General features: G+C 37.4%; 7 protein-coding genes, 1 long non-coding RNA gene and 1 other non-coding gene across 10 annotated transcripts in view; 4 read left to right on the top strand and 5 right to left on the bottom strand.

Annotated features, from left to right (window-relative positions):
• LOC148926360 (uncharacterized) overlaps window positions 1-275 on the top strand; it is a 2339-nt gene extending 2064 nt beyond the window's left edge. The window contains exon 2 of the mRNA XM_089059100.1: window positions 1-275. This exon is cut by the window's left edge and continues 85 nt beyond it. Coding sequence (XP_088915226.1) covers window positions 1-275 — 275 coding nt within the window.
• A 2163-nt stretch (window positions 276-2438) lies between these two features.
• On the bottom strand, window positions 2439-2545 carry LOC148926359 (small nucleolar RNA R71). The gene has a single exon (XR_016131891.1). It is a non-coding gene; the product is annotated as a small nucleolar RNA R71 (small nucleolar RNA).
• Window positions 2546-13534: 10989 nt separating this feature from the next.
• On the top strand, window positions 13535-14432 carry LOC125187920 (uncharacterized). Its single transcript, XR_007170682.2, has 4 exons — window positions 13535-13648; window positions 13762-13833; window positions 13912-13983; window positions 14147-14432. It is a non-coding gene; the product is annotated as an uncharacterized LOC125187920 (long non-coding RNA).
• Window positions 14433-21560: 7128 nt separating this feature from the next.
• LOC125186649 (early nodulin-like protein 6) lies at window positions 21561-22453 on the bottom strand. The gene is made up of 2 exons (XM_048083062.2): window positions 22242-22453; window positions 21561-21975 (listed from the first exon to the last, which is right to left on the bottom strand). The coding sequence occupies exons 1-2, from the start codon at window positions 22435-22437 to the stop codon at window positions 21683-21685; spliced, it is 489 nt and encodes a 162-aa protein (XP_047939019.1). The 5' UTR covers window positions 22438-22453; the 3' UTR covers window positions 21561-21682.
• An 848-nt stretch (window positions 22454-23301) lies between these two features.
• Window positions 23302-30059, bottom strand: LOC125188634 (putative LRR receptor-like serine/threonine-protein kinase At1g56130). The gene is made up of 23 exons (XM_048085601.2): window positions 29847-30059; window positions 28426-28609; window positions 28263-28334; window positions 28083-28154; window positions 27917-27988; window positions 27762-27833; window positions 27602-27673; window positions 27412-27483; window positions 27249-27320; window positions 27041-27118; window positions 26888-26959; window positions 26738-26809; window positions 26553-26618; window positions 26410-26475; window positions 26280-26327; window positions 26130-26194; window positions 25570-25946; window positions 25287-25485; window positions 25035-25199; window positions 24820-24938; window positions 24291-24742; window positions 24068-24218; window positions 23302-23854 (listed from the first exon to the last, which is right to left on the bottom strand). The coding sequence occupies exons 1-23, from the start codon at window positions 29959-29961 to the stop codon at window positions 23468-23470; spliced, it is 3120 nt and encodes a 1039-aa protein (XP_047941558.1). The 5' UTR covers window positions 29962-30059; the 3' UTR covers window positions 23302-23467.
• Window positions 30060-44403: 14344 nt separating this feature from the next.
• Window positions 44404-45587, top strand: LOC125186746 (Tetratricopeptide repeat (TPR)-like superfamily protein). The gene has a single exon (XM_048083192.2). It carries the CDS (start codon window positions 44471-44473, stop codon window positions 45455-45457), a length of 987 nt encoding a protein of 328 aa, XP_047939149.1. The 5' UTR covers window positions 44404-44470; the 3' UTR covers window positions 45458-45587.
• A 1487-nt stretch (window positions 45588-47074) lies between these two features.
• On the top strand, window positions 47075-49307 carry LOC125187680 (U-box domain-containing protein 1-like). Of its 2 annotated transcripts, XM_048084305.2 has the most exons (2): window positions 47075-48770; window positions 48829-48976. In XM_048084305.2, the coding sequence occupies exons 1-2, from the start codon at window positions 47106-47108 to the stop codon at window positions 48847-48849; spliced, it is 1686 nt and encodes a 561-aa protein (XP_047940262.1). In that variant the 5' UTR covers window positions 47075-47105; the 3' UTR covers window positions 48850-48976. The 2 variants fall into 2 exon arrangements, with proteins under 2 accessions (XP_047940262.1, XP_047940261.1); XM_048084304.2 differs by having other exon boundaries at window positions 47075-49307.
• A 658-nt stretch (window positions 49308-49965) lies between these two features.
• UGP3 (UDP-glucose pyrophosphorylase 3) lies at window positions 49966-58111 on the bottom strand. Its single transcript, XM_048086288.2, has 17 exons — window positions 57300-58111; window positions 56819-56999; window positions 56585-56734; window positions 56312-56473; window positions 56044-56216; window positions 55915-55981; window positions 55270-55436; window positions 54472-54630; window positions 53585-53676; window positions 53160-53254; window positions 52730-52807; window positions 52509-52604; window positions 52218-52292; window positions 52056-52147; window positions 51809-51971; window positions 50991-51051; window positions 49966-50348 (listed from the first exon to the last, which is right to left on the bottom strand). The coding sequence occupies exons 1-17, from the start codon at window positions 57947-57949 to the stop codon at window positions 50236-50238; spliced, it is 2574 nt and encodes an 857-aa protein (XP_047942245.1). The 5' UTR covers window positions 57950-58111; the 3' UTR covers window positions 49966-50235.
• A 4301-nt stretch (window positions 58112-62412) lies between these two features.
• Window positions 62413-65859, bottom strand: LOC125190128 (uncharacterized). Its single transcript, XM_048087331.2, has 4 exons — window positions 65287-65859; window positions 64405-64899; window positions 63515-64027; window positions 62413-62806 (listed from the first exon to the last, which is right to left on the bottom strand). The coding sequence occupies exons 1-4, from the start codon at window positions 65767-65769 to the stop codon at window positions 62723-62725; spliced, it is 1575 nt and encodes a 524-aa protein (XP_047943288.1). The 5' UTR covers window positions 65770-65859; the 3' UTR covers window positions 62413-62722.
• Between the last annotated feature and the right edge of the window lie 5364 nt (window positions 65860-71223).

Below are 71223 nucleotides of genomic sequence, written 5' to 3'. Positions count from 1 at the left end.
ACGCAAGGGATATTGCAGTCGGCTCAGCTTTAGGGCAGAAGAGGGAAAAGATTTTTAGAGTCATATATTATGCTAGTAGAACTTTAGATTATGCCCAAGCTAATTACACGACTACTGAAAGGGAGATGCTTGCTATTGTCTATTCCTTTGATAAATTTAGGGCCTATCTTGTTGGAACTAAGACTATTGTTTACACTGACCATGCAGCTATTAGGCATTTGTTTGCAAAGAAGGATGCAAAACCAAGACTTATCCGATGGATCTTGCTACTCTAGGAGTTTGACGTGGAAATCAAAGACAGAAAAGGGTGCGAGAATGTGGTAGCAGACTGATACGCCCGGATTTTGCACTGTTTTAAGGCCATTATTTGGTCCGTTTTTGTTATCAAAATCACTCTACATGTCCATTATTTGCATATTCTATACATTTTGGTATTTTGACGTGTTTTGTGAGAAATGTGCATATTTGAGCCGAAAAGGGGAGTAAAAACGCATAGTCTGGAAATCTGGAGTCAGACGGCGACCAGCGACCGCCGCGAAGTTGTACGGCGACCGCCGGCGCCCGGCGGGCAGAGCTATGTGGCGGCCCGCCTCGGAAATTTACGCTAGGAGAAGAGTCTCGCCCGGCGACCGCCGAAGGACATGTGGCGGTCCGCCACCGAAGGGTCAGAGTCTCTGGACTCCAACGCGGCGACCGCCGGCCAAGGTGCGGCGGCCCGCCGGAGAAAGGCGGTGAATCCGACCAGTCCTAGATTTGCTCCAAGATTTACCAAATTTTGAAGATCTTTTCCTTCTATGATGAGGAATAATCTTCCCCTATAAATAGGACCTCAAGCTTCATCAAAAGAGTTTTTTACACACAACAAGAACACATTCATAGAGATCAAAAGCTAGAGTACTTCAATTGTGCAAGGAGTTGAAGAAGGATTTCAAGAACATCAAGAACGACAAGGATTCAACCTACGGGTTTTATTTGCTTTAGTTTTATGTTCAGATTGCTTTCCCTTCAATCTATGTTTTTATTTATTCAGTCATGTGTAACTAAACTCATAGGATTCTAGGGATGTGTTAGTAGCAACTTTGGTTATACAATTCCGTTTTCTATTTAATATCCGTTTTGTTTTTACTTTGTTTCTTCCCTAAGTTAATCATGATGCTTCATAATTGAGTGACACAATTATGTATGATTCAATACAACTTGCTTCATAACTGTGACAGAGTTCTAGCGAGTTAGATCCACTTAGTAGACACTACAGTTAGCTTCCTTTAAAACGGCACTGTTAATTGAGAGTGAGGACTTTTCAAGGGTCTTAGGAGCTTTTTGGAGTTACGTGTTAGGATTGACAACCCTAATGTTAGTAATCAACGTTTGTATCGCATGAGCATAAGCTAGGTGACTCGTCCTTTCAAAGTATTAACTGTGCTAGGGTATTGTAGTTTGGAATTTGTATAACCATAAAAGTGAAAGCACATCCCTGGAATTCCCCTTATCTCTATACTTTTCTCTCCGTGATTTGCTTGCATTTAGTTTACTATTTTTAATATTTACTGTTTTCAAAAAGTTACAAAAAATTCTTGTTTCTCCAGATAGTAATTGAGTTCTAGTAGAAGATAGACACGTTGTGTACATCTTCCCCGTGTTCGATACCCGGTACTAACCTTTTGCTATACTATACCTACTCTGTATACTTGCAGGTATTTATAGTGCAAATAAAAAGTGCATCAAGTTTTTGGCGCCGTTGCCGGGGAAGACAATTCACTTTGGAGTGATATCTTCAAACGGATAATTTTACTACTTTGGATTTTTATTGCTTTCTGCTTTAATTTTTTTTAGTTTAATTTGTTTTTGTTTTCGAGTCTTGCAGGTTTTGTATGCAAACGCGTTCTGGGAAGTACATCTTAGAGCCGCTTGATTTAGAACTTGAAAGAACTCGTAGAATAATAAGAAGTGAAAAAGGATCAGGAACAATGGGTGACCGAACAGATATTGAGAAGCTGCAGGAGATGGTGAAGTTGCTGATGGATGAGAGAGATGCGGAGAGGGCAGCCCGAGAAGCCATGGAAAAGAAAACCAGAGAAACATTACCTGTGATGAACATGTTCAATCATGGAAATATGATCACTTTTCCTAACGGCCCTCGTATTGATGCTAACAATTTTGAGTTACGCATGCCCCTTATCCAAAGGGTCGAGCAAACTCCTTTTGCAGGTAGGGCGACTGAAGATGCTAACCGTCATCTCTCCAAATTCGTGGAAATCGCAAACACTCTGAAATTAAATGGTGTCGACGACGATGCCATACGGGTAAGACTTTTTCCATTCTCATTGATTGATTCTGCTAAAGAGTGGTTTGAGTGTATGCCACCAGAAAAGGTCTCCACATGGAAGGACATCGTAGCTACCTTCCTCGACAAATACTACCCGCCAGGCACTATTTTGAAGCTCAAAAGTGAGATCTTTCAGTTCACACAAGGCCATGACGAGCCCCTCTATGAGGCATTTGCTCGTTTCAAAGCTCTTCTTCGAAAGTGCCCAAACCATGGTTTTTCCATAGACCATCAGGTAGGAATCCTCTATAATGGATTTAACGAGAAAATATGTGCTATGCTTGATTCAGGGGCAAATGGAGGATTTCTAAGAAAGACAGGAGAGGATGCCATGGCGGTGATCGAGGAGTTCGCCACCAACAGTCGGGGGTGGTCTAAGGAAAGGCATGCCACGAGAAGAATAGCAGCCATAGAAGAGGCCGAAGAAAGTTCTTTTGCTAAGGAGTTAGCAGAACTTAGAGTCAGGATTGATCAAATGGACATCTCGAGGAAGGAAGATCCAATTCCGGCAACTTCCATAGTGGCGGTCAATGCACCCGAAACTGCCATATCAACTGTGGAAGAAATCAACTACGTGCAAGGAGGCGGTCCCAGAAACTACAATAACAATTATCGCCCTAATCAGGGGGGCGGTAATTTCAATAATTATAATGGGAACCGTCCGCACCCAAATCTTTCTTATTCTAACAATAATTACTTGCAACCCCCTGCAGGATTCAATGTTAGCAAAGGAGGAGTGGTTGAGCCGATGAAGAAGGAAGACAAGTATGAACAAGGAATCACGAAGATCTTGGAAGTAATTACGCAAGATAGGAAGATTAATGACACCAAGATCGGAGTGGTCGAAGCAAGGATAAACAACCTCGAGCAAGGAATGAACACAATCTCGGCAGCTGTAACCAATATTACCACTCAAATGGAGCAAATTCAGAAGAAGTTAGATGAGGATAGAGCAAAGGCAGCAGCAAGAGTGGATGATATTAACAAGAAGTGGGTGGCAAAGCAGAAATCTGGGGACTGCCCAGTTGCCGGCGGACCGCCGCACACCCCGCGGCGGCCCGCCACTGACAAGGCAGAATCGTCCACTAAGCAGGAGCTTGTGCGGCACAACGGGATTGTACTCCCTTTTCAGCCAAAGAGGAAGTTCAAGCTTGAAGAGCAGTTCAAGCAATTCCTTAACATGTTTTGCAAGGTCCATACTAACATTCCACTTGTTGAATCGTTGCAGGAGATACCAAAGTATGCAAAGCTACTAAGGGAGGCGGTAATGAGGAAGAAAAAGCCGACTAAAGCCGACCTTAAGCTACCGCATCATTGCAGCGAGATCATCCAAAAGGAAAGGGCAGTGAAGCAAAGAGATCCGGGCCAGTTCATCATTAGGTGCCGAATTGGAGAAGGAAAAGTTGATAAGGCCCTCTGTGATTTGGGAGCAAGCATCAACATCATGCCGCTGAAGAACTATGAAAAGCTCAACATCGGGCCACTCAAGACCTCGGATGTGACCATAAGGTTGGCTGATAACACGGCCATCAAAACGGTGGGTATGATTGAGGATGTCTTGGTGAAGGTAGACGATTTCATCTTTCCTGCCGACTTCATTATTCTTGATATGAAAGTAGACAAGAATGTACCTCTAATCTTAGGCAGAGATTTTCTAGCCACATGCAAAGCTCTTATTGATGTAGGTAGAGGAGAAATCACAATAAGTGACCATGGAGGAAAGTCGACCTACAACATCGAAAGCGCGATGCTTAAGTATGAAGAGGCGAAACAAGCTAAGATGGAGCATGATTGTAGGGAGGTCATGGTGACCGATTTGTCTAAGCCTTATGATCCATCTGGAGGGGAAGATCCTTCTAACCCTACTATTTTCATTGTTAACACTTTACCTCAAGCTCCTAAAAAGGGCGAGCCTAATCCTACTAAGCCTATCTTGCAGGAAAAGCGTAAGAGAAAGAAGAGGAAGAAGACTCCACCTCAAGATGACCCTGAAATCTACGTGATCAAAACCTCGAATGGAAAATTCAAATGGTGGAAGAAAGTTCTCAACAAGTTGGTTCCATTCGCGGTGGCAGAGACTAAGATTGTTGGTACAAAGGCATCCCAAAGGAATCCTCACGATGGGGGATAACTCATGAGCTTCAAAGAACGTCAAGCTAAAGACGAAAAATAAGCGCTTGTTGGGAGGCAACCCAACATTTTTTCCTTTAATTTTAAGTATTTTTGGTTTTGGTTTAATTTTGTGCTTTGCAAAAATTTTCGCAGGTTCTGACCTCTCCGTGGCGACCGCCGCAAGCTCTGCGGCGGTCCGCCACCTGAACGCTGGAAAGCATCTTTGACGTGCGGCGACCGCCGAACAGCTGCGGCGGACCGCCACCTGGGCACAATTTTCCAGCGCGATTTTTCGATTGTTGTAAATAAGTTTGGGGGGATGAAGTGGTGGACCGTGAGTTTAGGGTTTTCTTTTTGTTGTTAGTTGTTTTTGCTTTAATTTTCCAAAAACCCGTAGGAGATTTTTTGTGTTCTAAAAATGTTTTCTTGAATCTATGTCATGAACATAACATGAAGAACTTAGAAACACGCATGCTTAGGGACACATTAGACCGAGTTGCCAATGATATTATATTCCATCTATGTTTAAGTGTGGCTTAACGTTTTGATATGATGGTTGGGTGAAAAGGTGCATAATTAGTGAATTGCTTGTTCGCCTTGAATCGTGCTTCTACCTTGTGAGATTTGAGCCTTAAATTCTTTCTTGTGTGATTTATCTGTATGCATGTATATGTTTCTAGAACTTGCTCCTAGTCTGCCTAAGTTTACATAGTGTTTAAGTTGATTTAGGAGGATGTTAGGCCGTCTTTTCTTAGCTACTTTTATATCCAAAATTTTCGACCCTCTCAATTTTGTCCTTTGGAGCCAATTTTGAGCCTTTAAGCCTTTTCTTTGGAAGCCAAAATAAATGGGGGGACAATTCCTTGGGTTTAGTATAGTTTTTGTTATCTTCTTTTGTAAAGGAATTGGAGAGATAAGGAGGAAAGTATAAAAAGTAGTGTGCTTAATATTAAGAAAGTACAAGTTGTGAAATTGAGAAAAATTCCAAATATGTGCTTGATCTTAGAAAAAAAAAAGAAAGGATGTAAAAAAAAAAAAGAAAGGATGTGTAAAAAAAAAAAAAAATGTGTGAAAGGTTGTGAAAAGAAAATAAAATCAAAGGATTGAAAGTAAATTGAAGGAGAAAAATAAAGTGTTAGAAGTGCCTTAAGTTTTAGAAAAGTGGAGTCATCTTAACTCTACTTGGGATATTTTTATATTTGAGTCACTTTTTAGCCAAATATTCCTCACCTACCAAAGAGCCTACGTTACAACCGAAAAGAAAGACCTTTCGGACTTTTGATGCTTAATCACATTGAGTAGAGGAGGGATTAGACTTTGAGCAAGCCTATGGTAAACTTTGCATGATGCATGATTTGAGTGATTTACACTTTACCTTTATACACTTTGAGAGTGAGAGAAAGAACACTTCCCATCTTTGGAAGTTTGCCACATGTGAGTGCTTGAATTCAAGGTGTTCCACGAGTTTGTAATGAAAGTGCACTATTAAGCCTTGCTTGATTTGATTGTGTTAATCCATGCTTAATCTATTCTTTCATCTTTTGAGGCAATTATGACGTCTAGTCCTTGTGCATTTCGTGCGTCTATTCTTGTGTCTTTAGTGTTTTGTTCGAGGACAAACAAAAATGTAAGTTTGGGGGAGTTGATACGCCCGGATTTTGCACTGTTTTAAGGCCATTATTTGGTCCGTTTTTGTTATCAAAATCACTCTACATGTCCATTATTTGCATATTCTATACATTTTGGTATTTTGACGTGTTTTGTGAGAAATGTGCATATTTGAGCCGAAAAGGGGAGTAAAAACGCATAGTCTGGAAATCTGGAGTCAGACGGCGACCAGCGACCGCCGCGAAGTTGTACGGCGACCGCCGGCGCCCGGCGGGCAGAGCTATGTGGCGGCCCGCCTCGGAAATTTACGCTAGGAGAAGAGTCTCGCCCGGCGACCGCCGGAGGACATGTGGCGGTCCGCCACCGAAGGGTCAGAGTCTCTGGACTCCAACGCGGCGACCGCCGGCCAAGGTGCGGCGGCCCGCCGGAGAAAGGCGGTGAATCCGACCAGTCCTAGATTTGCTCCAAGATTTACCAAATTTTGAAGATCTTTTCCTTCTATGATGAGGAATAATCTTCCCCTATAAATAGGACCTCAAGCTTCATCAAAAGAGTTTTTTACACACAACAAGAACACATTCATAGAGATCAAAAGCTAGAGTACTTCAATTGTGCAAGGAGTTGAAGAAGGATTTCAAGAACATCAAGAACGACAAGGATTCAACCTACGGGTTTTATTTGCTTTAGTTTTATGTTCAGATTGCTTTCCCTTCAATCTATGTTTTTATTTATTCAGTCATGTGTAACTAAACTCATAGGATTCTAGGGATGTGTTAGTAGCAACTTTGGTTATACAATTCCGTTTTCTATTTAATATCCGTTTTGTTTTTACTTTGTTTCTTCCCTAAGTTAATCATGATGCTTCATAATTGAGTGACACAATTATGTATGATTCAATACAACTTGCTTCATAACTGTGACAGAGTTCTAGCGAGTTAGATCCACTTAGTAGACACTACAGTTAGCTTCCTTTAAAACGGCACTGTTAATTGAGAGTGAGGACTTTTCAAGGGTCTTAGGAGCTTTTTGGAGTTACGTGTTAGGATTGACAACCCTAATGTTAGTAATCAACGTTTGTATCGCATGAGCATAAGCTAGGTGACTCGTCCTTTCAAAGTATTAACTGTGCTAGGGTATTGTAGTTTGGAATTTGTATAACCATAAAAGTGAAAGCACATCCCTGGAATTCCCCTTATCTCTATACTTTTCTCTCCGTGATTTGCTTGCATTTAGTTTACTGTTTTTAATATTTACTGTTTTCAAAAAGTTACAAAAAATTCTTGTTTCTCCAGATAGTAATTGAGTTCTAGTAGAAGATAGACACTTTGTGTACATCTTCCCCGTGTTCGATACCCGGTACTAACCTTTTGCTATACTATACCTACTCTGTATACTTGCAGGTATTTATAGTGCAAATAAAAAGTGCATCACAGACCACTTGTCAAGGTTGGAACACCCGGTGGAGCGAGAAGACTTGTCTCAAGAAATCAACGAGGACTTCCCAGATGAGCACCTGTTTTTCACTCAAGCCACTTTTCCTTGGTACGCTGATATTGTCAATTATTTGGCAGCAAAGGTGCATTCTCCTGATCTTACTCCTTATCAGAAAAAGAAATTTTATAGAGATGTACGATCTTGCTTTTGGGATGAGCCCTACTTGTTCAAAAGATGTGCAGATACTATACTTAGGAGATGTGTCCCTCAAGAAGATTGGGTGGCTATAGTCGAAAGGTGCCATTCGTCCCCCACTGGAGGCCACTTCGGTGTGCAAAGAACCGCGATAAAAGTCTTGCAAAGTGGATTCTATTGGCCTACCATTTTTCGCAACTCCGCTAGTTTTGTTCTCCAATGCAATGAATGTCAACGGACATGTGGAATTTCTAAGAAGAAGGAGATGCCGATGCACACCATCATTGAGGTAGAATTGTTTGATGTATGGGGTATAGATTTTATGGGACCGTTCCCGAAATCAGGAGAGTACCAATATATCTTACTTGCAGTAGAATATGTTTCTAGATGGGTGGAAGCAATTCCAACCAAAACTAACGATTCTAAAGTTGTCATTCCTTTTGTTAGAAAGAACATCTTTTGCAGGTTTGGTACGCCCCGCGCCCTTATTAGTGATGGAGGATCTCACTTCAACAATAGATGGCTAGACAGCGTGTTGGACAAATATGGAGTCAAACATAGAGTAACTTCGCCCTATCATCCTCAAGCAAATGGGCAAACTGAGTTAGCAAACAAGGAAATCAAGTCAGTCCTTCAAAAGACGGTGAGTGTGAATCGTAAAGATTGGGCACTCCGGTTGGATGACGCATTGTGGGCATATCGTACCGCCTACAAAGGCCCCATAGGTATGTCTCCTTATCAACTTGTGTTTGGTAAGTCTTGTCATATGCCTCTTGAGATGGAATACATGTCATATTGGGCGATCAAAAAGTTGAACCATGACTTTCACAAACCCGGTGAAGAAAGACGTCTTTTTCTAAATGAGATGTACGAATTTAGGATGGAGGCTTACGACAGTTCATCAATTTATAAGGAAAGAATGAAGGCTTACCATGACCGTATGATCAGCCCGCGAGAGCTCACGCTGGGGGATGTAGTTCTATTGCACAATTCGAGACTTTCTCTATTCCCCGGAAAGTTGAGGTCTAAATGGACCGGCCCGTACATGATCAAGAAGATATATGATAGTGGAACAGTGGAATTGCTAGCTCCGGATGGACAATTGTTTCAAGCAAATGGCCACCGTGTGAAAAAGTATTATAGTTCGGACAAGATAGTGGATGAGGAGGTTGATCTAGAGGAACCTCCCAAGGAGTAAAGAAGGGGGTAACGTCAAGCTAATGACTATAAAAGAGCGCTTGTTGGGAGGCAACCCAACCTTGTTTTTGAAAATTTTTGCTTTAATTTTAAGTATTTGTGGTTTAGTTTAATTTTTGTGCGTTGAAAAATTTTCGCAGGTTCTGACCTCTACGCGGCGATCGCCGCATATGTTGCGGCGGTCCGCCACCTGCTCGCTGGACCAATCTGTTGCTGCGCGGCGACCGCCGGACATGCCGCCACCTCGGCTCAATTTCCAGCACGATTTTTTTTCGAATTTTTTTCGAAATTTCGCCTCGTCAAGCCTCAACGAAATTTTTTTTCAAGGTACGTTTTTTTTAAGTAGTTTACTCACGTCCCTACCAACTTTACAAACTTATTTTACACTTTGTTGTAAATAAGTTTGGGGGGATGAAGTGGTGGACCGTGAGTTTAAATTTTTGTTTTAAAGCTTTAAGTTTTTGTTTTTGTTTCAATAACCCCGTAGGTGATTTTTGTGTTCTAAACAATGTTTTCTTGAATCCATGTCGTGAACTTAACATGAAGAACTTAGAAACACGCATGCTTAGGGACACACTTAAGATTGAGTTGCTGATGATATTACATTCCATCTATGTTTAAGTGTGGCTTAACATTTTGATTTGATGATTTGGTAAAAAGGTGCATAATTAGTGAATTGCTTGTTCGTCTTGAATCATGCTTATACCTTGTGAGGATTTGAGCCAAAAATTTATTCTTGTGTGATTTATCTGCATGCATGTATATGTTTCTAGAACTTACTCCTAGTCTTGCCTAAGTTTACATAGTGTTTAAGTCGATTTAGGATGATGATTGGCCATCTTTTCTTAGCCTACTTTTATCTAAGAACCATGACCCTCTAAAAATTTTATATTCAAAATTTTTCCCTTCGGAGCCAAGTTTGAGCCTTTAAGCCTTTTCTTTGGAAGCCAAAATTATGGGGACAATTCCTTGGATTAGTTAGTTTGTACTATCTTATTTTGTGAAGGAATTGGAGAGATAAGGAGGAAAGTATAAAAAAGTAGTGTGCTTAATATAAAGAAAGTACAAGTTGTGAAATTGAGAAAAATTTCAAATATGTGCTTGATCTTAGAAAAAAAAAGAAAGGATGTGTAAGAAAGAAAAAGGAAAAAAAAGTGTGAAAGTTTGAAAAAAAAAATTAAAAAAAAATCAAAGGATTGGAAAGTGAGTTGAAGGAGAAATAAATAAAGTGTTAAAAGTGTCTTGGGTTTAGAAAAGTGGAGTTACATTTACTCTACTTGGGATATTTTTATTTTTAGTCACTTTTTAGCCAAATATTCCTCGCCTACCAAAGAGTCCACATTACAACTAAAGATAAAGACCTTTCGGACTTTTGAAGCTTAATCACATTTAGTAGAGGAGGGAGTAGACTTTGAGCAAGCCTATGGTAAACTTTGCATGATGCATGATTTGAGTGCTTGTGTACACATTATCCTTATACACTTTGAGAATGAGAGAACACTTCCCATCTTTGGAAGTTTGCCACGTGCGAGGGCTTGAATTCAAGGTGTTCCACGAGTTAGTAATGAAAGTGCACTAATAAGCCTTGCTTGATTTGATTGCGTTAATACATGCTTAATCTATTCTTTCATCTTTTGAGGCAATTATGACGTCTAGTCCTTGTTCATTCTGTGCGTCTATTCTTGTGTCTTTATTGTTTTGTTTGAGGACAAACAAAAATGTAAGTTTGGGGGAGTTGATACGCTCGGATTTTGCACTGTTTTAAGGCCATTATTTAGTCCATTTTTTTATGTCAAAGTCACTCTGCACGTCCATTATTTGCATATTTTGTCTATTTTGGTATTTTGACGTGTTTTGTGAGAAATGTGCATAATTGAGCCGAAAAAGGGAGCCAAAACGCCAAGTTTGGGAATCTGGAGTCAGACAGCGACCGGCGCCCGGCGGGCAGATCAATGCAGCGGTCCGCCTCGGAAAAATGTGCTTGGAAGAGAAGTGTGGCGGTCGCCGCCGAGGGAACAGACTCTCTGGAATCCAACGCGGCGACCGCCGGAAAAAGGCGGCGAATCCGAGAAGCCCTAGATTTGCGCCCAGTTTTACCATATTCTGGAGATTTTTTCCTTCTACAACAAGGCAAGGGCCTCAAGCTTCATCAAAAAAGAGAGAACTTCTACTTGTAAAATAATTCATAGAGATCAAGACCTAGAGTACTTCATTGGTGCAAGGAGTTGGAGAAGGATTTCAAGAACATCAAGAACGACAAGGATTCAACCCACGGGTTTTATTTGCTTTAGTTTTATGTTCAAATTGACTTCCCTTCAATCTATGTTTTTAGCTTATTCAATTATGTGTAACTAAACTCATAGGAATCTAGGGACGTGTTAGTAACGACTTTGGTTATACAAGTTCCGTTTTCTATTTAATATCCGTTTTGTTTTTATTTTGTTTCTTCCCTAAGTAGTTTTGATGCTGCATGATTGAGTGACACAATCGTGTATGATTTAATATAACTTGCTTCATAACTGTGACAGAGTTCTAGCGAGTTAGATCCACTTAGTAGACACTACAGTTAGCTTCCTTTAAAACGACACTGTTAATTGAGAGTGAGGATATTTTAAGGGTCTTAGGAGCTTTTTGGAGTTACGTGTTAGGATCGACAACCCTAATCTTGTAATCAACGTTTGTTTCGCATGAGCATAACCTAGGTGACTCGTTCTATCAAAGTAATAACTGTGCTAGGGTATTGTAGTTGGAATTTTGTATAACCATAACTGTGAACACACATCCCTGGGATTCCCTTATCTCTATTGTCTTTCTCTTGATTTATCTGCTATTAGTTGATCTGTGCTTTCTATTGTTTTCTGTTTTTCAAAAGTTTTCAAAACCAAAATGTTTTTCCAAATAGTGATTGAGTCTCAGTAGAGGATAGACACTTTGTGTTAGTCTTCCCCGTGTTCGATATCCGGTACTAACCTTTAGTTATACTATATATACTCTGTATACTTGCAGGTTTATTTAGTGCTAATAAAAAGTGCATTAAGAAGTCCTTGACATGTTTAAAATAATGAAGTTATATACTCCATACGGGAGTTTTTCCAATCATTTTTTGAGGCTGAGGGGCCCAAGGGCCCCTGACCCTGGCTAAATCGTGGCTTCGCCAGTGGCCCAGTGAATGTAGGCTAGCCGGGACCATGTAAAGTAAAACCATTGTTCTTGGGATTTTTTGATAATGTCTTATTTTACAATTTTTTAAAAATAATTTTGTGAAAGTTTGAACAAGTTTTTGATATTCAATTCAAAGATCAAATCAGAGGTTATTAGTATTAACATATTAAGAAAAGATTATTAACACATTTTATAAGCATTGTGACCGTTTTCCGTGATGATTGTATGTGCGAATTTAACATATTTGATCTCAAGTAGTAGTATGAGAAATTTCATAAGCATGATTCTCAATTTGTTGACTTTTGAAATTGGTAAAAAATACGTTAGACCTTGCAGAATATGAGATTGAGGTAAAATTGTTAAAATGGGTACCCGCGGGCATCCGCATCCAGCGAGTCGGGTACCCTCACCCGATTTCAGCCAAAAAAGTTGACCCGATACCTGAGTCGGGTATCCCACGCCCGACACGGAATGCGTTCTTCATGTAAACAAGTAGAAATGTAACAAGTCAAACAGATTTACCGAACCAAATTGGTCAAGCGGAACCTAGACCTACTTGCGTGTCATCGGACGCGTTATAAGAGCTGCTACCAAAACCTTAACCCACAGTACTATTAACCAGTACAGGAAAGTAAGGATCGATCCCACGAGGAATCTACTTGGAAAGGTTTTGACTGCTGCCACGCAAACTAAGTGGGTTAAGTTTCAATCTACTTGACTAGGCAGAAATGAACTGGTCTCTGTCTAACTGACCTACTAGATGGACTACGTACGGACACTTGCATGATGACTAAACATGTAATAAACGTTTAAATCTAAAATAATTAACTAAGAGAACCTGCAACTACTAGATCATGTTGGAGACTTTCCTAAAAAAGGCAAACAAAGTGTAAAAGTAAAGTGAGGACCAATTTCCTGAACTAATAATCCTGGCAGGAAAGCTGCAAAAAGACATAAAGCAAAAGGAACTCCAGATATGATTTTCTACAACCAACAACTTCATCTTCTTCATACGGTCGGACTGAAAACAGAGCAAATCAGGACATGGAACAATAATCAAAGAATCGGAACAGAGCATGCTTAAGAAAAGACTAAAAATGAGAAATTAAACTGCTAATAACTAGATCTAAGCTAACAGACCAAGCAGAATAGCGTACGCTCTGAAACAGATCATAATCATGCAGATTTGAAACTACGAACAACAGATCTGAGAAATTAAAACTCGAGCAAACATGGATCCTCAGAATCGGACATCAAATAAGCTAGATCTTTTGGATCCTAACTACTAATAGTTGCGAAAAGCATCCAATCAACATAAATCAACTAAGCAGCAATCATATTGAGTCAAGGAAAAACGTTTTATCAGTTAAATTATGTTTCATTGTCTGTAGGTCATTTGGTACAAACGATTTCTCTGGCCCTTTACCATCTGAGCTCGGGAGCTTAACACGATTATCAGAAATGTAATTTTTATCCTTCTTTTAATTTCATCACTTTTTCACTTTATTTCTTTCTGTGATACTGCTCTATCATTTCTTTCCAATATATCGATAGTTCTGAAGTTAGTGGTCCCATACCTCCATCATTCGCAAATCTACGCAACATGGAAACAGTGTAAGACCACACTATACTATATATAAAAGAAATGTAGAGTAGTAGTATATTTTTGAGATCTATCTAAACAAACAAATTATTAATGATAAATAATGTGCATTTTCGGATTTCAGATGGGCATCACACAATGGATTCACAGGATCGATACCTGACTTCATCGGAAGTTGGTCAAGTCTTGTTCAGCTGTGAGTCACAATATTTTCTTTCTTACTATTTTGAATCAAATATTCCAAGCTTAATCATAATTTGTTATCTTTTTGTAGGAGATTTCAAGGAAATTCATTTGTAGGTCCAATACCAGCACCCTTCTCAAACTTAAACTTGTTGAATGACTTGTAAGTACTATCCACAACAATATTTTTTTTGGGTGATTACTGTCATCTGATTTTTTTTTTGCAATTCTTCCAACATATACACAAATTTTTCACATTTTAAAAAAAAATTCACACAATTGTCGATTATGTGAAACTGATACTAATGTGGACGCTTGTGGTGTAGAGCCTTATAATAATGAAGGAAACAAATGGACAAGAGATATGGTTATGGATAAGCATAGCATATTCGTTTATGAGGTTTGTATTTCCTGCGACAACTATTTTCGTCATATTGATAATGTATAGAGAAGAATGTTTGATTGGACTTTGCACAATAAAAATAAGGTTGTTGGAGGAATATTATGAGGCCCCAGTTAAACTCTAAGTTAAGAAATTGGAGGAATGTTTGTAAGATTAGAGAGATTCATAGTGGTTTCAACAAATGTAGGGTTACATTGATTGAGGCTTTTTGAATCACAATAGTAATGAACAATGTTATTTTCATTTATTTGAATGATTAAATAAATATATGTAATTCACATGTTGTCAAAATAACACACATAGACGCCACATATTTAAAATGCATCTTGAAAAGTTTCTAATCTAAATTAAAATTAGAATTGTTTGGGGCCAATGGGCCCCTGGCCTAAGCGTGGGCCTCTGTCAGTATAACTCTAGTTATTACTCCCGCACGACTATTAAACCCTAGCAATACCATCCTGTTTAACGACGAAGATGTGTTCGACTTCGACACATATGGCGGGTTTGAGGACATTTTCGTCGATCTCGATTTCTTGCTCCAATTCCCCCTCACCAAGACCCTGATACGATCTTAGCTCGAGATCGCCCGATCTTGACCAATATCACGTCAATACGACGCAATCAAGTAATAAGAAACGTGTTATATACAAGCCTATCCCACATACGATGTCTGAGGGAAGTTGGAAGGTGTATATAATCTTGTCCAATCCCTAATCAGTTTGAGGCCTTTTGGGAGTGACCCAAAAATAAATACGTGCGGGTTTGACTCAAAGCGGCGGAAAATATCAAACGTTTGTTGCAGTTGATAATCCGAACCCGAACAAGTGGTATCAGAGTCAGGTCGACTGCGTCTGTCTGTCCCGATGTGATCTGGTTTGAGGGGGAGGTTTGTTATGTACAAACCCATCCCACATCGGGAGTCTGAGGGTAGTTGGAAGGTGTATATAATCTTGTCCAACCACTAATCAGTTTGAGGCCTTTTGAGAGTGACCCAAAAACAAATCTTTGCGAGCTTGACCCAAAGCGGACAATATCAAACGTTTGTTGCAGTCGATAATCCGAACCCGAACACAATGTGAGAATACGAAATCAGAAACAAATAGGAACTATATTAATGATAATCGAACAATAACAACAACATGGAAATAACAATAGAATGAAGAACAACAATACAATACGATGCCTTGGATCCACGACCTAATGCCCACGATAATCACACTATTCAACAACAACCAAAAGGTGGTGACTTCTCATTTATATAATAGCCTTCCCTTCACGCGTCTCACACCTCTTCACCTCAGCTTACCACCTCAGTGTGTGATGAACATGTGCTTTATTAATCCACGTCAGCTTATTTTATCCTACTTGGGTCATACGAGACCACATCCCTCCTTAACGCAAGGATGCGAGTGTTGCATGCATGTTGTTAGTATGATTAGATCCATGCATGCAACAGACCCTGACCCTATCCCTGAACCTCAACTTGACCCTGTCGTTCCTCCTCCTGATGATCCTGCATGGGATATGGTTGATGGCTTCCTCAACCCTGAAGCTGAAGATGAGGGAGACTTGGTTGATGCCTTCGCCAACCCTGAAGACATCGCTCTCTGGCCGCAGACACCGGAGATTGTTGATCTTCGTCGACCTTAGGCTCATGGTTTTTGGGCTTATAGTTTTCTAGGGATCTAGAGTAGCCATATCTGTAGATATATCCACGATCCTTTTCCAATAATTGATTGTATCAACTTTGGTTAAACCTAGGGCTAGGTTGATAAGGTATATTGTATTGAAAATTTTGTATCATTATCGTATCGAAAATATCGATATGAAACAATTTTATATCATTATCGTATCGAAAGTTTCGGTATATCAGATTTCAGTATGCATAATATCTATACCATTACCGTATCGAAATTTCGGTATGTCGTACCGAACTTTGGTATACCATTTTGAATGGTATTAAATGGATATCTATTTATGATTTTTGGGTTTCCAATAAATATTTTTTGAATATATAATTCAAATCAAATGGATATATATTTACGATTTTAAACTTTTAATCTTAAAAAAAATAAGTTATATTATTATTATAATCAGTATAAACGGTATGTATCGATAATTCAATACACATTGGTATAAGAAAATTCATATAATTATCGTATCGAAAACTTACGATACGGTATTGCATCGTACCGAAAATTTGATATTTTTCGGTATGATACGATCGATATATTATTTTTTCGGTATATTGACCCAGCCTTAGTTAAACCTTGAATCACATCTGATAAGTTGTATGGATTTTGCTTGATTAATGCCACGCACAAAATGATATGTTTCTGTTCATTTTATTTTTCTTTGCAGAGTTTTTTAATTTTGATTTTCCATTTGAAATCACTGCCCTGGTCATTTTAATATGGTGCTTTTTATGAATAGTTGTTGATGTACATATTTTGGACTTTAAAAAATGATATTTAGTGCTGCTAGATCCACAACAGCTTTCTTGAGATGGTTAATATGTGTAAATTTATTAAGCTGCTATACCTGTGGTCCATTCATGGGAGGGAGTCTATTGTGACGAGATGCGTTACGAACAAACCTTCAATGGCAGCTAGCAATGGTAGGAAATATTAACTAAAAAAAAGAAGGAAATTTACGAAAGCAAAGGAAAATAAAAATAGGAGAAAAATGAATAGAGGAAAGAAAATATAGAATCTTCTAGATTTTTGGCTATGACTAAATTAAGAAAGTGTAACCTTTCTTTTACTTCCAAAACTTTTGTTAAATATGCATATTTTGTAAAATGACAACCCATCTTAAAATAACATCATACCACCATTCATAGCCAATCATTTGTACACGTGGACGAATAATCAGTTGCCATGTGGCAATAATAAAAAATTCGCAAGGGTAAATTTACGCGGACTGCAACATCCAATATTGTAGACTGCAATATCCAATACTGTAGACTGCAAGGTGACGCGGCCTGCAATATCCAATACGCTAGACTGCAATCTATAGATTGTTGTAGATTGTTGTCTAGCGTTTATACTATTGCAGTCTAGCGTGGTGTCACAGTGTCATTTTAAGAGTGTTGTCATTTTAACGCACTCATATATATATATATATATATATATATATATATATATGTGTGTGTGTGTGTGTGTGTGTGTGTGTGTGTGTGTGTGTGTGTGTGTGTGTGTGTGTGTGTGTGTGTGTGTGTGTGTGTGTGTGTGTGTGTGTGTGTGTGTGTGTGTGTGTGTGTGTAAAAGGGGATCTTCTATTAATTCAAGATTTGTACCAAAATGTGACATCATTTATTCGATTATTAAAATAATCGGGTAAGGGGTTTTACAAGTTTGGTATCAGAGCCTAGGTTTAGGCGTTCCCAGGCTTCTGGTTCGGTTAAAGTTAGTTTAGACACATGCCACATAGGATGTTAAGTCGTTTTTTATATCAGTTACTCGATGCGGCTGTTACTGTATGTTGGTATATGAGTTTCTCAAACGGGAATTTAACATATTATTTATTCTAAAGGTTGCCAAAGTACGGGATATGAATTCCCGTGTGACTGAGAAAGTGGTTATATGGGACTGGCCATCCGATATAGCTCGAGTCTCAGTAGCATCGTCTTGATTGAAAGATTAAAAAGCTTGTAGGATGTTGTGATTAGAAATGATCAAAAGAGATTATTTTGTTTGTGATTTATAAATGTGTTGGTTTATGGATAAGAATGTGATAATGTATGTGATTTGTATACATGGTGTGTTCAAATGAAATGTTGTGCGTTATATGGTATGATTAGGGGATCTAATCTAGGATATATACGGTGTGTTGGGAGGATATGATATGTGATATAAAGTGTGAGGGAGGATATGATACACGATATATGGTGTGATGGGTGGAAATGACACGTGATATGTGATGTGACGGAAGGTATTAATATATGATACTATTGATAAGTGTGTCTAATTGAAGGCTATGAAAGTTTCCTCGAGATCTGTGTGAAATTAAATGAATAATGTGATAAAGAATTATATGACATGGTTGATATATGTGATAGATGCCTTACAATAGGCCATATGGGAGATGTACTTATATGACAGATGCCCTCATCAGACTACTTATAGCATTCGTGTACCCTTGTCCATCACAAAGCAGAAGTTGGGGTTGAATGTGTTATCTATATTGAGAGATGATAGTTGTGCTTTAACATTATTAGATGGTTATGGTTATATGAAAGTATAATATTGCATTGACTGATAAAATAAAGTGATAGGCATAGAGACAAGATGAGTGTTATATTATGCTATATGTGATTCAAAGATGTGTCTAAAATTATTCAAAGTACGGCGATTATCTCCAAATCTATATCTTGTGTTGATTGATATATAAAGTGATAGGTTGTCAGAATAATATGTTACATTTGTACTATTGTAACATGTATTATTTTGGTTAACAGATGGCCTGTCATTATATGAAATGGTTGGTGATTTAAAAATAAAATATATTGTGGGTTGTTTGATTTTGACGAAATTATTTAAGGGTTAAACGTGCTATCTATTTGAGAATGATATATGTGCTTAAATAGTTATGATACCTCAATCTTTATACTGTGTTGGTTGATGAAATAAAATGCGAGAGTTGATAGAATAAAATGTTATACATGTGGATTGTGTTGAGTAGTTTGTGTAAATCATTGTGTGAGGTAATTATGCTCGTGTAGTAGTTGGGAAAAGGCGAAGGCGCATGACTAAGGTGAGGCATTCTACATTGTAATTATATTTTAATGTTAATGCTTTATGGGGTAGGCATTCTACATTGTATCGAGACATTTCAGGCTTATGGGGTAGGCATTCTACATTGTAATTATATTTTAATGTTAATGCTTTAAGAAAATTTCATGATTATTAACGATATTATGATTATGTGCTAATATTATTATTTGTATTATTTGGATATGGTTGTGACATGAACATATGTTAAGGTATGAGGATCAAAAGTATATGTGGTCATGAAAAAAAGTGTTATCTTTGTACTTATACGTTTATGAGAGAAAATGAAAGATGATTTACGATACATGGCGTGATGGGAGGAACTGATATACGGTACATGGTGTGACGGGAGGAACTGAGGAACTGATATATGATATATGGTGTGATGGGAAGAACTGATATACGATACATGGTGTGATGGGAAGACCTAAAATATGCTACGTGGTGTGATGGGAGGTTCTGTCAACAAATTGTTGCGTATGTTTGAAACTAGAATGGAATTGTAGTATAACTTGGATACTGGCAACGGGAATATGATGGAGATTTGTTTTCAGGCGGTGGAGGGGGATTTGGCCGCTTCTAGGAAAGACGCGTGGAGTGGGAGCTGGGATATATATTGGGCTGCAATACGCAATCAAGAAAAGATGAGTTGAGCTTCTCCATGGACTCCAAAATTTTCGAAGTGGGCTGGGATTTAACTTATAGGCCCACAAAGTACACCATTTTATTTCTTGTATTCCATTTTATAGTTTTTAGAGATGTCTACCAGTAGTTAGACTTGTAAAATAAAAAGTTCGGTTCCATTAGTGTGATCATGTGCTCACTTATGTATGACATTTCATTTATTAGAATTATAATAATTTATATTATTCTTTAGTTCTTTTGAAATTTTCCATTAAACATTCGATGTCATTTCGAGAAAAACAATGAAAAGAGTCGGGATGTTACATTCTACCCACCTTAACAAGACGATAAAAGTCGGGATGTTACATATCCACTCCGCAGAGTGTCGCTTCGTCCGCGACTCCGATGCGGTGGGGCGGGGGAGGCCGCGCGCCGGAGGTAGTTGGCGTGGGGGATGAGTGAGAATTGTAGAGAGAGAGAAAAATGAGTTGGGTTTGGGAAGATATGAGGAGATGCATACACAGTGACTGCATAATATTTGATCTACCAAAATTACCCTTTTAAAAAATAAGATATTTTGTAATTATTAATAACCATTAGATCTAATTAATGGATGGATGAGATTTGTTCTCTAGTTCGGTCTTTAAAATTAGATCGACACTGATCACAACTCCCTATTATCAAACTAAATATGATCAAATATAACAAATAATTGTTAAACATTAATAATTAAAACGATACATAATATTGAATTTTTATAATAGAAACATATAATACATAATATAAAATAGAAGACTAATAATTAAATTACAACAACTAACAAAAATTTATCTAATAATAATTCTGTAAATTTTATTATATATTTAATTTAATTTAATTTAAGTTATTGACAATGTGTCATGGTGTTAGTATGTAATTAGATAAAATATATAGGTATGATTGAAAAGTATAAAAAATTAGTGAATGGAGAATAATTTTTTGGATTTGAGTTTAGTGTAAATGGTTGGAGTAAAATCAATATTTAGTGTGATATTTACACTAAAATGAGTTTGAGTTTAGTGTAATGGTTGAAGATACTCTAACCAACCCATATAAAATATCACAAAATATATTGCTAGCTTGTATGGCTCTACAATAGTTTTTTCCATGCATGATCTTTTCTATTAATCTCGTTTATTTCCTTCTTCACGTATCATAATTAATTTAGAAAAATTTATTAATTGTCAATTTGTAAGATTCTGCTCCAAAATTTAGTAAAAGAAACTAGTTTTCTTATATTATTGAATATATTTTTATACTAAAGAGCACATTACTGAAACTGACTTTATTAATAATATATATTTATGGAATTGAATAAATATTTTCTTCTATTCTAGATTTTTTAATAACAAAAAACATATAATTGAGATTGATTCTAAATAATATTATATGAAATATTTATATATTTATGAAACTAAAATAGTAATTTAATTTTTAAATAATAAAAATAATTCTTTGTGATTACATAATAAAATTATCTATACAAAATTAATATCTATAATATAATATATAAAATAACTAGAGAAATTAACATGAAAAATTCTTTGTCATTATAAAATTAAATTATTAGCTATAAGAATAAACAATAAAATTACTAGAGAAACGAAAATTTAAAGAGGCATAAAAATTAACATGAAAAATTCTTTGTCATTATAAAATAGAATTATTAGCTATAGATTATATAAATTTACTAGAGAAATTAAAATCGAAAAAGGCATATCTGGGTGCTAGCAATTATTATGTTAAATGTTGTATACATAAACAATTATAGGTAAAATACAAATTGAACATAATGATTTGTATTTTTTTTTATTCAAGAAGTCTGACCTTCCTCTAATTTTCTTTTTTCATTTTCTTCTAGAGTACGAAGAGAAAAGAATTAACGAAAATATTCACTGATTAATAGGAATAACAAATTATAATCCAATCCCAAGAAGCAAACCATAATCAATGTGAGAAATAATCTAGAAAAAGAAGACTTGCCCTACGCCTACAGCTCTAATAAGGTGATCATTGAAGTCATACTAAAACAACAAAGACATGAAAAGTCCAAGAAGCAAAGCCGCAGGAAGGAGGGCGGCGGCGGCGCTTTCCATAGGCGGAGGCGGCGGAGAGTCCGGCTCCAAGACCTTGACTATCATCTTGAGACCCCTCTGGCAGTGGGTCGAGACGCCGCTCATGAAATAGTACAGGCCAGGCCGCTCTAGAGCGAAAGCAGTGTCACCGTTGTTGGCGAAGAAGAAGGGGTGCGACGACCGGCATTTCTCATATTCCTCCTCTGTCACCACCATCACCGAGTCCTTCTTGTAAACAAACTCTATAGTTCCGTTTCACAAAACGTCTATCAGTTTCTTAGATAAAAGGTATAATCCAAGATTAAATTATGAGATTATTTTAATAGGAAGAAATTGACTATTACTAATTATTACATGATTATCTATCAACGATGAATTGTGAAGTTCAATACCCCAATACCATGGACCTAATATAATAGGTATTGTATTTAATAATGAGATATAATTTTGCGAACCAAACAACCTAGGAGTACTAAAACATAGGAGTAGTAATTCTTATTGTACTTACTTAGGGTGTCGTTGACGTTGAACCTATTTTTGGAAGCCCAATCATTGTACAAGAGTTGATTCTTGGATGAAGGAGTGACCCATCCATCATCTCCTCCAACATTCAACTCCACACACTCAACTTTGTGCATGCACACCACCACCACCATTGAGATCACCACAACGCTCAAAGGGAATGATAAACTCATCGGAGCCATTTTAGTAGATTTTTGCTTATGCTTTTGCTTCTGCTTCTGATTTACTCATTCATCATCATATATAGAGCTGACTGCTGAGAGAGAGTGGAGAAAGTGGTCGCGCCAGTTTAGGGGCTCATACTAGACCTTCCTTTGACCAAGTCTAACTGTTTTCCGCATTTATATATCAAAATCTAACTATTTTTCAAATTTCAATAATTTTGCGAAACAGATTTTAGAACTGACTTTTGATTTTATATAATCAAATTAACAAAATTATGCCCGATTAACCTTAACTAGTGATAATTTATCTTTAACGACACAATCATTTTCTGGTGCAAAATTCTCCCTCATTTCACAATTTAAAGAAATAATAGTATATGATTAATTTTAACTTGACGCGAGTTTTAGGAAATTGTTTGAAAAAGATTAAGTAGAAAAAAGTTAGTTGGATAGATTTCATTTAGTAGGGAATATTAAATTATACATATCCTAAAATGGAAAAAATAAATCTTAAAATAGTAGACGAAGTGAGTATTAAAGAATATTGGGATTTGAAAATAAGGCCAGATGTGGATTTTAACACTACTTTTTTAATTATGTTAAGCACTTAATTTTGAAGCTGTTTGATCTATAACATATAAGTATATAGTTAAAAAAAAGAAAAAAACCATATACTATATCTTTTCATACAAAAGCACACTACCTAGTTAGCACGTAAAAAATAAGAACTATTTTCATTTCAGTTTGTTCCTTTAAATATGCACTATCTATTGTGAAACTTTTGTCAATATAATGAGATGCGATTAATTGTGTATTAAACTCATATCCCTTTAAAATATTTTATTTTTAAGGGGAGGAGAGAGTAATAATTGATCATAAAAAGAAGCAAATTGGTGTGACACTATTATTGAGCATTAGTAGAAGGTGTAGAGACTGTTTTGAATATACAGAAAAAAAGTCAGTCCAAGATCACGCAACAATTATATCCGCTCCGGCACACATGTACAAATGGAATATATAAATACAAGCAAAAATGGAGAAGCAATTACTATCTACCCTCACCAATGATCTCATTCAGCATCGGTTTACTAGGATCAACAGGTGAATAGGCTGCTACATCTGTAGTCGTAGTCGTAGCCGTCGAACCTAGATGAGCATCGACATCCGACGTCGAGCTAGCAGTGTTGGTCATGAAAGTGGTCGCATCGCTAAACGTCCAGTCAGTGAGATAGCCCGGTCGTGTAGTCACAGACGGCACCTCAATGTCCCCGGCAAGCATTGCCACCACACGCGACATCATCGGCCTTAGCCCCGGGGACGCCTGCGTGCATAGGAGGGCGATGTCGATGATTCTTTTCACTTCATCAACCTCGTATTCTTGCAACGTTGGGTCCACCAGCTCGATTTCCTTGCCGTTTTCATGAAGGTTCCAAGCCTGGAATGCAACAACTAACGGTTATTAGAAAATGTGCAAACAATATATAAGTGGAGCCGTATTTCATTAGTACGAGGCCTTTTGAGAAGTGTTAGAAAACAAAATTGTTGGGCTTAGCCCAAAGCAGACAAAATATCATACTAATGAGGAGTTCGGTGTTTTATAAACTACTCCATAATAAGAAGTTGGTGTTAAGTAGAGAAATAGCCATACCCATTCAAGAAGATACATCCTCTCATTTTCCAAACTTGTGTCGGAATTGAGCCTCCCGCTGACGATTTCAAGAGCGACGACGCCAAAGCTGAAGACGTCAGCCTTCTCGGTGAGATGGCCGCGCATGGCATATTCCGGCGCTAGATAACCACTGCATCAACACAAAATTAATCCATCATCTTACACTAACTAGGAAGTAAATAACGCAGTGAATCGAACGTACATTGTGCCTGCGACTCTAGTGCTGATATGAGTCTGTTTGTCATCGTACAATTTGGCCAATCCGAAGTCAGAGAGTTTAGGCACGAGATCAGAATCGAGCAGAATGTTGCTAGCCTTGACATCTCTGTGAACAATCCGAAGTCGAGATTCCTCGTGTAGGTAGGCCAGGCCCCTTGCTACCCCCATGCATATGTCCGAACGTGTTTTCCAGTCAAGAAACAGAGACGTACCGCTGCTTGGTCCAAATAGTATCTGGTCGAGGCTCTTGTTCTCCAGATATTCATAGACGAGGAGGCGCTTCACTCCCTCAATGCAGCATCCGTACAATTTCACAAGGTTGCGATGCTGCACGGCTGATATAGTTGCAATCTCCGCTACAAACTGACTCTTGCCTTGGTGTGATGCCACTGAGAGCTGTTTCACCGCGACTAGTCTTCCATCTGCGAGTGTTCCCTGTTTGCACATACGAAAACAATATCGATACATATCTTGTCTTGCTATTCTTGCATCTTAAGAATGATTGTGGATACCTTGTAGACAGGTCCAAATCCTCCCTCTCCGAGCTTGTTAGAAGGGTCGAAGTCGCCAGTAGCAGCTCTAAGTTCCGCGTAACTGAACGTGTAAGTTTGAGCATCGATCCCTAGAAACTCTGTAAATCACCCCACCCCAATTAACATAGATAATGTTAGTCTGATCATTAAGATTCGGAGATGTATTAAGAAAACGATGAACTTTTCATCGTTACCTTCATCATCGATGCTCGTTTGCTTTTCTCTTTTTTGAGATAAGTAACAAAATGCAAATATAAAAAGCAAAGCTGCAACTGAAACTGGAACAACAATGCCAACAATCAGACCGGTCCGGTTCTTTTTACCACCAGGAGGAGTATCCGAAACGGTTGGAACGAAATCTGATCAAGAAAATGAAAAACAATCAAGTGATGAGAAAGTAAAAGAAAATACTAGTAATAAATTTGCATGAGCAGAGAACAACATACTTGGTGTAGCACTTATTGCAGAAATTAAGGGTCCATACACAGCTTGAGCAGGTACACAGCAGGTCCCTTTTCCGCCCCAAAAGAGATGGATTTCCATATAGTTTTCGACTACCTCTGCAGTGAATTCCCGTGTCACAGCTCTTAGAGGGACCCTTCCACTCTCTCTCTGCAAATCGAAATCCTTCTCCGCCAAACTCCCCTGCGTATCATCATAATAAACTTTCCTTTTCTAGTAATGAGCATGAACGAATGCAGTTGGAGAAAGTAAATGCGAAACGCAAACCTGGACGTATATGTCAAAAACACGCCTTTGAACAGCCTGCCAAGTTCTAGCAGCGGGGTTGATCGTCTCTGCAAACTGGAGCCTTACAGTGTAGTTACCGTTTTGAAGGCCTAAGCCGTAATATCTGAGGTCACCAGCAGAGAGACGGACATTTTGGAAGAGCTCCGAATCTAGAGTATTGGTGAACTGAGATGCTGTAGAGCTTATGTATTCCGGTGCATTGTTGTCAACAGCCAAACCGGCATTGCTAACTGCCCATCTACGTGTAGAGCTTGTATAATACGTTGCTGGACCGAGAGCCTCACTGTCTGCTTCATACTCTATCCCATCATTAGATGTAATACTTCTACCACCACAGTTCACTGCAAACCTTGAATCTGCACATTCAAAACATCTCTCGTTTGTTTCATCTTCTGCTTTAAAAAAACCATCCACAACTTCATATATCAAAATATCCATTTTGCTATTGCAAAGATAAGAAATTGCCATAAAGATAATTACAAAAAGGCATATGTTATTAGTTCCTTCATTAATAACTTAACACTTATTATACTACTTACATATAGGCTGTCCTCGACTGCACGGAAAATTCCTCTGGAGACATTCTAAACCAGAAGGTAGAGCGCTGCAAGGATGAAGTAGATGAATTACGATAAACAAATGAGTTAAACACAAGAACCTGTGTAAGGACTTGAATGCCTTATAAGCACCTGGTAGTGTTAGAATCTCCAAAGGTGAAGTTGTTGGAAACCACATTACTGCACAAAATAAAAAAATTGTTGTAGAGCCAATCAAGAATCTTACAAGACATATGTATGTATGTTTGTCTTATGGACTTACAGTTGTAAGTTCTCTTCACTGATCCAAGACGGAAAACTTCCGGACAATTCGTTGTATGATAAATCTCTAGAAGCAAATAAAAATATTAGTACAGCATCAATTTTGTTTCTATTAACATAAATACTGAATTAATAGAAGCATACATGTTCCTGAGTGACGAAATCTTTTGCAACGGTAGTCCACCAGTTAACTTGTTACTACCAAGAAATCTGGAAATATGAGAACATGAGATTAATTAGTACTATTATCTTTTAACTTTCTGGAGAAAAAAGAAACTAGTTGTGTGAGATTAATAATTAATGTGTGTAATTTATAGATAGAGAGTTACATGTTAGTGAGAGAAGACTGATTGAAAAGGAACTCTGGAATTGTGCCATTCAAATTGTTGAAGCTCAAATCCCTGAAACATGGAGTGATTAGAACATTTGTTGCTGTATGCAAATCAAATCAGAGTAAGTATATATAAATATATACTTACAGAAGTGTCAAACTCCCAAATCCCTCCAGAAATGAAGGTATGCTACCAGAAATATTGTTGTTCCTCAACACTCTACCAAATAGAGCAACAACTCATCACTAACAACTCACATTACTTTTATTTGGATAATGAGAAGCTACAACGACTTCTTACAAGGTCGATAGAGAGGTCATGTTTCGGAGGAAGTTGAGGGACGAGCTACCATTGGCGTTGGATACATCACTAATCCTCCTAAAGACGTCGCATATGGCCAAGAAAGTTAGCTTCCACATAATCAAGAAAGTGAAAAAATTTACAGTTTTACACAACAAAAAAAAAATCAGATGACAGTAAAAAAAATATTGTTGTGGATAGTACTTACAAGTCATTCAACAAGCTTAAATTTGAGAAAGATGCTGGTATTGAACCTACAAATGAATTTCCTTGAAACCTCCTATAAAAAGAGAACAAATGATCATGAAGCTTGGAATAATTGTTTCAAAATAGTAGTAGGATAAATATACACAAAAAAGATTGTGACTCACAGTTGAACAAGATTTGACCAGCTTCCGATAAAGTCAGGTATTGGCCCTGTGAATTCATTGTCCGATGCCCATCTGAAACCCAAAAAATCCACATTAATCATCATTGACAATTTGTTTGTTTAGATTGATCTAAAAAACATACTACTCCACATTTTTTTCTTTTATGCATAGTACAGTATAGTGGTCTTACACTCTCTCCATGTTGCGTAGATTTGCGAATGATGGAGGTATTGGACCACTAACTCCAGCGCTATTCATGTATCTGGAAAGAAATACCAGTGCAGTGTTATGGAAAGAGAAAATTGAAGGAGTGATGAAATAAAAAATAAAAAAAAGACTGAGAAAATTACATTTGTGATAACCGTGTTAAGCTCCCGAGCTCAGATGGTAAAGGGCCAGAGAAATTGTTTGTGCCAAATGACCTACAAACGATGAAACATAACTTAACTGATAAAACGTATTTCCTTCAATCAAAATGTTTGGCGATTCTGGTAAGGAAACTCACAAGGATCTGAGGTCGGTGAGCAGCCCAAGCTCACTCGGAATCGTCCCTGATAATGCATTTATGCCAAGGGTCCTAATAGTATAGATAAATCAAGGCATTAGGCATATGCAAATATTTTTATAAAATGAGAAAATCAAACAAGAATGGAAAACAAAAGGAGGCGTACAAGTACTGCATGCGATTGAGATTTCCGATGGAAGCTGGAATCGGACCTGTCAAATAGTTTTGAGCCAAGTTTCTGAAACACACCATGCATTTGTGTGACATTTAGTATTTTTCAACGTAAAGCTCGTAAATATGGTACTAGTAAATGATAAAGAAGGAGGTAGGAATGAAAGATATATACAGATTAGTGAGATAAGTGAAGTTCCAGAGTTCATCAGGTAACGGGCCATCAACATCCAAGGCATAAACGCGCCTGCATAAAAATAATGAATTAATTAAAGTGAGCAAATATGAATATATAGCATTAGATAGGAAGGGAAAAAGACTACTAGTAGTAAAATTACAAGAGAATGATATGGCAAGTGGAATTGTTGTCGTAGGAGCAGTCACACTTGATAGAGGGATTAATGTTATTGGTTTCAACATCAGTGGCATTAGTGGCAACACCGCTGCAAACCTCTCCGCTAATGTTCCAACCATCTGTAGCCGAGATTCCCCATCGCGCAAACATGCGGTTCAGACCACTTGCTGTTACATCCAAACCATCAACAACTTTATCATGCTACATAATCACATTTAATATTTTACGCCGAAAAGAAATGTTTCACTTTATGTGGGACGGAGGAAGTATAACGACTCAACTAGTACTATCAAATTTATGTTTGGCACCTAGCAGTGGACAACTTAGTAAGACTAAGGATTACTAATTTATGATTACAAACTATAGTAAATTGCAACCTTTGCATTCTATAATCCAGTTATATTGCAAATTTAGTCATATTCGTTTGCAATTCCAATTAAGCACATGATTTTCATGAAATATGAATACCGAGAACTGGAAGAAAAAAAAAAAAGAAACTCTAGATGAGATTTTTTGTATTTTGGGATGTTATTTTGAACCAAAGCAGCCATTTTTCTCTCTTCTAACTTCTTCGAAGTAGCTAAACAAATCAGAACAAATTAGTTATAGGATCCGGACTTTGACTAAATAAAATATAGTAATATTATTGGAGGGAATCAAAACATTTAGAATCAAAGAGTGCAGACAGGATAAGATTGAAAAATTTTGTCCTCGGAGAATTATAAGATGACAACTTGATGAATTGACTAGTCACCAGTTGGGCAAGGATCACCTGCTGTGCACCGCACGTGGTGTATCTTGAAAATGCAAGTCATTTTTCTTTTATTTTCTCTCTTTTTCCATTTTTTTAGATTATTGTGTATGCATATTTTAGGACAGCCTGTTGTGCACAGCAGGAGGGGATCATTGCTCAGTCAGAAGTTACAGCATCTATTTCAAGAAGAATAAAACTTATTGACTTTTTACAGATTGATCTAATTGAGTAAGTCATTATTCTAGATCCATGTAATAAAATTTATAAAATGGTAGTAGTAGAGTAGGAGACTTGATTCTAAAGTCTTAACTCAATCCAAAAAACAAGTCTAAACTAAGAAGTCCCAATTAATCCAGTTTCGTTTGCAGAGTGAATACTGATTTTTTGTGAGATGAATCTAAATTAAGTAATTCCTAAGCTACTACTAAATCTTAATTACCAAAACAGAGAGATGTAATTATTCTTGCAATCCAACTTCACAATAAAACATAAAAAATCCAAAACAGTAAATGATATCCAAAACTGGTACAACAACATTAAAAGCCCATCTTTAATTTTCACTTTCTGATTCCAAAACTTTTTTGGGAAAGAAAAAGGAAGAAAAGGTGAAGCAACTAAGAAGAAAGAGAGAGAAAGAAAAAGGGCAGTACCTTCAGAAGGATCAGTAGTGGCGTTTGTAGTTGTAGTTTGAGCATGAATATCCACCAATTGGGTAGCGGCGAACACAGCCAACAAAAGCGCCACCCGCCACCGAACAGCCGCCATACCAAAATTATTACTACTATCTTTGAATAGAGAGGTGTGTAAGAAGATTTTGTGTATTGTGTAGTAGTAGGTTTTAAATATAGTGTGTGTGTGCAAAACAAATAAAATTAATGTAGTACTATGTGAAAACGCATAACATACATGGTGGCTGACAGAGACGCAGCTCACTTTTTAGTAGGAGTAACAAATTCAAGTTGATCAACTTGGAAACTTGTATGTACTATCATGACTTTGTTCTCGAGTGCACACGACAAAACAAGAATTAATCTTTTAAGAGCTAGGACCATTCGCTGTCTGGATTTTAAATTTAAACATATATCAAATTTTCACAATTTTTAAAAATTGTTTTCTTCCAACTAAAGGTCATTTTGTATCTTAAAGATAACATTTTATGATTTTGATCCAAAATGTTACAGTAGTTCGTAGCTTGTAATCTCTAACATTATAAATTGGTCAATTTTTTTTATCCTAAGAGTGATCATCAACGAGATTTTAATTCAATTAATAACTCAAACACTATTAATAATATAATTTTTTAATCAAAATACCTTCTATCTGTAAATTAAATCAAAATCAATAATTTTAAATAAAACCCAAATACAAAAGTGACTTGAATCCAACAACATAAACGAGAACAGGAAATAGAAACCCCCACAAGTCTTGTACCACCAAATAATCAAAGCCTGACATAGGTTTAAAAAAAGAGGCTAGAATCATTAACAAAACCTCATACATCACTACGACAAAAACAGAAGTGTGGATATCTCATCTGATCCATTCTAACAAGCGCCTTAAAATATTGAGACGCAGACTTGAAAATATAAAATGTAAGGATAGAGGTTTGGGTCCCTCAACTTGCAAGAACGTGAGTTGCACAATTTCTTTCTTTGTAGATGTGTGAGAAGTGAATCAACCGCTGAGAGCATGCTATGAATGAGGATCATGGAGTGCCTCACACGTCTAAAGCACCAAGCTATCCTGACGATAAGATAGGAACCAAAGCAGTTGCATCCAGCTCAATCCAAATATTTGTAGAGTACTCCATAGTAAGCGAGAAACTTTGAATAAAAGCTAAAAGCTTCGCCTCGAAACTCGACACTGCACTAAGGGGAGTACAAAAAGCCCTCCATCAAATCCACGAACAATGCCACAACTATCAATTAAATACTTATTCATCAAACAAATATTCATTTTGGTAGTTCATTATCCTAAACATATGCGTATTTTACAATTTTGGTACAAACAAACAATCATGTTTACTAGCTTCGAGTCCTAAACATTACAAATTGCTCATATCTGTTTTGCTGAAAATTAACAAACTGTCACGACCGCACTTTGCTGATTACAAGGTCCGAAAATCTGCAACTAGGAGAAGGGTTTAAGGAGATGTGTAATAGATTAGAGAAAAATCTAAAGATCAACCGTACACTTGAAAGATAAAGAATAATCAAATACTTTGTCACAAAGATTCAAGTAGTGAATTCAACATCAATCATTACTAAACAATCAAATTTTCAGAAATAATAATATCTTCGTCTCAATTAAGTTGAGTCAATACTTTTGAGTATAGAGATTAAGAAATTGTATTGAAAAGTAGGGGTGGGGAATAAAAGTATGAAAAATTAAGAGAGAGTGAAGTACATGATTGAATAAAGTAAGAGTTATTAGATATTTTATTTTTTGTCAAAAAAGGAAATGACTCAATTTAATTGTGACGTCCCAAAAGGAATACAACTCAACTTCATTAAGACGGAGGGAGTACAACATATTAATTTCTTCCTTAAAAAATAGAAACTTTTGAAACAATACGGGTTTAAAGCACAATTGATAAAGTAAGAGAGAATGGGAGAAAAATGGATGAAGTAAAAGAGAGGAAGAGAAAAAGTAGTGAAAATAGTGTTAGTAGACTATTGGTTCTACTTCCTAATATCGTTAGAAGGATTTTTACACTTTTTAATTTTTTATAATTTTTTTGGACAAAAATTATATTCAAGCTGCAAAAGCTATTTATTTATATCTGTTTATGAAAGCGAGAACCGTCATTTCGACTGTACTTAGTTCATTATATCTACCGTATTCTCCTATTGTTAAAGTGTGTGGCAAATAATTGGTTGTCACGACAAACCAAAAAATAGTTCTCTTCTCATGAAAACTATATTGATAACCTTTATAGCCTGGAAGATATTTTAGTCCAAAAAAATTACAAAAATCCTTCTAACAATTATTAATCCAGGGAGGTTTGGTGATATTTTCATATAATAGTTCTAAGCATTTTTACATGAAAACGTGAAAAATTGGGACACAAACCTGCTGATTACCATTAAATTTTGATTCACTTAAAAAGTCTAGCATGTAGATTCATCCTCTTATCATTAGTTATGCCAATAGAGACCTAAATTATACTTTTTTGCAAAATTAAGATTTTATTTAGAAAAGGCATGAACTGAAGATATTTTCCTTAAAATCTAGGATGATTGATACACAAAACATTGGCCGTCAATTCTTTGACATTTCTCCTTCCCTAGAGAAAAAAGGTTCTACAAACTGGAAAGTAAAATAGCAATTGATTGAGGTTTGAAAATTTGAAGTTTTAGTGAGATCGATTAATGGTATAATAAATTACTTCCACGTGCACGTGCTTATAAAATACTATTGTCATCAATATTGAAATAATAATATATAACTTCTAAAAAATAAAAATTTAATAAAGTAATTTCTTGACATCACATATTTTTTACGATCGAATTGATTTACAATATTACTATATAGAGCATAACAGTAACACAAGTTCAAAATTTTCAGCATCTCAGAAATCGGCTCAACATACATCTAAAGGGTTAATTAAGGCGTTGAATTTTCAATTCCAGGAAGACGACTTATAAATATAATGGAGACAAAGTCATTCACTTCAAAATGTTAAATGATAAAATCAATGAAGGTTCAGCACATGCGTCAACCCTATTTTCCCCATTTCATTTAATAGTAAAGAACAAGTCTAATTTTATTTTTTAATTATCAATAAATTTATTAAATTAAAATAAATAATATTATAAATAATAAAATAACTTCATTAAATTTCTTAAAAATAATTAAGTAATAAGATGAATAATATTGGAATCTATTGGTTTGTGTCCAACAATTTTCAATGATATCGACTTGGAGGAGACAATTTTCAATGATATCGACTTGGAGGAGACCATGGACTTGTTCTTCACGGATTGAAGCAACTCAACTTGCGACCACCCAAAATTCTGGAGGCGCATCTTACGCTGGTGGATCACTTGCGACATCTGAACTAAACCGGTTTGTTCACCATGACAACTTAGTCATGTTGTATCATTCGACTTCAAGTACCATATTATGCATTACAATACATGCATACATGACGTTCGAGATGCAAGATCGATGCCACAAACATATTCGGCCTTTAATTATTGCACAACGTGCTTAAGCCACTCTGAAGCCACACTCCGCGTCTTTCCTTGCCGCCTCAGGCATTTGAGCAAATAATATCCTCTTCGGATCAGGGACACGTGATCGTCTTCTCGATCATCAGCCATTGTAGATAGATCTCACCCTCCAAGTAGTATCTCATATTATCTTGGCAGTTGTTGTTAGGTCAACCTGATAACGACCCACTTCGATAATACCTTACTCGAGCACATCTTGTTAAAAAAAACTTTCAATCTGAATACTCCAACATGCTATTTTCAAACAAGGACATGACCTGAACATGACAAGAAACCATTAACGACATGATACAATTTGGGCTGACAAGACACAATAATGACACAAATTTGATATTACACGATTGCCACTTGATATTATTTGATTCTAATCTAACTTTTAAATATACTATACAAAAATTTAACCTGATATATATATATATGAACTAGGGATGTGTTAAAATGACAACCCCTCTTAAAATAACATCATACCACCATTCCTAGCCAATCATTTGTACACGTGGACGAATAATCAGCTGCCATGTGGCAGTCATAAAAAAATCGTAAGGGTAAATTTACGCGGACTGCAACATCCAATACTCTAGACTGCAATATCCAATACTCTAGACTGCAAGGTGACGCGGACTGCAATATCCAATACGCTAGACTGCAATCTATAGATTGTTGTAGATTGCTGTCTAGCGTTTATACTATTGCATTCTAGCATATATAATATTGCAGTCTAGCGTGGTGTCACAGTGTCATTTTAAGAGTGTTGTTATTTTAACGCACCCCCAATGAACCTAACAAATAAATTAAATTAACTTTTTAAAATAATCATTTCCAATAATTAAAATAATAATAATATTATTTTTTTATGAGTTATTTGAATTCAATCCGAAATTATTAGATCAACTTACTGACGGACCTAATAAAATTTAACGTAAACATTATTAATTTTGTACATGTTTGTTTTAGATTTTTGTATCTTGTCGACTGTATAATTTCAAATACTATATGGCTATGAAGGATATCATAAATATCTGGCTTTGAACGTCGCAAACCGTGGCATCAAGTGAAGGGCAAGGCAAGTTAAAATATGGGCCATGTCCATGTGCAAATTTTTAACCTAGACACTTGGTTAATGCTTTATAAATTTAATACTACTACTAGTTTTCAACTTACTCTTGGTCAATGCTTTATTAAGTTTTTATTGGTTTAACTTTAAAAAGGTTTGAATTTGATCTGGTTTTAAGTCAAAAGCATCATCCTCATAAGTCATAACCACACAAATAAAATGCAATCGCCTCTACAACTGTACTAACTCAATCGAGCAACTTTTTATATAGTTGAAAGTGACAGAGATTTATAAACATTATATGTGGATCCAACTCTTTATATGTTGATGTTACAGTCCATAGAAGTGGTCTATGGCTATTTCATTGCGACACAAGTTGCACTTTATTAATGTAATCATCATTAATGTCGAGTGAAAAAACAACTTAATTCCATATTGGCTGGATGTAAAACCCAAGCAGCTAGATAGAAAACTAATTTTCGTGTCAATCCACATATCAATAAATTTAAAAACCTTTTCTCTGTACTAAAATAGGAGTGGTCTATGGCAAATTTTTTGAAGTAGTCGTATTTGGAAAATCGTGTCCTTAAATGGGGCAAATTTTTTTAATCCTGAAAAGAGCGTAACAATTTAATTATGCATTCTCAGAATGCGTAACTAAGTATAGTGTATGATTTTTTTTTTTTAACTAAGTAGAGTGTATAAAAAAATAACCGTGATTTTTCCCTTTCATTTCTAATATATTGCTGTTTGGAGGATATATTTAACAAGACAAAAGAATAGACTATATAAAAAAGATTTAGGAGATTTGGAATAAGAATATTAGTTTGTAGGAAATATCTAAAACGAAATATAAGAGATTTGATATTTAAAAGATATTTGAAGAAAATTTAGTTGATTTGATTAAGATTGGAGCGTGAGATTAAATAATACTAGTATAAACTATCAAAAAAAACAAAGTCTAATATTACGGATATAAATACCATCAAATCAAATTTTAATATTATATGGTATTCAAGAATAAAAAAAAAATTGAATTTCACACTCCAGTATAAATAAACGTCCTAAACCTTTTTCATAGTACTATATTTTTAAAAATATATCCTACAAATAATACTTATATTTCGACAAATTACAAAAAATCACAGTTATATTCAAATCTCTTAAATCACCCACAGAAGTAAAGAGAGAAGTACGCGTATCCCTTTCAAAAAATACTGTTGTAAGTACTTTTTTAGTCGCCTACTAAATACTATAAAAAATCCATAATCCTACTAATGAGTAATGATCGATATAGCCTATAGGTCGGAATAGGGCTGAGGAAAAATACCAAAATATCAAAATACCGGCCTTATTGTACCGAAAAAATACCGAAAATATCGAATTTTTGATATACCGTGACTTTCGGTACGGTATGATACCTTATCGAAAGATTTCGATAAGGTAACGATATGAATTTTCAAATACTGCGGTATACCGCTGCATACCGAAATTCGGTATATACCGTAAATTAAGGTATATTTACGGTATCTACCGTAAACTAAGGTATATACCACAAAAATATAAACACAATTATATATAAAATATATTTTATATATTTTTACATTATAATATCTATTGTGAAATATAAATATAATTATGAATAGATTATATTTAATTTATTTTTAAAATTATAAAATATAAATAATATTCTAGAAACTCTAATTTTCTATTTTAATTGATGTTGAAAGTCAGGTATACCACAAAAGTAAGATATACCGAACTTCGGTACGGTATACAGAAAATGAGGTACGGTATCAGTATGGAAATTCGTCATACCGAAAATAAGGTATACCGAAAACTTTGGTAAGGTAAAGGTATGATTTTTTTGCATACCATATTTACGGTAAAGTATACGGTATGGTAATTTCAGTCTACCCACCCCTAGGCCGGAAAGAGTCACACTTCCAAAAATTACTCTACGCCATTTGTTCGTCAACCATCGAGACATTTCTTCGCGCTGGTTTTATTTATGAATGAAAACTTCAAATACAGCTTCTCGTTGCCATCGTTGAATCCGGGGTCTCTCATTAAATCATTCAAATTGATTGCTTAACAAAAACTTTGCCTTATTCAATGATATTGAAAATCATACCATCAAGCACAAATCATATCATAAATAGTCGAGGTGACAGAGGTCACATGAAGGGAATTAATACAAATTTCCTTAAAAATTAATTATATCAATTTTAATTTATTATAAATTTAAATTCAAAACTAGGGAGATAAAATCATAAAAATAGAACACATAAATGTATTCTAATTAGTTTCTTTAGCAAATAAGGCATCTATTGTTTAGACCATCCGCAATAGCGGATTAGAGCACGGACTAACGGTTAGGGCATGGGGACGTCAACTATTACGTTAGGCTAACGCAACGGACGTCCCGAAGTAGGACGAGCTCTCATCCGCGGACTTAAACCGCTAGCCGATCGCTAGTTCGCTATAGCGCGGACACCGATTGACTAGCCAATTTTTTTTTATTTTTTATTTTTAATTTTTTAATTTATTTTATTTATATTCTATATTTACAACTCATTGCACTTCATTGCACCAACAATTAAAATGAATAAATCGTATTTGTCAATTTATTAGCTTGGTTGCGGCTAGTCCTAGTGAGGCTATTGTTGGGTTGTGGTTAGTCCTGATGATGTGTCAGGTTGTGGGATGTCCTAGTTGTTGGCAATTGAAACTAAAAAAATAACATATAACTATCTCACATTGGTATCAAGAGAAAACTAGTACATAAATCTCATGGACCATTCCTCTTATCACCAATTGGTTTAGGATGGAACCCATGGATTTTTATCATGGTATTAGAGCGGGTTGCCGATTGTGGGCTAAAATAAACTGACTCAGCAGTATATCTGGACTGAAACTGAAAAAATTGACTGGCCCAGCAGTATATATGGGCTTAATATTTGGGCCAATTGTCCAACTGATAAGAAAAAAGTCCAACCCCTCCAAGCTTCACCTTGAAGGGTTTGAGGAAGGGTATTGGCAATTGAAATTAAAAAAATAACATATAACTGTCTCACATCGGTGTCAAGAAAAAATTGAAACTAGTACATAAATCTCATGGGCCACTTCTTCTATCACTAAGGCTATGCTTGGTATGATGGAATGGAATGGAAGAATGGAACGACATTCCTACCTCCATTCACACAAACACACACACACACACACAACAACTCACACAACACACACACGCAGCAACTCACACACAACACGCACATAGCAAAACACACACACACACACACACACAACAACACATACACACAGCACACACAACAACACACACGCAGCAACACACACAACAACAAATACTCACACACCACCACATACACACACACACATCAACACATACATACACCACATATGCACACACTCATTTACATGTATCGTACAAATTTATATGATCCAAAATATTGACAAAAATATTTTTAAATAAATATTTTTTTTTATAGAATCAACATATTAATTATTCATATTTCATTCCATTCCATTCATATATTATTTTGTAGTTACCAAGCATAGGAATGAAATCAATCAAGGAATAACAATTCCATTCCATTCGTAAACCTTACATTCACCAAGCACAAGAATGGAATGGAATTCATTCCATGCCCACCTTCATTCCATTCCCATCTCTATTCCATTCCCTCCTCATTCCATTCCCATCTCTATTCCATTCCCACCTTCATTCCATTCCCATCTCTATTCCATTCCCTCCTCATTCCATTCCCATCTCTATTCCATTCCCTCCTCATTCCATTCCATCATACCAAGCATGGCCTAAGGGGCTACTTGGTATGATGGAATGGAATGGTGGAATGGAATGTGATTCCTACTTCCATTCTATTCATTTGCTTGGTGTGATGGAATGAATGAGTGAATGGATGAAAATGCAAAGGAAATCCAAGGAAATTGATATTTCATTCCTATCTTCATTCCATTCCAACCTCCATTCCATTCCATCATACCAATCATGGCCTAATTGGTTTTAGGATGGAACCCATGGATTTCTATTACTAGTGATGTGACAAGATGTGTTTTTGATTAGTCATAGTGCTAGGCTATTGGTTAGTCCGTCCTACTGTGGATGCTCTTGACAAGATAAAGAGAAATAGGATTCCGGATCCGATTACAACAAAGATGTGAACTCCCTCAATGCATATGCCTACCTATGATCACCTCTAGCTTATTAGGGAATCACTTAATTAGACTAGGCCCCCTCCTGAATGCACTCAATTCGTATACTCCCTCCGTCCTTTATTAGGAGTCAAGTTTGATCGGGCACGAGTTTTAAGAAATGTAAAGAAAAGTTGGTTGAAAAAGTTAGTGGAATGTGGGACCCATTTTTTTATATTGGTTTTATAATAAAATGTGAGTGAATTGAATTAATGGAATGTGGGACCTACTTACTATTTATGGTAAAAATGAAGTGTGACTCTTAATTAGGGACGGACCGAAATGGAAAAGTGTGACGCTTAATGGGGACGGAGGGAGTATTAGTTTTGATTACCGGAGTATCCTCCTAATATACCTAAGCTAACTCCAAAACCCCTAAGTGTTACACCCTCTCATAACCATAACTTCTCTCGAATATGAACTGATCACTAGTTGTTGGTTAAATCATCTCTCTCGATTACAATGAACAAACAAAAAAAACTCATATGTCAGCTAGATAATTGGATTGTAAAAACATAATTGAACCAATAAAATATGACACAGAGGTAGGCAGACATCAAAACATAGAATCAATTCATCGACCCATTGTGATCATCACCAAAATCCTACAAAAATGTTTAGATACACATCATTCCATCAACAAACAAGGTCAAATCCATGAAATTGAGGATAGCGTGATAAAAACTAGACTAAAGTACTCCCAAGGATGAATTGGATGGTGGAGAGTCTTCCTCTTCAAGAACATAGATGATTGGGACTCCTTAGCACTTCAAGACTTCTAAAAATCAGCCAACTGTAGGAACAAAAGCAACTGCCCCGTCGGGCGATGTGTAATGTGGAATAAACCAAGGTGTTCTCACCCTAACTCGTAATTTTGGACTGATTTCCCAACTGGGAGTGATACGAATCCGGGTAGCGCTAAACCAAGGAAAGTGAAGAGAAGAGGTGACAAAGAGCCAAGCCGCAACTGGGGTCAGATTTGAGCAAAGATTCGCCTATCCATATGATGTCCAAATGCTTGTCAAAGACCGCCATTGTCTTCGCCATCGAAAGAGCTTCGCGTGAGTACCTTGCACGCCTCAATCGGAGCTAGGATGAGGAAGTTATGGTCGTTTTACAAAAGTCGCGCAGTCCAACAAGCAAAACGCCCGACGACAGTGAAAACGCCCGGGCAATGCCCCAAAACGCCCGGCCGGGCGTTTTGCCTCCGAGAAGATTTCAAAAAGGCGGGATTTTGAATTATTTTGAGTGACTTTTCATATTCCAACCCTAGTTTGAGTGACTTTTTATCTCCCAATCTCCCACATCTATAAATAGGGCCTTTTGTATCTTTTGTAATAGATTAGAGATTAGATTGAGTTTAGAAAAAGAGTGTCTCCTTTGTGAGAGTCCCTCCCCAAGTTGGGTGAGATGAATGTTTGGAAAAATCCATGGCCGGGCTATGGTTACTTTGTGGTTAGCCCGGGGTTAGCCACTTGGTAAATTCACAACTAGCACCATGTAGCTAGTGGCGGAGCTTGAGTGAGAGTATACCCTAGGGGCGGAGCTCAAAAGAGTATACCTCTAGTGGCGGAGCTCGAACAAAAGTATACCCTAGTGTCGTGTAGCTAGCGAGTGAGTCGATATAAATGGTTACTTGGATGAAAGTTCCCAAGGGTTGCCATCATCTTTTTGGTGGAGGTCCTTCGGTCTCTAAGAGGTCATTTGTTCACTCCTCAATTTCTTCCATTTCGATCCCCCTCGCCCTTTCTATTTTTGTTCTATCTTTTTGTGGGATGGAACACCTATCCTTTTTAATGTACTTTTTATTTAAGTTTCAATGTAATGTGTTTTTATGTTATTGTTGTAGTATTTTTAGTTTGTACCAGTTTTTAATTGTGTTGTTGCTTTTACAAGAACAAGTCTTGGGCTAATTTTGGAGATTCTCATCAGGGAGTTTTCCCTTTAAGCAACGCCCAGCTCAGGCAAAGCTCCTGTCTCGGCTTCTTGAACTTCGTTAAAGCCCATTTTCATCTGTTTTAACTTCAAAATTTAGACAAGCTCATTAAATCACCTAAAATAGTGCATAAAAAGGATGAAAACCTATACATTAAACCACAAAGCAATCAATATCCCATATTAAACACCCACTGAAACATCCTAAACCATTAGTTTATCATTTAGATGTAATATGTGTAATTAAATACTTTATTCACACACTACTAAGTAGTCAAAGAGCTTGCCATAAATCTCAATGCAAAATTAATAAAAAAAAAAAATGGTTGAAATGTTGATAAAAAAACAGTCCAATATTATTAAAGAAAGAAATTTATTAAAAATAGATAGTGATTAATATTTTTAGAAAAGTAAAAAAAAAATAAGAAATTTATTAAAAATAGACAGTGATTAATATTTTTTAGAAAAGTCAAAATAAAAAAATATAACTATTAATTATGAACTAATAGAGGATACTTTAAACAAATTTATAAACTAAGTATTTGAAAAAAATGAAGCAGGGATGAATGAGAGGTGCTAATGGGTCAGCAACAGATATAAACTGATTTGTGATTTGTTGTTACAGAAAAAAATGCATTTAATTTGGAAGCTATGGACTATAAAATAAATAAACAAATTCATGGCTAGTACTCTTTCGGTTACTTCGTAGTTGATATTTTTTGGTACAGAGTTTAAAAATTTGATGTTTAATATTTCCTCCGTCCTAATAAATACTAAGAAATACTTGGTTTTCAATAGGCCTGTCAAAATGGATATCGGGTATTGGATATCCGATATCCAAATCCGAAAAAGCCGGATAATTGGATACCCGAAACTCGATTTTTCGGGTATCGGATCGGGATCGGGTAGTGAGAATTTTGGATTATCGGGTATCGGATAAATTACTTTTTTTCTTATTTATCTGATTTTTTTCTAAAATTAATAAATTACTTTTTATTATAATTAAATGTAATTTAATTTCTTAACTACAATTTAATTAATACTTAATAGTTAGTGTATAACATATGTAATTTAATTTTTTAATTATATTTTAATTTCATTGACTTGTGATATTTTGAATTTTTGATTATATTATTGTTAGATCTTGATTCTTATGAATTACTTATTAAATTGTGAATTTACAAAGGATGAATGTTTGAACTTATGAATTTTGATGGTTATTGACTTATTGTGGATGGATAAAAGATGTTAATATGTATAAATGAATTTTGTAATTTTCAAAGTTTATAGTTATTTTCTTTTAAATTCGAACTATTACAAGAATTTTGTATTCCTATAAATTTGTAGTTATTTTCTCTTAAATTCGAGCTACTATAAAAATTTTATATTTCTAAAAGTTTGTAGTTATTTTTACTTGAATACCAGTACTTCAACTTTGTATTGAATTTGAATTAAATAATATTAAATAAATTCTAAAACTTTGTAGCTAATTTTCAAAAAAAAAAAAAAAAAATCAAAATCACAATTGGGACTGGATACCCGATTTTTCGGGACTGGATACCCGAGTCGGGTATTTGGGTACCCGAAATCAAATTCGGGTCGGGTATCAGGTATTGGATTTTGGGAATTTCGGGATCTGGTACCCGAAAATTTCGGATCGGGTATCCGCGGGTATCCAATTTGACAGGCCTAGTTTTCAATATGAGATTTTATACAGTGTTATTTTATGAGTTAATGAAGAGAGAGTAAAGTAAGAGAGAGGTACAAGTAGAGAAGGTGTTATTTCCATTTAAGGAAACGTTTCAATTTTAGTAGGACAGCCCAAGAAGAGAAACGTTTCATTTCTAATGGGATAGAATAAGTCTGTTATTAAAGTGATAGAAAAAAGTAGAAAAATGAGTATATTAGAAAGAATAAAATAGGAAAGAAAAAATGTAGAATAATTATTACTCCCTCATCCTACAAAAGATGTTACGCTTGTGGGAATGGGATGATATGGTACTTTAGAAGGTTTTGTTTTGTGTGTCACGTGGAGAGAAAAAAATGTACTCCCTTCATCTCACTAAAGATAACCCATTTTCCTTGGAACGGAATAAGTAATTTTAATATTAATGTGAGAGAGATTTTTTTTTTTCAAAATTGAAAACGTGATATATTTAGTTGGACAAACTAAAAAGAAAAGTGTGACATTTTATTTGGAATGGAGTGAGTACCATATATGGAATGACTCAATATAAGGAAACTTTTCAAAATGAAAAAAATGAATCAACTATGAAGAAACAGAGCGAATACTACTTTCGTTATACTCCCTCTGTCCCATGTTACTCGCACTTTTCATTTTAGGCCGTAAATTTGGGATTGATTTTTTAGTGTAATAAAATTAGAATTTTAAATGTAATGAGACATCACTTAATAAAGAAGCTCTTGACTTAATCTAACATATTAATTAAATACATTAATTCTAACTTAAAATATAAATAGTGTAAGGAGTTTGTGACGAGCCGAAAAGCAACAGTGCAAGTAACATGGGACGGAGGGAGCATTTAAAATGTCCATTTTCTTGAATGACACATTACTTTAGGTAAAGTTTTAACTAGAGAGAAAAAAATAATTGAATATTTCTTTTGGTTTGACCACAGGTTTTCCGACCCCACCTTCGGCGGAATTAGATTAATCATACTCGACCAAGCTTGCAGTCTGCGGATTAAGGCCGATAGTCTTCCAACGGGTGGTGAGGTTTGAACTCGTGACCTCAAAGTCACCACAGCTCCGCACTGCCAACTGCGCTATATCCCGTTGGTAAATTACTGAATATTTTAATGATGACAAAAAAAGAAGATAATTTATCCCAAAAGTAGTAATTTTGATTAGGATCAATCAAAAATAAAATATAATCACTTTAAATAGGATGGAAGGAGTATTTTATACTTTTTGAAAAAATGACTAGTTAATAAAGCCAAAATTATATACTCCATGAACATTTAGTTTGACACGAGTTTTAATACATAACTGGAAAAGTAAGAGTGAGATAGAAACAAATTTTTTTTATATATTATTAGTGGAGAAATGAGTCTCACTTCATTAGATAGAAAAGACTTTCGAAAATTAGAAAGTTCATTACATTTCAGTGACGGATAAGAAATGAAATAGTTCTTACTTTTTGGAGATGGACTAAAAAAAATAGTTCATACTTTTCAGGCACGAAGGGAGTATTAAAGTAGTAATTTTTATTTTATATAGCCTTATTCCACCCTCTATCAGTTAGTACTCCCTCTATTCTATGGTAAGTGTATTCTATGACAAGTGAGATGCCTTTGATGAAGTACTGGTAAGTGTATTCTATGACAAGTGAGACGCCTTTTATGAAGTACTGGTAAGTGTATTCTATGACAAGTGAGACGCCTTTTATGAAGTACTAGAGTCTTAAAAAGTTATAATATTCCTTCTTATCTCATAATAGGAGTCATATTTAAGGTGAACATAAAATTTAAGAAAGGTAAAGAATAGTGAGTTAAAAAAATTAGTAGAAGATGAAGTTCACTTTTTTATATTAATTTTATAATAGAGTATAAGTAAGTGAGTTAATGGAACGTGATACTTATTACTATTTATGATAAAAATGAAATGCAACTCTCGTGGAATAGTGAGAGTATTAATATTTAAAATTAATATTTAACATGAGGCGAGAGTATGTATGAAATATAATAAAAGAGTCGATAAGCCCATACAAAACTAATTACTAGTATATCACTAAACCACTTGGGCCAACAAATTTTGTAGCCAGCCCATTAAGACGTACCTACGCCTCCAGCATAATGAAATGGTCGTCTTCAAATGTCAAACCCTAATTCAAATGATTACTCTTCGCAGGCTTCGTAAACCTTCTAAAACGGTAACACTGATCTACGATGCTACCGCCGCTCAATTCAGCACTCAAACTTCTAATTCAGCTCCAACGTCGGCCAAGTTCGACGGCCTAATCAATTCCGCCGGCCGCCGGGGAGATTTCGCCGCCGTGCGCGACCTCCTCTCGCAGCGCCTGACCTTCGGCTGCCTCAACACCGCCAACACATTCAAGTTCATCGCGAGCGGCACCGCCTCGATCGACGATCTCCTCTGCAACCTCGCCGCCCTGGACGACTGGTTCACCAGGAAGCACGCGCACGACGCGCTGGTCGCACAGCTCGCGCGGCTGCACCGCACCGATGAGGCGCTGCGCGTGGCGGTGGCGATGGCGCAGCGGAGCTTCGGCGCCACGCCGGTGACGTTCGATCCGATCGTGAACGTGCTCGCGAAGAGGAAGGAGATGGACGCCTGTTGGCGCGCAATCGACGCGATGCGAGCGTGCGGCGTCCGGCCGAGTCCGACGGCGTACCACTACGTCCTGTCGGGGTACTGCTTCGTCGGCGACGTGGCGTCCGCGGCCGACACGGTGGAGAAGATGGAGGCGGAGGGGATGGAGATCGTGGCGGAGACGTACGACGCGCTGGTGCTTGGCGCGTGCAGGACGGGGAGGGTGGAGGTGGCTGTGGCGGTGGTGCGGAGGGCGGTGGAGAGTGGAGTGCGGGCGTTGTACTCGACGTATACTCACATCATAGGGGAGATGTTGCGCCGCGAGTATTACGAGCAGGCGGCGGAGTTCGTGAGGATTTTGGCCGGAAGGAATGAGAAATTGGATGCGGAGATTTACGGGTATCTGGTGCGGCGGTTGAAGTATAAGAGAAGAATAGAAGAGGCTAAATCGGTGGCGGAGGAGATGGATCAAAGGGGATTGCCGGTTGCCGATTTGAAATTAGAAGAGGATTGAATAGTGTACTTGAGCCATGAGTCATTAATTAACATTAATCAAGAGTTAATTTCAATTAGTAATCCCCACATATGTATAAATCATTTTCTTGAAAAAATAGCAATTTGTCTCACAATTGAGATATGGTCAATTGGATATTCAGGAATTTGTTTCACACACAAACCAAATAGTATATAAAAGTTTAATCAATTTCCAGGCAACTGCATCGAGTTGAATTTCTTTATAATGGAAAAGAGAGAAATAGCCCACATAAGATTTGGGCATGCATTACAAATAGCTAAAATCCAAGTTTTGAAGTCAGCAATCAACAATTAAGACTAATTCAATAAACTATGCAACAAACGCATCTACTTAATTTCATACATTCATATGGTCATATCAAACATGTCATTATTTAAGCTATAGTCAATCGTCCAAACATATATTGAAAATATGACTTTATCCTTTAACATTTGTTTTTTTTCTCAATTAAGACTCCTACCACCATTGTTTTTTCTTTATTCTTTTAGCACTTTTAATACTAGCAATATAATTTTCAATTTACCCTGTGTCTATGTGATTGTAACCATCAATCTATTGGCGGAAAAAGGAGAGTTCCATTATATCTAAGGGAAATTGGTCTCTAAAACCATAAACTTTGCCCAAAATTTGGTATTTTCCATTAACTTTGAAATTGGTATATAATATCACGAACTTTGTATTTTGTTTGGTATTTCCCACGGCATGTTTATTACTATATTTGGCTAACTTACGAGGCTTTTATCATACTTGACACAATTAAATCAACGTGGTTTTCAACTTGACTTTTTATGCTACATGTTATGAACTTAAAAAGTGGTTTCAAATATTATAAAACATATCACGATTGCCTATATTAAATAAGATTTTGATGAAAATATCTTATTTGAGTGAGTTTGGGAAATACCAAACAAAATGCAAAGTTCGTGATATTATATATCAATTTCAAAGTTCATGGGAAATACCAAATTTTGGGCAAAGTTCATGGTTTTAGAGACCAATTTCCCTATATCTAATATACATCATTGTTGTTAACAATTCTACTCTACCAAGCAGAAAAACAATTTTTTCTACCAAGCAGAAAAACAATTTTCAATTCTTGGGGTGCCAATACAAACAAAGTCGATTATTAATATCCAATCCTCTTAACTTAACTATTACAAAATCTTTTCTCAATCGAGCATTGATCGTTAAGAATTTCGATGTCAAATCGATGTTTGTTTGAGAAACAGGTTAAATGATCTTGTAGCTCAAGTGAAGATGATTCCAGTCATGATTTCGATTTCAATGACCAATCATTGGATCAATTGGAATGAGTCCCCAAGAAAACAGAGTTGACTTTTGTACTAATAGGATAGAATTATTGTTAAGAGTTAGGGATTGCCAAATATTAATATATAAAGTATATGCATATAAAATTAAGATGAGCCTGCAGGCCGGTATGCCCTCCAAATGGCAGCCCTCCAAGAATTCCAATGTCCCTCTCACATAATCCATCTTCAGTCAGTCCAAGCAGAAAAGATCAAGAGCCTGTCCTAATATTTTATTTCATTTGGATAAATAAAGATTTAGTTGAGTTACAATATTGTTCCAAACAAAGCAAAAGTCATGCAAAAGGAAACGTATACCGATGGACGCAACAGCCATGGAAGGTGCTCAACCTCCTCTGATGGTCTCCTCAGGGTTTCTTCCGGCCGCAACGCTGCTGGAGTCGCTGATCCTCGTCTCAGATGACGTGGCATCGATCGAGAAGGCTCCTTTCCTGCAGAGAAAGAACATCTCTGCGATGATGAGAAGGATAAGTCTACTGTCCTCGTTGTTTGAGGAGATCCAAGAACAAGTGCAGAAGCAGCCACTCCCACCCTCTTCAGTGCTGTGCCTCACCGAGCTCTACTCCGTTATTCGGAGAGCCAAGATTCTGATTGAGAGCTCAGTACAGGGCAGCCTCTTGTGGAATCTCATGCAAACTGAGAGCATCTCCAATCAGTTCTATACCTTGGTGAAGGAGATGGCGAGGGCGCTTGATATCCTGCCTCTCAGCTTGCTCGATTTGAGCGCGGATACCAAGGAGCAGGTTGAGCTTCTCCACAAGCAGGCAACGAGAGCCCAGCTGTATGTGGACCATGTGGAGGCTGAAACAAGGGATCACCTCATCCGAGCTGCAGTCGCAAACAACGAGGGGAGCCGGAAGAGCAAGGGATTCGTTGATCTAGTCAGAGTCAGAGACAGTTTGCGCAGCATGGGTGTGAATAGCCCAGAACAGATTGCACAAGAGGTGTCAAAACTAGAGGCAGAAGCAGAGAAGCAAGCAGGGACAGGTGGGCTTGTAGTGGTTTCTAATATCAACAGTCTCATCTCCTTGATATCAATGTCGAAAACTAGTGTGGAAGAGAACTCGAGAGCTCACGTGGATTTGAAGAAGCGTAAGGTGCCCACAAGCAATCGCCAAGACCAGTCGTTTTCTAGTTTTATGGCAGTGAGCGTACCTGATGAGTTCCGCTGCCCGATCTCGCTTGACTTGATGAATGATCCTGTGATCGTGGCATCGGGGCATACTTATGACCGGAGTTCGATTGCACAGTGGATCAATTCCGGTCACCACACGTGCCCAAAGAGCGGGCAGAGGCTGATCCACATGGCTCTGATACCGAACTACGCATTGAGAAGCTTGATCCAGCAATGGTGCCAAGAGAACATGATCCCAACTGCTGCATCAGAGGTGGAAAGAAGTAGTAGCAAGAGAAGGTCTAGTGAGACTGCTGTTGATCATATCTCTGTAACTAAAGCTGCTGCAGATGCTGTAAAGATGACGGCTGAGTTTCTAGTAGGGAAACTAGCAACGGGATCGCGGGATATCCAAAGGCAGGCAGCGTACGAGCTCCGGTTGCTTGCTAAAACTGGAATGGACAACCGCAGTATAATTGCTGAGGCAGGAGCTATTCCATTTCTGGTCACTCTTCTAGGTTCACCTGATTCGAGAATCCAGGAAAATGCGGTGACTGCATTGCTCAACCTCTCCATACACGAGAACAACAAAATGCTCATCATGGCTGCTGGAGCGATTGACAGCATAGTGGAAGTTCTGCAATCAGGAAACACAATGGAAGCGAAAGAGAATGCAGCAGCAACAATTTTCAGTCTGTCAATAATAGGTGAGCATAAAGCAATAATTGGTGCTCACCCACGAGTTATTCCAGCATTGGTGCGGCTCCTAGGGGAAGGAACAGCTGCAGGAAAACGCGATGCTGCAACAGCGCTCTTCAACCTTGCACTCTTCAATGCTAACAGAGGCAAGGTAATAATTTCGGGCGCAGTTCCGTTGCTTATTGAGCTGCTGACAGATGATAAGGCAGGTATCACAGATGATGCTCTAGCAGTGCTTTCCCTTCTCTTGGGATGTGCTCAAGGACTGGAAGAGATACGGAGGAGCCGTGATCTTGTGCCCCTTCTTATCGATCTTTTGAGGTTCGGGTCTTCCAGGGGGAAGGAGAATGCAATCACCCTTCTACTTGGACTCTGTAAAGATGGGGGAGAGGAAGTTGCACCAAGACTGTTGATGAATCCATACAGCATTCCTTCTCTTCAGAGACTAACAGCAGATGGCTCATTGAAAGCTCGACGAAAAGCTGATGCACTGCTTAGAATACTCAACAGATGCTGCTTTTAAATCCCACTTCATGTTGGATGTTAAATAGTCTTCAATTTATTCTTCAACTTCTTGTCCCTAAACCCTGTTATACCCCATTGATCAATATCTTCTGTAAATCTGTACACAGCACCGACATACAGATTATTTCTATTACATAAGCAATACCTTACTTTGTATTTTGCATCCAAATATCTGAAACAAATGTGATAAAGTGTTAGCAATAAAACAAAAATTGAAAAACGAAAACTGAACTCAACGAATTGTTTACCCAGTTCATCACAATGTGGCTACATTCAGACAAGTCAAGTATTTTCCACTGGAGAATTTCTACTGATATATTGCGACTTACAGTACAATGAGTTGAGCTATATATAAGTAGGACTAAACTCTTACAAGTTGAAACCTAACATCACAACCCAACATGAAGATCACACCAATTTCAGTGCAAGAAATGAGCTGCAAACCCAACAACACACCTACCTGTCATTGTCAAAGTTTCAAGCGCAACTAATCTGCATACTTAAAAAATGAATAACCATATTAGATTAATGAGTCGCAAGGTAAAGAGCTTGAATCAGTTAAAACCAGAATTAGAAAAGTAATGGAATAGGTACAAATAGGAGCAGCAGGAAGAAGTACATTAATTTTGTGTAGCTATCTTGTTTATTTAAGAAATGAAGCTGGGAGTCTTGTTGATGGTTAAACAAGAATTGCATTCAGGAGGTGATGGTCATTTCTCCTTTCCTAATAGTATAAGCAAATCAAATCTTAAAATAGAAAATTATCTAGTAACAACACTGAACAATCACAAATTAGCAAACAAACCATATAAGCAAGGATCTAGAATACATTTCTTCTGAGGGAGATCAGGAAGAAACGAAAACAACTATACCAGTTGAACGTTCTTTACAAGATATACATATAAATTACATCAGGAGCTATCACCCTAATAATCATACAAATGCTCAGTCAATACAATATTACAAAAGGACAGGATCTCAAACAGGTTCAACTTGTGTTCAACCAAGCAGCAAGGTGGAGCAGCCACAGGAAACCATTGCATTTATCAGTGAACAATAATTCACATGTTGCAAGATGTGGAAGGATTATCTTATAACTCTATCAATTCCAGTTCAATGCGTCTCCCCCTTGTTTTGTAGTTCCAAAACCAAGTTCCACTCTCCATCAACTCTGCCTCAATAGGCTTCAACTGAATATCTAAACCTGAATTGGGATTTCAAATGATATACTACAATTAGTAACGTGTTTAACATGCAAAACATTTCACTAGATAAGTCATGCAAAACATGTTCGGCATACACAGACATCCATATTAATCTACACACTCAATATATGATAAAATATACGTACGTGTCTTGTGTACTGAATGAATTCCCTTAAAACAGTCTATTCTTTCTGACTTAACTTAGTCTATCATTGCTGTACCATTCCAACACAAGCATATGCCTTGCCATTTTAGAAGTACTGCATATACCATAGAGTTCCACGCATGAATCCCATCTCATACTAGACTTAAGGACAAACTTAAGAATCTCTACCATGCTTGATAAAGACACGTAACCAGAGACCAAGCAACATTGGGAGAAAAGAGTTTGATATGCAGATTTCGCACTGACAGTAAGGCTTCTACTGAAACCTAATGTCATACTATGTTAGTTCCAATTGATTTCAGATAGTAATGAACTAAAGATGATATCAGAAGTTGTACTTTGAGTAGTATTGTGGATGAGAATCAGAAGCAAGTGGTTTTTGCACAAATAGTTGAAAAATGGATGCCAAACCATTGATTTATGAAGGCTTCAAAAAAAAAAGAAATCGTGTACAGCAGCTATATCCAACATTAACCTGAAACTCCTTGGGAAATCTCCAATTTGTGGCCATCTGGGACATCAAAAGTATAATTTCCCTGCATAGGAGATAAGAAAAGTTGAGATTCTATGGATCTATTCGCTAAGCATTTTCTGGAGGGAATACACAAAGACTTAGTCATGGTAATATGCTATAAACCCTGCCTTGGCTGATCTTTGGGATCAGAAGTGAAAAGCACAAAAAGTTAGAAGCCCACTAATTTTAATTAAATTATTTGAGATATAACATTATGCAGAGAATAAGACCACTTAGAGTCTTATATGATATCTACAATAGAGAAGAATTCAAGAAGCTCTTCTTCTTTTACCGTGTTGCTTCTTATTACAACAAGGGCATTTATATTTCTCATCCTCACTAAAGCTTTCAGTGTAGTAACTAGTGAGGGTTGACTATCTTTGTTACTAGCTACGTATGATTAATATCAATGCTCCAGATTGAGTTGAGGGGAAGTGTTTGTGTATATATAGATGCTTCTTTGAAAGTTTTCCCCAACATCAATGTTTCTACCGTTGATTTAACAGTCCCAAAATAGACTATGTGTCGGTCCATTTCATATTCGAATCGTACAGCTCTCATGAGTGCCAAATACCACCAACGACATGAAACCTTAATGATCCTTTATTTTCCATTACTCAAAAAACATTCCATATATACCTAAGATTCTTTTCTTCTAGCGATGATATTGCTTTAGGATCTAGAATGTCAAATGCATTTATGTAATGCATGTAAAATTGCTTCTAAGAGAAGGATAAGGTACCTATGTCAAATATTAGAAATGGAACTGCCAAACTCACCTGTATTACAACATCCTTTGCTTCGAATTCAGCATTTCCATGCAGTATTACTTTTAAAGCCTCAAACCGCTGCAAATCATGCTTCCAGTATGAGTTATCTCCTGAATTCCAATTTATTCCATCATTCAGGACTTTTACATTCTCTAGCTTGCACCTAGCACACCTGGATTAATGAAACTTCATTTTAGTAAAATCTAGAACCTTTCGTATTCATCTCCGTAGTTCATTAAAATTGGGCATATAATACCTCCTTCCATATTGTAATAGAGCTTCACCTATTTCATTGGTTTTAGTTGAGCCCACAATATTTTCAGCTAAAACGACCAAACTTCCATCAAGCTGCATTAAGTGAGAGACATCAGTAAAAGGGTAAACTAATGAAGAAACTATATGCTAGCAAGTTTAGAACCTGAACATTTCTCCATAGAAACTCAGCAACCTCAATTTGCAACTCAGAACCCTTGGCTATTGAACCACCCACAAACTGGCAAAAAGAAAGCAGACAGAACAGTGGTTCACTTTTCTGATTCCAAATATGCTCAAGATGAAAAAATAAATAAATACATGCATAAATACAATAGTTTTATCAGAAAAGGGGCCCATGATCAGGGTTGATTTAGATTGAAAAGGAGCCCAGATTAATATTAATTTAGCAGGATGAAGAGAGATAGTCCTAATAGCATTATCATGAATTTAGAACCTTTTGACTGATGATTTCCCAAAGGGGCCCAAGAGCAGGATGAAGAAGGATAAGATATGGTGGTCCACAATTAACATACATTTCATTATCTTCTACCTGCAAAACAGGAAATATTATATAAATAGAATGAAGCTCAAGTATACAAAATAACGTGGAAGAAATGATGGTTCGATAAAATTGATCAGATATATCATTAATGTTGAAAGAAATATCAAATTTACCTCAGGAATTGTTACCCCACACCGAGAAAGTAAATCATAAGCATTTCGCATCATGTCCAATAGTGCACCATCTGGAGTCTGATATAACAAGTTGGTGTAAGAGTGCTTTAAGCTTATAGTGAAATATAAATAAATAAATTTATCATGACCACTCAATAAGCAGTTTTTTTTTTTGACAAACGAGCTCATTGCATGCTGATTTGAATTTATAGCAGAGACAAAAGTGCACAAATATGACTGCTATACAAAACACACATATTACATTTAAGAAGACATAGTAAGCCAGGATCATGGAAAACTATTAAGAGAAAGTTTTCGTATTGGCATTTTTAATAAACAATAAAAGCAAGCATGACCTCGTTTGTGAAAAAAATCATAAAAAAAATCTATCATCAAAAGGATAAGTACTAAAAAGTTCATCAATTTGGACCTGGTGCAGAGACTTATCAGTATGGCGCCTTTTCTTCTTAGCAGAAGATGTGACCTTTCTTCTTTCATTGTATACAATGAAGGTATCAAGATCATCTGAAAATAATAATTTTCATGGTCAGCACAAAATTCATACTCCCTCCGTCCCAAGGTATTAGACCAACTTTCCTCTTTGGGATGTCCCAACATATTAGACTCATTACCTTTTTTAGCAAAAAGCATCTATCTTATTTTATTCCCCACCTACTTTTTTCTCTCTTCTCTCCCCTACTTTTTCCCTCTCTCATACTTTACTCTCTCCACTTTAACTATTTAAATATCAATTCCTTAAATCATGTGCCCAAAAGAAGTGAGTCTAATACTCCGGGACGGAGGGAGTACAAAAATTCCTAAAGAACTTGCAATGCACTGTACATACGACCAGACCTTCAACACCTTTATAACATCGAGAAGAATATCTGTTGGTGAAATGATCAGCAATATTTTGCATTGTACATTCCAGACGGCCTCCGGGGACACTACCACATATCAAAACATGAAGAACACTTCAGTGAATTATCACTATGCATATCAAAAGACATGATAAAATAACACAGATCATATGTTATATGAAGCTATGGCCTATAACAACTCCCCAGAATACTTCATTATTACTGGCTGTTTCAATTGTTAAAATCTTATTTTCAGACAAGTGAAATCGTGATCCACAGACACAGTCAACTTTAATTAATAAGAGATTACATGAGAAAAGGTTATTAAAATGAAAACCTAGTTGATAGCTGATTTCATTGTTATAATGCATATATTGTGTACATCTTCCAGCAGCTTTTAGCCTGGACTAAACCAAAATGTTTCAATCCAGTTTCAAGTTCTACCAGTATTTATGACCTGACTGTGATGAACTTCATGATTTCTTTTTCTCTACTTAAAACTTCTCATATATATGACATTTTTCAATGTTTTCATTTAGAGTTCATGGACACATATTAAAATTTCTGAATAAACTTTAAGCAGATCTTCTACTTACACGAAGAGGGGTATCATATATTTTTAAGGACCTATATAAAGCATAAGAAAATAGTCCATCTTTTAATGTCAAAATATTAGGGAACGAAATCACTGTAGCACCCCATTCATCTTCAGAATTTTCTCCGTGATATTCAGTGTTTTATTAATATATATCCCAGGTAGAATCATAAACATCAGCGGAAAGTATTGAGACAATATTATAACAAATGTTGAATTGACAGCCATGTCATGGTGTAGATTAAATCATAAGTAGCTTAACTTGAGTGAAGATTCCTAGGCTTTACCAGTGTTTGATTCCAAATTGATCCATATATGTGATTGATTTTTTAATATTAAGCACCATCCCCGGCAAACTTCTCTCGTCTGTACTTGATCCAATAAGCTCTGCAGAAGCTAAATCCACATAAAGTATATTTGTGTTGGCAGGGAACTCTGCCTGTAAACTTCACACAAGGAAGACAATGCAAATTAGAATTCTGTTCAAGAAAAATATGGAAGTTTTGACATTTAAAAAAAAAGCGAGCATGAGAGATCATGGCTAGTGAGTGAGAGTATTTCTTGGGTTCGCTATTGCAAAAATGAGTTCCAGGCAGAGTAACTAGGTAATTAACAAGCAGCAAAGCATTTCCTTAAGGAAAAGAAATATACTTAGGAATTGGATTGAAGGAGAACTTTTGGTATATAAAATATAATCCACAGAAGGCCTGACGGTCAATCAGCTTTTGAAACTATATAGTTCACAGGTAATATTCCGAGGACGCCATCATGATCCATGACAAGCAATATAGGCTAATGGATGTGGATGTGCATATCCATGGCCTTTTATCCTACTGACGGTGCATACAAATTCACAATAATTACATTCTGCAGTCCTAAATTACACAGTGCAATCATAGATAGGATGCTAATTACATTCTACAGATCATCTGAAATGGTCAATCAGTGGCTTTAAAGTCATACAAATTACGTCCAAAGGCAAAATTGATAAAAACTTGCAGCTTTAATTGTTGATCATGACAAAAGATAAGGCGGTTCGTGGTTGAAATAACAGAAAATGAAATAGCATGAAGAAGAGAAAGTACCTTCCGGAAGAATGGGGATCGACACTGATTCCAAATTTTTCGAACTCCGTGTATTCAATACATGAGAAACCATAAGCCCATTTATCATCTAAGTTCTTCTTCTCAATTAGGACATTGATGCCTTCTGTTGCCCCAGGATTTCGTTTACACGAGGCAAATCCCAATTTCTGAAAAGACAGAAATTCATCTAAAATACTGAGCTGTAAAGGGTATCCGGCTTCTTCCTAGCTTTGCTATTGACAAATTTGATCACATATACGCACAAAGAGAAGACCAAAGATTCATGCAGCATATGTTGTGCAACAAGAACCCAGCCCTAAAAGTGTACCCCGTCATTCAACGGCGGATGATGAAGATCACAGCCACCATTTTTGTTATATACTGGTAGTGATTAATAAGCAACTCATCATACAGCTATGTATGAAAGACAAATAGAGTCCATAGAAATATAATAAGATGAATATAATCCATAATTTAGTTGCATATTTTATGATTTATTCTGTCTAAGGAACTAAGTAAAGGTACATGGCACTCTTTTATGTTTCACTCACTCACCAAACCCACTGTTAGCGACAAACCTTAACATAATTCAACTACATTTAAGGGACTCATGAAGTAGACCACGGTTAGAATTCATGTTCTTGCCTTTCCATGGTGCAAACCAATTCCAGCCAAAGCCAATAGAGTTATATCCGTAGCAGCTACAACATTACTGTAAAACCCCAATATTAGTACATTCTCCAATAAAAAGAAAATAAATAAGAATGAACTGACCTGATTTGTCTAACAGTAACTCCTTTCCTTGCATGACTCCGAAACCATTTAAAAACCCCTTTATAGTGGGCCAATTTCCATATCACACCATGACCTCCAGGTTTACATACGGGCTCAAGAGGTCTTTTGACAATCCAATGACCATCTTCAGCAGCAATAGTGGGAACAAGTGGCTACAATGAACAACAAATAACATAACATTTCTACTAATAAAGAAATTTATTTAATAAGTATGAATATCAGAAACATTTTAGCGCCAAATTAAAACCTGTTCAAAGAGTTGAAAATTCGAGCTTCCCCGTCCAAACCATCCATGCCTTTCACAAAGATTAGTAATGTGTTCATGGTTGTTTTTTGCAGAGCTTGTCATAATTGCAACAGGAGTGATGCATTGTTTCTTATACAACTTGAAGTACAAGAACTCTCTAGCCTTGCAGAATAGAAATTTCCAATTAAACACAATCGATGTATTTTTCATCCCTTTGGACCATTGTGATTCACAAATAGAATTATATGTGGTTGATATATTGAGCCAGCATACCTGAAGATCTCTTATAAGGCCTTCCAACAAAGTTCTCCCACAGTAAGGAAGCATTGCAGCAGGAAGACATTCACCAGTTTCAGGGTCCACCAGGCCAAGCCTATCTGCCGACCCTCCTAGAGGATAAATTTCTCCCAAGTCAGGCAAACCCTGGAAATGGGTTAAAAATGTAAAACCAAAGAAACAAAATCCAGAAATTTATCCCCCTTGAAAAGAAAAATATAATGATCTGACCTCAATCCCCCAAAAAGCAGCTTGAGATGCATATTCAGTGTTTTCAGAAAGATCAAGAACAGAGGGCGGATGAATTTCCACAAATTGACGTCTCAACGACATAGCTGTTTGGCCATTCCAATGGGTGGTATGCCCTTCCTGAGTAGATTGAGCAAGCAGCTCTAACACTGAAATCTGATATCTAAAATGGGAACATGTGCTTAGGAGTAACATCTACATTGGTAAATTTGATATGAAATGGAATTTCTTTAAAACATCAAAATGAAAAGTTGGTAGGCACAATTTTACAAACTAGAAACATAACTATATTCCTTGTTTGACCCTAAGGATTTAATTGCCACAATAAAACAGTGGAGAAACCAAAGCTATAATCCTCTTTTTTATTTACCATATTTGTTGATCCGAGCGATTGCAGAGTTGAAAGAAACATAGATTGCATTATCAAAGCTTCCAAATAAAACTAATGATCACAAGTACTAACCCGATTATTCCACCAATACAATCATAGAACTGCTCGACTTCACCAAGCATCTTCAGCAGAGACCTCAACGCCGCTCTCTTTTCTTGGCCCACACGTTGACTTCCAACCCCGCCGTTCCCATTCCCATCCCAATTCTCAATCATCTCCGCCAATCCATAAAGCGCGCTTTTGAGAGAAGTCATCCCCATTTGAATCTCTCCGCTCTCAAACTCAGCCAACACATGCTCCTGCCCCGCCGCCGCCACACATTTAAGCAGAAACAATTCACGATCACTCAAATTCACCCCTGCAAAGTGAATCCTCCACGATTGGAGAAAGGACTTGACCCTAGAATCCGAGTCGATCACCCTGAGCTTGTCGGTGAAGGTGCGGCAGCCAGATAAGGACTCCCTGAGCCTCTTCAACCTCGCGATTTCCTGGTGGAAACTAAGGTCCGGCGGAGGCGCGTGCTCTACCGGCGCGGTGGAAACGCGCGGGATAGGGGCGGATGATGAGTGTGTGAGTAAATGCAAGTGATTCGAAGAAGAAAGGAAATAGTTGGAGTGGAGAGAAGTATACTTGTTGGAGAAGAAGAAGGAGTTAGAAGGCCTTGAATTGAAGGTGCAGAGTGGATTATTGTTTGGCAGAACTGAATAATTGGTTCGTGCCATTGCAGAGAGAGAGAGAAAGAGGGAGAATTGGTATTGGATTGTGTGTGAGTGAGTGTGTTTTTGAAGGGGAAAACGATGATTGTTTAGCTCGGATAAGACGAAGATGCGGGAAGCATATACTAATATTGAATTCGAATAAACTCGCGCAGAGTGAAGAAGGAAAGGGAATTGTGACGAGAAATCCTGATATCATGTTCATGGTTCTCATTGGCTGCCCGTATTCTCACCATTTGACGCTTTTCTTTTTACTTTTCATTTATTGTTTTCCCAACAGAAGATAGTAGTAGTTAAATTTCCAAACACCGATCAAAATCACTTAATTTTAAATACTTGCATTATTTATGGTACTATTATGGAGTATTATTTCCGATTTCAATTAAAAATGGAATTATGAAAATTATAAAAAAGAAAATTACTCTACATATTTATAAAAAAAATTACTGCTTCAGCAATTGGACGGTGAGTGATGTTAAAAAAAATTCTAATGTTGCTTGATCTGCTCCTGTTGAAGTCGGCCAAGTCTTAGACGATATGTTAAGAGCATCTCCAATGCAAATAGACCAGCCATAGGTCAGCCACTCTCTCTCCCTGCCACGTCAGCAGTACTAAAAATCCACCTGCCACATCAGATTTAGGCCAGCCATAGGCCAACCGCATTAAAAATAATTCAAAATATACTACATTTATGGAATTAAAATTACGATTAAATTACGGAATTAAATTTACGAGACATATACGGGAAAATTCATTAATTGCATTAAAAAAAGGTACATAGATAAAAAAAAATTACATAATAAAGAAAAAAAAACTATCGGCGTGCAGTCCTCCGTGACCACAACTCTTCAATTATATCCTTTTGGAGTTGAATATGAGCTTCCACTTTGCGCATGTCGGCATATTCCTTGAGGCGGCCGGCTTCATCGAGAGGTACCCCACGTCGTACGCTAGGGGTGGCCGTTCCGTGGCTTGGACCGGCTTCATCGTCATTGGCCCAACTAGTCAGTTGTATGCTTTTGTCTTCGACGATCATGTTGTGCATGATAATGCAGGCGTACATTATTTGGAAAACGCATCTAACATCCCACAAACGCGTTGGACCCTTAATTGCCGCCCATCGAGACTGGAGCACACCAAATGCGCGCTCCACGTCCTTGCGCGCGACTCCTGCCTTTCCGCAAAGTAGGCCTTCCTTTCATCACTTGCGTGTCTAATCGTCTTCACAAAGACAGGCCACCTAGGGTATATCTCATCCGTCAAGTAGTAGCCCATATCATGCCGGTTGTCGTTGGCCACAAATGAGACGGCTGGACCGATGCCCTGACACTTCTCGTTGAATAGGGGCGACGAGTTGAGGTCGTTGTTCGACCCGACTACCCCAAAATATGCATGCCAGATCCACAACCGGTAATCAGCTACGGCCTCGAGGATCATCGTGGGATTCTTTGACTTGTAGCCGGTCGTGTAGGCCCCCTTCCAGGCAGTCGAACAGTTCTTCCACTCCCAATGCATACAATCTATGCTGCCTAACATCCCAGGGAACCCATGCTGCTCCTCGTGCATCTGCATCAAATGTTGACAATCTTGGGGAGTAGGGCTTCGAAGGTACTGCTCACCGAAAATGTTTATCACGCCCTCACAGAAATACTTCAGACATTCCAGGGCTGTCGACTCACCGATGTGAAGGTACTCATCCCACATGTCTGCCGCGCCTCCGTACGCCAACTGCCTGATTGTCGCCGTGCACTTTTGAATAGGGGTGTGGCCGGGTCTGCCAACCGCATCGTGCCTGAAGCGGAAACACAGATATCGACGCTCCAAAGCGTCAACGATACGCATAAACAACTCCCTGCGCATTCTAAAACGCCGCCCGAACATGTTTGCGGGAAACCGCGGGTTCTCTGAAAAGTAGTCGTCATACAGCCGCTGATGTGCAGCTACGTGATCCCGATCAATCACTGCTCGGCGGTGGACAACCCGTGGAGGGCGAGGTATCACCTGCTGTTCCACCCTACGCATGTACCGCTCCATCTCGCGGTTCATGTAGGCCTCCATAGCCTCGTTCATCCTCCATTCGTACTCCTCAGCATCCCCACCACTACCACCACTGCTACCACCCGCGTTACTCATCGCTCGATGATGCTCTTGTACAGAAAGTTAGAGAGAGAGAAAACTCGTTAAAACAAGTGGTGCAAATGAAAATGAAACTAAAATCGCGTTTATATAGGTTTTTTTAAATAAAAAAAAATCGAAATTCGGCGCTGGCCGATCGGGCCGCCACAATGGCGGCCAGCGCCACGCAATCGGCCAGCCTACGCCGGTTTTTTCGCCGATTCGGCGCTGACCTGCTCCAATGGTTCGGCTAGCGACGCGAATCGGCTAGCCGGCATTGGAGATGCTCTAATGCAATTGTTACGTAATTGTTATAGGCATTTAAAACTTGACTATATGTATAATTTTATTATATTTATATCTAATCACATCTACTAATAATATTAATATATCATCTCCAACCTTTATACAAACTTAAACTCATTTTAGTATGATTTTACTCCTCCATTTATACTAAACTCAAACTCGAAAGACTTCCCATTCACTTACTTTTTATTCTTTTCAATTATACTTTTATATTTTTATCTAAATTACACACTAATCCAATAACACTCCCAATAATTTAACTTAAATTAAATAATATAATAATATTAATTAATTAATATAACTATATATCTATTATTGTATTAAATAAAAAATTACATAATTTAAAATTTTTTAAAATAAACATTTCTTAATATTGAATTATGTACCTATAGTATTAATTTAACTAATGTCGTCCACAGGTTTATATTCACAAATCAAAACAAAACTGAATTCTCTATTTAAGAAAATAACAAAACAGTTAACGTCTATTTTTAATTAAACAATACTCCTAGATTAACTTTTTCTAATTATAATATTAACTTGTAATATATACTAATATGGGCTAGCATATTGGCTAGTCCATTAATTAATAACTAATCAAATATTAAATTTTATAATGAGGTACTATTGGAGATATTATTCGTACTGCATATTAAATTTTATAATATTCCTGGAGATAGGTCTAATCTTTTGAAAATCGATTATGCATGCGTTATAGCAATATATTGATTCATTAAGTGGTGTTGGTAATGATATATTATTTCATTAAGTGGAGTACTTTTCTTTTCTACCTACGCGATGATATCATTTGTGGTTACACATGGTTTAAAAAATAGAGTACTAGTATATGCCCTCAGTCGATGTCATATTTGGACGATGACATGGAATTTTAAGAGATACTCCCTCTATCCACAATTAAGATTCTCATTTTATCATTTTGATACATTTGGGAATAGGAGACTTGGTTCATTAGTATTTTATTAATGTTAATGAGGCTTCACATTCCACTCGTATATAATTTAAAACTGATACTACATCTCCCAAAAAATAGAAACTCTTTCATTTTTTGGTTCAACTTTAAAAACATAAACTTTCTATTTTAAGAAATTTCTCTCTCTAATAAGGAGAGGCCCATTTTTCACTAGCACACTTTTATTTCTATTTCTCTCTTACTTTACTAACTTTGCATTAAAACTCATGCTCTTTTAAAAGTTCCTATTTTTAGGAGACGGATAGAGTATAAAAAAGTGTGACTCATATTCAACTCACTTTCTTTCGAACCACTTTTCTTAACACTTCTTAAAACCCGTGTCTGAAAGAAATGAAAAATGAAACTCATATTCACAGGAGGAGAGAGTATTGTTTTATATGTTAAGTATAGAGATAAAATAATAAGAGTATATTTATATTAATATAGGTGAGAACCTTTTTTCTAAAAAAAGGAAATATGACATTTTATATATAAAAAAAAAAAAGTGGCATATCTCGATATGGGCGGAGGGAGTATATGTTATCCTCCATGGCTCCATGCATCACACGAGGTGTGCTAATTGTTGAATTACCTAACCCTAGCGATGTGTAGTGTACTAATAGTTGTTGTAATTCCTAATCCAACTACATTGTTGACTCAAAACGGAGAGAGGGACCATTGCTAGAGCATGGATAATGAAGGTAAAAACGAAATACAAAAATCAACAACCATTGAGTTGCAAATATCGGGCATTTTTATTATTTTAATTTAGTTGTAAATTTACAATATATATTGCGTGTTGGGTAAATATATTTTCAGCATCAACTCCAACTTTTTGCGTCGGCAATATAAATACACTGCCGTCCACATCAAAATGCATAAATACTCCTTTGGCTGCGGCTCCAGAAAAAAATTTCTGTCAACTTTATGGGCAGAGTGCAGAGGCAGCGGAGCGGTGTTGGATAGGACAATGTCATGAGTGATCAAGCAATGTGGCGAGGAAACTTGGTCCCGATGCAGAGGATTGAAAAACAAGGGAAGAAAAGAAGATATGTATGTGTTCTTTTACATACACAAATTAGCTCCAATTTCGGAGGAAAAAACTTAAAGGATGTATTAACAAGGCAACAAACTTATTTTAACATGTCTGCCATGAGAAATACAGCTGATTCTCTAAATAGAATGATGTCAGTCTATGAAAATTTTGTCATCATCATCAACATCAAGTTAGCAAAGTAACAGGAAAGCCATACCATGCTACTTAGAGTTATCGATACCTTTTTGTGTGTGTTTGTGAGACAGCAACTATTCAGATCTCACATAAACATCTTCAGAGGTCCATAAAATGCTTCCAGGTATTAAGAGGAGAACAAGCATTACCACAGAAGTTATTGCAGACGTGAGAAGCTAATCTGTAAACCCATCTTTGAACGATCATGTTCATGTTGTTTCAAAATGTGGCAGTAGTTGACCTGATAATAATGACAGAAATATCATTTAGAAAGCACATTGAGGCAACCTAAAAGTAAGGAACATTGAAGATTACAGAAGACGGTTGGTCCATGGTTGCAGCCGTATATGCATAAAAGAAAAAAATTTATTTCTTAGTCGGTTTTACTTTCCCTGCCCTGATTAGCACTTCACATCAACCATCCAAGACAAAGGAGGAACTCCTTTTGTGGTCCATGTATCAATACGAGAGACTAGTGTTATGAACACAGGAAAACATTTGCCAATTGCCACAAATATTTCTTTTATGTAATAGATGTAATTTTGAAATGCAAACACTAAATGACTAGATATCAAATCAAACTAATTGGCATCTAAACCACCAACACATATCAAACAAGATCAGATATATTATTCTCTGCACACCACAGCCTGGACCATTTTTCTCAGTTTTGGCTTCAACATTTTAATAAGCAGACAAAGAGTTAGCCCCCCTCTAGAGATTTTACTAAGAGAAGATTATATTAAACCAAGCCACATCCACGTATAAGCTAGGCAACCCTAACTTAACACAAAACCATGATCAAAGGTAAAAGATTGACTACCACTTATATGTCATTCCACACTTTCATGTGGAACCGATGTGAGATTTGTATAATCCAATGCCAGCTAGTCTTTATTTCCGAAAGTGTGAATGCAAGAGGAATTTCTTTTAAAGTAAAATAGCTCACCTCCATACGAAATAGCTTGGTCGGTATGATGATTCCAAATCCCGCCCAGCTACGAAAAGAGTCTCGGAATTTCTGGAAAGAAAACCCTTTGTATGCATTCTCAGAAAACCTATTCAGGCTACCAGTGCAAGCAAATATGTGCCCATGGATACCAACTTCCTGGAGAACTCTAAAAGGTAGATTGAAAGAAAAGTCAGCAAAAGCAGTCACAGCAAGGTCTCCACTTATATGATCTTTTTCAGAAATTTTAGATTCTCCATCGCTAGAATAATTGCTGACAACTCTTCTATGCTCAGCAGGGCCTAGCCCTGTACCCTTGAAACCTAAAACAGCTGTTGGGCCTCTCAAGGACAAAACTGGAGAAGAATTATAACCCAGGTAGAACCTCTCAGGCAAATATGAGGATGCATTCAAGGATGCATTTCCCCATGGGAATATCATACCACCTGAAACTCCGAAATTGAATGCAGCCCCATAGATTCCCAAAGGGATAGCATAACGAAGGTCAAATTCCTGTACAGAACAAGAGAAGGGGGGATTTTCTTAAACAGATAAAAATAAAACCTTATCATATATTAACAAACTGAACATTAGTGCGTTGGTGGAAAAGCATTCCCTGGCATGATCGATAAACAATTAAATCATAATTATAAGAAAATTTATTCAAGAAAATAGCATAAATTTAAATGCCAAAGGAGACATTTACTTGTCATGATGCATGAAATCTGAGGTACATATACAGGATCTCATAAAAAGTACTACTAAATAGATTGAGGCATGATGCTGGTACCTTTTATCAAAAATCAATGGTTTCAAATTTAAAGGTTCAGATCATAACTAAAAAAAGGAAACAGCAGATGCACAACAGAAACAGTAGTAGACGTGAAAACCTGGCGAATGAGACTTAAGCTCCGTATATCAGGGAAAAGACCACCAATTTGAGAAGTGGAAACAAAAGCATGCCCTCGAGTTGGCCTCGTAGCTGAATCCCTTTGATCAATTTTAAAAGCATACTTCAAAGCCGAGAATAAACTATGTCCAAGCTTCCTGCTCAAGGTCTCATAAGACATTTGTGAGTCCTCCGATGGATCATCTAAACTTCGCCAAGAGAGATTGTAAGACACGTCATGATTGCCAATTGATAATAGGCAAAGTGAGAGACCTAGTACTTGTTGTCTACGCGAAGAGAACTTAAGCCCATCTAGGGAAAGCAGGGATATTCTAGCCGATAAGGGTGCAGCCAACCCAGTACATTTGGGAAGAGAAAACCCTATACTAACCTCTGACACTTGATCCAAGCCATAAGCCACCGAACCATCCCATAGGTCTCCAAGACCAAACAAGTTTTTCAGTTTCAATGACCCTTGTACAGAATTGTATCGAGCCTACAAAAGCACCGTAAAACATGAATAGCTTAAAAAAGAGGTATAATCATAAGGAAAGAGTGGATAAAGTGATGCACTTATTCTGCAAATACAAATGTAGAAAGTCGTCCATAACACATCACACATGCAAATTCCCAAGCATAGTTGAATAAGCATTTTACTAACTTCAGTTGTTATCTTCTCTCTGAATCTCAGGTGCAATCAGAACCATGGCCTTCTATTTCCCAATATTAACCTGACTTAATTAATACTCAATCTATCTTTTACCATAAACAAGATAAAGTTTATTAGTACAATTAAGAACAATTAAAGAAGCGAACATCTCATAAACCAGAACAATTAATTAATCAAAGAATGAATACACATATGTTAATTCGATAATGCTACCTCAGGTTCAAAATAAACCCCCAAATCTCCGGTGAGCTGGTTCCTCGCCTCAGAGACCTCAACGACAACGTTAACGGCGGTCGGGAGTCCCGGCGGGCCGGCATCGAGAGTTACGGTAACCGAATCAAACAAACCGAGACGCCGCAGCCTTGCGTTGACGGCTGTAGCGGCGCGCAGCAGCTCTAGGAAGGTAGTGGCCTCCCTGAAGATCGGCTCCACCTCCGCCGCGATCAGGAAGTAATAGGTCCTGGTGTTGCCCTTTATGATAACGTCATTCACCCGAACTACCACCCTCTCCTCCGCCGCTAGCCGCCTAACCAGAGACTCAATCTTAGCGCCATCTGTTGGCATCTGAATCGAGGATTCAGAGTCTTCTCGTCCTTCCTCTTCCAAGTCATCATCGTCTTCGTAATCATCGAAGTAATCGTCCAATTCTTCGAGATCTTCGGTGTGGGAAATCGGTGTTTCCGGCTGAGCTACCATCGGGGAAGAGATGATCGGCAGCGGTTACTGAATAGTGAGAAGATGACTCGCTGCTGATCAACACCGTCAATTTTAGATGTTAGATCAGGAGTTGAGGACTGATTAACTAAAATTAAATAAATAAAATTTTTAATAAAATAGAGAAGAAAATTAAGAAAAAATGTTAAAAAAAGAAATACTCTATTTATTTTTAAGAGTGAACTACATCAAAAGTCCCTTACGTTTTCAGTTGTGACACTGCAAGTCCCTCAGAAAAAAAATATCCACGGATGTATAACCTTAAAATTAATCACGTATCATGTTTTTTGTGACTAAAAGACCCTTCGGCCCTTAAAGGGCATTTTGGACAAAGCATGCACATAATCTGAGAATGTGCAGTGGCGGCCTGCTGCATGCTGCACATCGGTCACTGTTGATCTGATGCGATTTGACATGTAGCAGCGGTTGTTGGTATTTCTCCTCTCTCTCTACTCCTTCTCTCTCTCTGTCTCTCTCTCTTGATTCAAATATATAGATTGAGTGTGTGTTTATGTATTAAAAATTTTAGACTCAATTCAAAAATATCACACCATCATTCATTTTTCCCTCACCCGCCGAAACACACTCTGCAAACCCTCTTCTCTTGCATGAATGACGCCAAAGTGGAAGCGCACTGGAACCTCCGGCGCCGGCGAGTCATCTTCGCGGAAGTCATCTCGTCGTAAAAAGAAACCCTCACCACCGCCCCCGCCACGAAGACATGCACCTGAGATCATAGATGTGGAGGGAGAATTCTTCTTTTGTTCTAGGCTTGTAATTGCATTCCATCTTAATGAAGAAGAATAGAATTGTTCCCAGTCGGAGTGACGCATAAGCATTATGCGTCACTCTTAATGAAACGCATAAAGGAGATGCGTCTTTACCGAAAGACGCATAACGATGATGCGTCGTTAAAGTGGAAACGCATAAAATATTGCGTTTTATAACGACGCATAACGCTTATGCGTCTTTACATGGTGACGCATATACGTTATGCGTCTTTCAGTTGGGTTTTAAAGGGCAGAAGGCGCAAAACAGAACAGAAGCAGAAGCAAGGGGTCACGGGTGTTGGCGATTTCCGCCGTTTTTTGACGATTTCGGTCGATTTTCAGCATTTTCTTCATAAGTTCCGGTAATTGTACTTCAATTTAGCTACATTCATCCTTATTCATGTTTATTTTGCTTTCATTTGTTAGTTTTGCCCAATTTTTTAAATTAGGGCTTATAGGAAAAATGTCCCTAATTGTTGTTTTTGGAAAATGTTTTTGATGCAGAAATCATGCAAGTATTTGTGAGTTTGTATTGGGGTGGTAGAGTAGTTCAACTACCACATATGGGTATTGGTTATGATCCACCTCGTGCGAGGAGCTCCATCGTATTAAATTCGTGTGTTTCCTATTCTGAATTGGTAGCAATGATATGTGATGCGATAAGAATAGATATGAACCAACACACTATTAAATTATTGTGGAGACAATGTATAGTCTTTGCTTCCAGTATGAGTTATACATGTTCCGTGATTTGCAATGATGAAAGTGTAATGTTTATGTTCAACAATGCTCAAAATTCAAGTGGGTGTATTGAATTATTTGTTGAGTATTCACCTGTGAGAAGTTCAGAAATCCCACCAGTTGTTGATTGTGGTATTGGATCATCTGCGAGGGGTGAACATATGAACTTTGATCATAGTATGAATGAGCAGAGAGATGTTGTAGATGCTGTTGATGTTGGTGTTGGATTGAATGATGAGGTAGATGTTGCAGATGTTCTTAATGAGCCAACAACATTATCTGAGATTGAGCCAGAACCCGATCTCTGTGATGGTGATGGTTCTTCTGATGATGGTGATGGTTCTTCTGATGATGAGATAATACCTTGTAAACCTGTTGTACAAGGTGAACAACCACTTCCAGAATACAACACTAGGGGGTTGAAATTCTTTCGCAAATTACCAAGTCGTCCTTCTGGAGTATCTGATGATGTTGTTGATAATGAACACAGTAATTTGTATTGGGATGAGAAAGAGCCGCATCGGATTGTGTTGGGAACAAAATTTGATTCGAAGCTTCATGTGAAGACTGCTATAACTATGTGGAGTTTGTGGCAGGAAAAACAGTTTAAGGTCGTCGAGAGCAAATTAAGAAGGTGGCATGCCGTATGCAAATTTCCTGCAGGAACGACAGCAACAGGTATTGGCATCATCAGCACCACCGACGCTGAAAAAGCAAGGGAATGTAAGTGGGAGGTTTCAGTTACTCAAAGGGCGCATGACGATATGTGGGAAGTTAGAAAGTGGGTGGGGCGACATACTTGTGTAGGCCATCGTGCTAACAGAGATCATGCTAACTTCTTATCGGCAATGATTGCTCTGTGTATTCGACATCATGTGCGACAATGTGCCGATTTCAAGGTCTTCTCAATAATAGCTGATATTCAAGACAGATTTGGTGTGTCAATCACTTATAAGAAGGCATGGTATGCAAAGAGAAAGGCTATAGAGTTTGTATATGGTGGATGGGAGGAATCATTCAGGCAGTTGCCAAGCTACATGTTTGAACTCCAGTCACAGAATCCGGGCACAATTGTTGAATGGAAGCACAACGAGCTGTTGAGTCAGAGATGTACAAATGTGTTCAACTATGTTTTCTGGGCATTTGGGCCTGCAATACATGCTTTCCAGAAGGCCGCACCGGTGTTAACAATAGATGGGACTCACCTCCGAGGAAGATTTAAAGGTAAGCTGCTTGTTGCTTGTGGTTTTGATGCTAACAAGACATGCTTGCCTATTGCATATGCTGTGGTGGATGAAGAAACCAATGACAGTTGGTCGTGGTTTTTGGATCATGTAAGAACTCATGTGGTGAAATACGAGAGGAAGGTGTGCATTACACGAGAAGGAGGTGTGCATTATATTCGCCGGAAAATGCTGAAAATCGACCGAAATCATCGAAAAACGGCGGAAATCGCCAACACCCGTGACCCCTTGCTTCTGCTTCTGTTCTGTTTTGCGCCTTCTGCCCTTTAAAACCCGACTGAAAGATGCATAACGTATATGCGTCATTAAAGAAAGACGCACAACGTATATGCGTCACCACGTAAAGACGCATAAGCGTTATGCGTCGTTGTAAAATGCAATATTTTATGCGTTTCCACTTTAACGACGCATCATCGTTATGCGTCTTTCGGTAAAGATGCATCTCCTTTATGCGTTTCATTAAGAGTGACGCATAATGCTTATGCATCACTCCCTGACTGGGAACAATTCTATTCTTCTTCATTAAGATGGAATGCAATGACAAGCCTAGAACAAAAGAAGAATTCTCCCTAGATGTGGATAAAGAAACATGGGATATCCGAAATCATGCGCTGGATTTTTTCCACCCGGAAGAGGAATATAGTAAGTTCTATTTTTAATTTCAATTGTATATATACTGACTTTTGACGTGTGATTTAGGGCTCCAAATTTGAATTTTTTGTGAATTTATTTTGGTTATTTTGGTTTTATTGTTGTTTTGCTTGTTTTGGTTTGATTTTTTGTTTTTTTTGTACGATTATTTTGGGAATTTAGGGTTTTAATTTTCTGATTTTCATCGGTCTTTTTGTGCATTGACAGAGGAACATCTTGGATGGTTTTCCATTGCTTTCCATCATGGTGGTTCTTTCTTCTTTACCAAGGAGGAAAAAAAGTATGTTGGAGGGTATTTGACCTTCTTCGACTTCTGTACCATAGACCAATTCGACCTCGTAGACCTCTCGAGCATGATCTTAAAGTTGAAGTATGATATGAAGATGATATGTGAGTTCTATTACTGTGATCTAAAGTACAGTCATGACTGCAACAGGGTTTTAATAGGCAGCCCTTTGATGCCCATTATTGAGGAGCCACATCTATAGGATTTCCTCAAAGTGGCGTCTACTTCGACAAAGCTAGTTCACATGTATGTTGTTGAGCTAACCCGAGCGGCGGCCTTACTTAAAAAAAATGAAAGATGAAGCCGAGGAGCTTCTCAGATTCAGAGCGTCGAAAATCCCACGAGTCATCATTGAAGAAATTGAAGAAAGCGAACCGATTGTGCCAAAGCGTCAACCGAGAAGGAAGAAGAGGCAGGACGATCATGTGCAAGGGGACCAAAGTAAGCCTTTGATAATTGGCTGGTATGATAGGGATATTGAGTTCGAGGAATATCTTACAAAAAGTTTAGAAGATAAGCGTGCTCAATGGAAGAGGGAGGATGAGATAGCTCGTCAAAATTTGGAGAAAGCATTTGAAGAGGTGGCAGCTGAACAAAAACTATCATCTGAGATTGAAGATATGCCAGTTAGGGAAGCAGCAGTACCGTCGGATGGAACACCAGTTGAAGCAGTAGCATATGAGGAAGAAGTTAGGCCGAAAGAAGTTAGTGAGGCAGCATCATTTGAACCAGCATCTGAACCAGAACTTGGAGATGTGGTACCAGAAGCTCTTAATGTTATGCCGGAAGCAGAACTTGTAGATGTGGTACCAGAAGCTGTGGCAGAACCAATAACAGGAGTTGGAGGAGATGTTGGAGATGTTGGAGGAGGAGATTTCCATGGACACGTACAAGAGGTAATGAGTTGTGATTTTTATAATTGACTTAGTACTCTATTTGTGATTTTGATTTCGTATACATTTTTTTTATTATAGGATGCCCGCACACCGTCATGTGTTGAACATTCCACACCGATTGGTCCAAGTGACGTAGTTGACGAGCATCCTACTGAATTTGAAGCTGTAGTGGATCAACCTGATGGGGACAGGGCCGGATCATTTGTCCATGAAGAAGATGTGTACCAACCCGTCATGGATGGTGAACCACAGTCAGACATTAGGGCCGACGATGAATTCTTTCCGATTCTTGAGGACATTATTGATGAACTGCTCATGTCCGAGGTTGACCCCCATGTGCAAGGACCAGCCCTAACTGAAGCTGCGAGAGAAATAGTTGATGGAGCTCCCCAACAGTTTTTTCAAGATGATTTATACCGTCATGCTTTCGAGTATGCTCTGGATGGATGTCATCTTCATAATGAGGGATATACGAACGAAGATGAAGATGATGAGGTCGGCCATTTTTTATCGTTGGCCAACATGTGTCGAGATGAACAGTTGTTCACCTCATTTTATGAGTCATTATGTCAGCCACAACAACCGGCACAGAAGCATCAGGGTGATGAGCTGGAGACCGGACGACAGGTTCCTTGGGAACAGAATGGTGAAGACAGTGGAGGCAGTGGAGGGTCAGGGTCCAACAAACGGCGAAAGCACTCAGCTGTTGTGGACAAAATAACTTTTCTTCCGAACCAAACCCACTGTGTGAGCAAGAAACAGTGGATGAGCTTCAAGATCTACAAGATCTAGAGGATTTGGAGGGGTTGAGGAGGCGGGTGGTAATGTACACACCTTTCAAGCTGACG

The sequence above is a fragment of the Salvia hispanica genome, chromosome 5, assembly GCF_029641045.1.
Source record: "Salvia hispanica isolate PSC_SH4W2 chromosome 5, Shi_PSC_v1, whole genome shotgun sequence".
NCBI classification, from domain to species: Eukaryota; Viridiplantae; Streptophyta; class Magnoliopsida; order Lamiales; family Lamiaceae; genus Salvia; species Salvia hispanica.
This window is presented reverse-complemented; position numbering and strand designations above follow the sequence as displayed.

What these genes read in the sequence shown, in the direction of transcription:
- LOC125190128 (XM_048087331.2), bottom strand. Translation starts at nt 65,769, where the DNA reads ATGGTAGCTCAGCCGGAAACACCGATTTCCCACACCGAAGATCTCGAA. An exon ending in GGGTTTATTTTGAACCTGAG is followed by an intron (nt 64,900 to 65,286) that starts GTAGCATTATCG and finishes GTGCTTTTGTAG; the next exon opens with GCTCGATACAATTCTGTACA. An exon ending in CCAAGCTATTTCGTATGGAG is followed by an intron (nt 62,807 to 63,514) that starts GTGAGCTATTTT and finishes CATTATTATCAG; the next exon opens with GTCAACTACTGCCACATTTT.
- LOC125186649 (XM_048083062.2), bottom strand. Translation starts at nt 22,437, where the DNA reads ATGGCTCCGATGAGTTTATCATTCCCTTTGAGCGTTGTGGTGATCTCA. An exon ending in CAACGTCAACGACACCCTAA is followed by an intron (nt 21,976 to 22,241) that starts GTAAGTACAATA and finishes ACGGAACTATAG; the next exon opens with AGTTTGTTTACAAGAAGGAC.
- LOC125187680 (XM_048084304.2), top strand. Translation starts at nt 47,106, where the DNA reads ATGGACGCAACAGCCATGGAAGGTGCTCAACCTCCTCTGATGGTCTCC.
- UGP3 (XM_048086288.2), bottom strand. Translation starts at nt 57,949, where the DNA reads ATGGCACGAACCAATTATTCAGTTCTGCCAAACAATAATCCACTCTGC. An exon ending in GTGGGGTAACAATTCCTGAG is followed by an intron (nt 52,605 to 52,729) that starts GTAAATTTGATA and finishes CCTGTTTTGCAG; the next exon opens with GTAGAAGATAATGAAATGTA. An exon ending in TTCTATGGAGAAATGTTCAG is followed by an intron (nt 52,148 to 52,217) that starts GTTCTAAACTTG and finishes CACTTAATGCAG; the next exon opens with CTTGATGGAAGTTTGGTCGT.
- LOC125186746 (XM_048083192.2), top strand. Translation starts at nt 44,471, where the DNA reads ATGGTCGTCTTCAAATGTCAAACCCTAATTCAAATGATTACTCTTCGC.
- LOC125188634 (XM_048085601.2), bottom strand. Translation starts at nt 29,961, where the DNA reads ATGGCGGCTGTTCGGTGGCGGGTGGCGCTTTTGTTGGCTGTGTTCGCC. An exon ending in TGGTCAAATCTTGTTCAACT is followed by an intron (nt 27,321 to 27,411) that starts GTGAGTCACAAT and finishes CTCTTTTTATAG; the next exon opens with GAGGTTTCAAGGAAATTCAT. An exon ending in GGAGATTCTAACACTACCAG is followed by an intron (nt 26,195 to 26,279) that starts GTGCTTATAAGG and finishes TCATCCTTGCAG; the next exon opens with CGCTCTACCTTCTGGTTTAG.